The 72,089-nt window shown below is 37.1% G+C and overlaps 1 pseudogene; it reads left to right on the top strand.

Annotated features, from left to right (window-relative positions):
- The first annotated feature begins 30,931 nt into the window (after nucleotides 1-30,931).
- LOC113710567 (histone H2B-like) lies at nucleotides 30,932-31,468 on the top strand (annotated as a pseudogene).
- Nucleotides 31,469-72,089: the final 40,621 nt, after the last annotated feature.

Here is a 72,089-nt window from a genome sequence, read left to right on the forward strand (position 1 = left end):
TGTTCATATGTGCTTTATTTGCCTTGTGTGGAATGTATATACGTTTTATTGTAAAAGTTTCAGGTTTCTTACTTACCAGTAGTGTTCTTTCATGTGACAGCCCCACCTCCCCCTAAGGCGAACTAAAGGGTTCGACGGACCGTCTGCCCAACTCTCACCGGGACTCAGTCGTTCACTCAAGCAAATCAGAAATAAAACCACAAGAAAGAGCAAAACAAGGATCCAAAACTTAAAACAAAATTATATACATTGTTATCTCAGAAGGAAGTACAATCGTCGAATATACAAAGGTTCTCAATTCACCATACAACCAGCCCGTGCCAAGCAGTAGGGCGAGAACCATTACAAAACCAAAGAACTAGACCAAGCTAGTCTATACAAAGCTCTCGTCCTTGCTCGCCTTCCCCTGTTAAGGAAAACAAAACTAAAGGGATGAGCTAAAAGCTTAGTGAGCTTCCGAACACATAAGCAGCAATCCATCCAAAACATTAAATATAGAATTTCAATAATTCAAGTAACATTTACAATGGAAAACGATAATAACACATACATTAAAAGGATACAGGCTCACAAGGAGCCATTTGTTCGTTCGTTCGTTCTCCTGACATTCCCCTTATTCCTCCATTCACTTGAAAATGTATTTTTGTAAGTAAAACCCTCGTTCGTTCGTTCATTTCATTCACCCCCTTCCCAGACATTGGCCGGGCTCCACTAGATTTCAAGGTAATACTCGAGTATACCAAACGTTCACACCCAGGGTCGTCATATCGCCCGACCGAGTCCGCTTCTGGCTCGAGTCGATCGGTAACGAAGGGCAGGGCCCAATTCAGCCAAACGACTTACATTCATGCGCAACTAGCATTTAATCATTAATCATTGAAAATTTCACATTTATTTAAGTCGAGTGCGATAAAGTACACACTCGCCTAGAAAACTCGTTTTAACAATCATTGAAAGCACTTAACACATTATCAATCAATAATAACAAGCCAATAAGTCAAGGAAATATAACAAACAAAGAACACTCACCTATTTACGTAAAACAACGTGCAAATATCCTTACGGATATTACCTCAGTCACCGAGAAAACCTAAGAGTAAATGAGCAAGAATATTACAGTCTATCTAGCACAAACAAGTAAGTGAAATCAAAGAAAAACCGGCAAATGATAAGTAAAACGTATAAAGACGCCTTTATAGTGAAAATGGGATATTTGGATCGGAGGACGAAAATAACTAGAATTTCATAAACCAAACACAAAACTAACTCAAGCGGGTTATAAAATGTCCGGCGGAAAACACTTGGGCCAAAGACAACTCGGACTCCAACGAGATAGGCTAAAAATATTATTTTCGGAATCGTTTAGATAGTTCAAAATCACCTCATACCCAAGCAGCTAGTATAGACTATGTGAGAACCCGTAATTTTCTTAATTGCTAGGTTTTATTTTTTATTAATTGCACGCTTTTCCACATTTTATTTATTCAAAAATTATGAAAATAAATTTTATGAGTAAAGATGGTTTTAAAATCATTTTTCCGAGTATAAGTTAGCTTATGAGAATTTAGAAGTGGATACCGGGCGTGGGACCCGCTAGTGCGGTAAGTTTGATACAATTCGGCCAACTAGGTTAACTTGTGTATACCGGATTTTAATTTATCAGGTGTGAAGAGATAATTAGAAGTTATCTAGATGGATTATCATTGGAGAGACAAAAGGATAGAGTTGCATTAAATAAGGGTGACAAGTGTCACCTTGTGGTTTATTCTTGACTTTGACCTTTTTATTTACCTTTACCAATTAACTAAAATTGACCAAAAATTCATCACTTTCATCCTTCTCTTGGCCGAATTTCTTGGAGAGAAAAGAGAGAAAAACTTTCAACATTTTCCTTCCATAACTTGCTCCAATCTTCAAATCCAACCGATAAAACTTCAAATCACTCCATAAAAACTCTTCTCTAGGTAGGATTAAGGTTCTTGGTGAAGTGATTTGGAAGAAATTGGTGCTAAGTAGCTTCCTTTGAAGAGGTTGCAAGGTGAGTAGCTAGGGAATTCTTTCCTTGGTATTGATAATGTCAAATTAATGACTTATGGTGGCTAAAGATGTGATTTGGTGAAAGATTTCTTGATTTTAGTTGAGATTGGTGACTTTTATATTTATTCTTGAATTTTTCTGTTTTAATATGATTCATATGGTGTGGCTTTATATGATGATGGGAATTGATCTAGAATGAAGCTAGAAGGTGTAAATTGTGGTTAATTGCAGGAAATTTCTGTTTTGGAAGGAAATTGTGAAAGTTAGGGTTTCATTCCCCCTCATTCTGCCTGGCACTGTTCATCATAGTTAGAGGCCGAATTAGCCTTGGATTAAAACAAGAAAGTTGTAGGGAATGATATTTTAGAGATGCCTACAAAATTTCAGGTCAATCGGAGTAGCGTAGCTTATGAAAAGACTGAAATACCCCTGCTGCCCTGTTTCTACCCGAACTTGGTAATCAGTTTTGGTAATTGGTTAATTTGATTGAGAATGCTTCTGATTTGGTTATTGACACCTTCTAAAGAAATGTATCCTGGTGTCGTATCTTTCAGATGGCTTTGGAATCACTTGATTTGGACTTAGGTAGCCTGACTTATGATGTTTGAACCAGAATGCGGTTTGTTAACCTGTTTTTACGGTTCTGGTTTAGTATATTGAATTTTTGACCTGGTTGCACTAGGAACTGGAGTGAGTAGCCTTCTTCAACATTGTAACCCTACCTCTTAGCTTCGAAATGGTGTATATTACACCTCCATCCAATAATCGTAGTGCCAATGGTGCCAAAACCGCAAAATGACGTCAAAACTGTCTTTTGGTTTAGGACCTAAACTTTGTTTCCGGACCATTGTCCTAACTTGAATTTGTATTTGTACCACTTGGAACCTATTGAATGGCTATTCAAATGAGATTATTTTATGTGAGATTTTGGGATTGATTGAGGAAAATAATGAAGCCATGATGGCTGGAAAAGTAAGCAAATTCAGGGGAAATGCTGTCCAATTTTCTAGGCCGTTTAATCTCTTTCGATTTGAGTTGCCTTTTGAAAGAAATGAAGGAATTTTTGGGTCGTTCAAACCCTAGGTCCTCTCGTTACTTTTGTTTCCAAAATCATGTTTTGCAACCTTGTATTAGTAATTATTTGGCGAGGCATACGACTAGTAGTCGAGCCTCACTTGTGTATTCTGTTTACTCGATTTTGGATGTGAAACCCTCAATTGTTTTACTTTGGTTCTTTTAGGGTTTCTTGGAGATTAAAGCCAATCTGAAGTGAAAACTTTTGAAGTATCTATACTTGAACCGGTGAGTGTACCACTCCCCTCACTTGTTGTTTAACTCGATTTCTGTACATGCAATCTGTGATATGAACGACTGAACTATCTGTTTATTTTGGTTGAGACGAGGGTGTACTTTATCACACTCGTTCTCTTGTCTGTTCATATGCCAATTTTGGTGCGAATATGAATCTGTTATCTGTATCTGTTATCGGTATCTGTATCTGTATCCGCATCTGTTCGGACGTCGATTGGAAGCTTGTATCCAACGACCTTTCTGTGACCTCTGAGCTCAACACCTGTGGCTAGTTACTCGAGTCGGACCGGCAAGGGTCTGGTCGATTAGATAACGAACCACGGTAGTCTGTTTTGGAATCTTTGGGTATTGAGACCCTTGATTCCGGTATACTCGAGTATTACCATTTCTGATCTGATTGGAGTTCGGGCCCAGTAGGGGTATGTGAGGTGGAAGGAATCGGAGGAAGTGGAGTCTACGGTATTGGTTACTCCTTTAGCGTTGACGGAGTGTCAACTATTATTTCGATCAAGCTTCGGTGAAGCAAATGGGAATTTGGCTCCTGAGAGCCACCCGTATCCTTTCTATCTATGGTGTTTGTTCATTTCTTTATTTGATTCGCATATGTGATTAATAGAATATGAAGTTCCATGTATCTTACTTGCTATTATTTTGGTACCTCATTGAGAGTAAGCTCACCCCCTTCCCGTTATCTTTGTTTTCCTTACAGGAGACAAACTTTGAAACCACAATTTTGGACAAAAGGGGTCGAGATAATGCATATGTTATTTTGTTAAGCTTCTTTGTAACCGAAACCCTAATTGTATTTTGTGTAGCATGAATACTCTGGTTTGTATTTTGGTTCACTTGTTCAAGACTCCGATGTAAAAATATGTATAAGTGTTTAACCGACGTTCCGTACTTCCATATGATTTGGTATGCTCTGTTTTAACTATTGATGGTCTTCAATTGATCATTTTCGTTGGGTTCTCGTGCGAACTATATTGGATTTGTGCGAATCGACTCCGTAGTCCTGGCGAGAGCTGGGCAGGTGGTCCGTCGAACCCTTTGGTTCGCCTTAGGGTGAGATGGGGCTGTCACAGACTAAACGTCATGATAAAATCATGTGAAAAGGAGGACAATACTACCTTACGTTCACACTTAAAACCTCACTTAAAAGTGGTTCACTTGTGGCCGAGAAAACCCTAAATCATACCTCTATATTTTAGGAAGGAGTAAGTAGCATTTGAAGTGTTAAACTAAAGAGGTATCATGTTTTAAAATGGAAAGCCGGTCATGGTATTGGCCAAACAAAAGTATACAAGTTCAAATAGAAACTTAGCCCTCGAGCGAAAATTTGGGCAGCACGCCCTTTGTATTTACCTATTTTTCCAGCCATTTATGGCTTCATTATTTTCCTCAATCAATCCCAAAGTCACACACAATATCATCTCATTTCAATAGCCATTCCATAGGCTCAAAGTCATATAAGTACAAAAATTCAAGTGAACAATAAGTGCGGAAATGAGCTTTAGTAAAAGACAGATTTGATAGGGTTTTGCGGAAAGGACACATTCGAGGCTACGCTTATCGGATTGGTGTGAAACTTATACCATTCCGAAGCTAAGACGAAGTCCTACAACTTTCATGAAGATCACTTGGTCTAATTTCCAGTGTAACCTAATCAAATTCCCAGTTCACAGAACCAGGTTCCAACTAATCGGCTAAGTAACTGTACTACATTTAAATGGTCATATCTCAGGCTACCAAAGTCCGTTTAAGGTGTTCTTGGAGGCGTTGGAAAACTAAGACAGATTACTAAAACTTTCATGTTTTGGAAAATGGGTAAATCAGCACGGATCATAGTGACTAGACACGGTCAACTAGATGAACTGTCTAAAACGGATCACTGGAAACATCCTAGGGCAGCGAGGGTAGTTTGGTCTTTTCATAGGCTACGTTGCTCCGATCGGGCTGAAATTTTGTAGGCACCTATAAAATATCATTCTCTACAACTTTCATTTTTTATAATAAGCCTAATTCGGCCTCCAACATGATACAATAAAATCGGACAGAATAGGGCTATAATTTTCCAGAAATCTGGAATTTTGGGATTCAATGGAAACTTTCTTCATTTCTTGCCTCAATCCACCACCACAACCTCCTATATAAGCTTAGATACAACATATATCATCCATATAGCAAGTATAGGCAGAAATCATCAAACCCTAACTTACATATATCACCTTTAAAATCATCACAACAACTTGTATCACTACTAATCTAACCAAAACATGAATTATATAACAACTTAAACCAAAATAAAAGAACCAAAGCCATGGGTAGACCTTATACCTCAACAAATGAAGCTTGCAAGAATAATACTTCACCTCCTCTTGGAATTTTTGTTTCCCCTAGCTTCCCAAGTTCACAACTCACACTTTAATCGGTTTAGAATTTTGTTCCTCACTTGGATGGCTCAACTCAAGATGAAGGAAGTTTGTTTCTTGCTCTCTCTTTCTCCTCTCTTTGTCTTGGCCAACCAAAAGAAAAATGAAGGGAAATTGAAGCCAACAAGATGATAAGAAGGTTGGACTTAGCTTGGTCAAGGAGCCATAGGGGTGTGACACTTGTCACCACCAAAGCCAACAAAAATTTCTTTTTCTTTCATTGCATTTTTAGCCATAAATTTCGGTCAAAGCCAGCTGGAAATAAGGAGATATTTTGCTCAAATATTAATGAGTTTGTATGGTAAGAAAGTGGTGGTCAAGTGGTGTGTTCAATCAGTAGTGCACGGTTCACGTCGGTTCGCACCGTTTTTCCTTAAATCACACGTACTAGGGTTTTTACTTCCTATTCACTAACTTTTTATCATTTCTTCTAATCACATATTATTTCTCACCCAAAAGTCACTCTTAAGCACCAAATTTGATCCTCGCTCCGTACCGGATAATTACACGACGGATACACGAAAAATCCTATTTCACTTCGAATTGAAATCGGAAAGGAAAACCCTAATTTCCTATGATCATTGGCACTTTTTCTAGGGTGATTAAGTAGCAATATGGTATAGAATAATAATTTTCAAATAAAAGGAAATTTTCAAGAAATATGTAAGGAATTTGCAAGTCCTCACATTTTATGTTATAGTTACGTTGCCTAGATTGAATAGATTTCATGGAAGGCACGCGTAGTGGACGGGGATGTGGGTGCGGGAGTAGGGAACCCACGTCGAATAGGGGCGCTAGGGAAACCTCGTCAGGACCTAATCCTGAACCTGGGTTTGACCCCAACGTTCAAATAGCCGCTGCTATGCAGCAAATGACCAACTTACTGGCACAAGTGGTACAACAACAGGGTCAAAATCCTAACCCTAACCCTGGGAACCTTGGCAACCATGTGGAGAGCGAAGACAGGGCTCTCGAGAGATTCTAGAAGTTCGCCCCACCGAAGTTCATTGGGGGGCCCGATCCAGATGTCGCCGAAAGGTGGTTCGAGAAAATGATAAATATTTTTGCTGCCTTGCACTACACCGAAGAAAGGTAGGTGACCTTCACGGTTTTCCAACTAGAAGGGGCGGCCCGCTCCTGGTGGAACATCATCCGGTAGAAATGGGAACGGGAACAGACACCGCGGACTTGGGTGAACTTCATGCGAGAGTTTAATGCTAAATTCTTCCCTCCTTTAGTCCAGAAACGGAAGGAAGATGAGTTTATCCGACTTCGCCAAGGGGTCCAGTCTGTAGCGGAGTACGAGAACCAATTCACCCGCCTATCCAAGTTTGTCCCTGAGCTGATAATGACCGAGCAACGGCGAATAAGGTGCTTTATCCAAGGCCTGAACGTAGAAATTCAGAAGGACCTCGCAGTGGCTCAGATTAATGCATTTAGCGAGGCCGTGGAGAAAGCCCAACGGGTGGAAAGTGCTAGGCTGCAAGTACGGAACTTCCAGGCTAAGAAGCGAGGCTTCCCTGGGAGTAGTTCAGGACAAGGGGAGAAAAGTGCTCCTCCCAAGTACGGACGAGGGTTTGGAGGTGGTCGACAGTTGGGAGTTGGTAGAGGGGCTCAGTCCAGGGGTGGCCCAGCAGGGAGAGGTCAAGGAGGGAGTTTCCAGAAGGGTTCAGGTTCGGCATCCCGTGGACCTTGTGGGTACTGCGAAAAGCCGAATCACTCCGAAGATAATTGCTGGAAGAAAAAGGGCAAATGTCTGCGTTGCGGAAGCGCAGACCACCAGCTTGCTACCTACCCAATCTTAAAGCAAGACGGAAAGGGAGCTCAACCAGCGCCAAAGACCAATACGGGACCGGCTAAGGGAGATGGGACGAAACCTAAGGTCGCGGCTCGAGTGTACTCGTTAGAGTCTCAACAAGTCCCAGATTCCTCTGAGGTCGTAGAAGGTACGATCCCTATCTTCCACCGCTTTGCAAAAGTTTTAGTAGATCCTGGTGCCACTCATTCCTTTGTTAACCCTAATTTCATGTGTGGCATTGACCTCAAACCTGCTAGTTTACCTTACGACCTAGAAGTTAGTACGCCTACGGGAAATCATTGTCTGGTTACTAGTTTGGTTTATAAGGATTGCGAAGTTTGGGTAGGAGAGAGAAAATTGTTAGGGGACTTGATTAGCTTGTCCATCAAGGGGTATGACGTGATCTTGGGCATGGACTGGTTAGCCAGGTATAACGCCCAACTAGATAGTAAGAAGAAGGTGGTAGAATTGCGTATTCCTGGGGAGGCGACCCTAAGGTTGGATATAAGGGGAAGGTTAGCCTCATCCGCCCTGATCTCAGGCATTCTGGCTAGGGAACTGCTAAATAAAGGGGCGCAAAGATTCTTAGCCTTTTTAATCAACACCCCTATGGATAAATTGAAGGTGAAAGACGTGCCTATAGTAAGGGAATATCCGGATGTGTTTCCTGACGAGTTGGTATCCTTGCCTCCGGAGAGAGAGATAGAATTTAAGATCGACTTGCTATCGGGAACCTCGCCTATCTCAAAAACCCCGTATCGGATGGCCCCTGCTGAACTTAAGGAGCTGAAATTGCAATTACAAGATCTTTTGGCGAGGGGGTTCATTCAAGAGAGTGGGTCTCCGTGGGGAGCCCCTGTACTGTTTGTGAAGAAAAAGGACGGCAGTTTGAGGATGTGTATCGATTATCCGGGCCTGAATAATATTACGGTTAAAAATAAGTATCCACTGCCCCACATAGATGAGTTGTTTGACCAGTTGCAGGGAGCGGTGGTCTTCTCGAAACTGGATCTCCGCCAAGGGTATTACCAGTTATTAATTAGGAAGGAGGATATTCCGAAAACCGCTTTCAACTCGAGATATGGGCATTACGAGTTCGCAGTTATGCCCTTTGGACTAACCAATGCCCCTGCCGCCTTCATGGACTTAATGCATAGGATTTTTAAGCCCTACTTGGACCGATTCGTCGTGGTATTCATTGACGACTTTCTAGTCTACTCCAAGACGGGTGAGGAACATGAGCAGCACCTAAGGGTTGTTTTACAAACCATAAGGGACCATCAACTGTATGCCAGGTTCAGCAAGTGCGAATTTTGGCTGGAGAAAATTTTGTTTCTAGGGCACGTGATTTCTCAAGAAGGCATCTCGGTTGACCCGACGAAAGTAGAGGCCGTGACTAATTGGAAGAGGCCAGAAAACCCCACCGAGATCCGCAGCTTTCTAGGGCTGGCTGGGTACTACCGGCGATTCATTAAAGACTTCTCTAAGTTAGCTGGTCCTTTAACTGACCTGACGAAGAAACATGGTCGGTTCGTATGGAATGGCCGATATGAGACAAGTTTACAAGAGTTGAAGAAAAGATTAACCATGGCTCCAGTTCTAGTCTTGCCTAATGGAGTAGACGGGTTTACCGTTTATACTGATGCATCGCGAGAGGGCCTAGGATGCGTTTTAATGCAGAACCGGAATGTAATCGCTTTTGCCTCTAGGAAGTTGAAACTTCACGAGCAAAATTACCCGACCCACGATCTGGAATTAGCCGCGGTTGTTTTCGTTTTGCAGAAATGGAAGCACTATCTATATGGGGTCACATTTGAGGTGTATTCAGATCATAAGAGCCTTAGGTATCTTTTCTCTCAAAAGGAATTGAATATGAGGCAGCGACGGTGGATGGAATTTCTAGAGGATTACGACTGCACTATCAATTACCATCCAGGGAAGGTGAATGTAGTGGCCGATGCTTTAAGTCGTAAGGCTCAAGCAGCAGGGTTAATGATTAAAGAGTGGGATATGTTAGAATCCGTCTGCGAGTGGAAACCCTGCCTTGGGAGTCATAAGGTGATTTTTGGCAACATTAAGGTAACCTCCACCCTCTTGGAGCGGATTAAAGAAGCTCAAAAGGAGGATTCAATGGTGCGGAAATGGGGAGAGAAGGTGGAAAAGGGGGAATCAACTGACTTCAACTTTAGTCCTGAAGGTATTTTAAAATACCGAAATCTAGTGGTGGTGCCTAAAGATGAAGCGTTAAAAACGGAGATCTTAGAAGAAGCTCATCGGTCTAAGTATACAATCCATCCGGGTAGTAGCAAGATGTATCAAGACCCGAAAGGAGCCTATTGTGAGACAATATGAAGAGGGAAATCGCTTTGTATGTGCAGAAATGTCTCATTTGCCAACAAGTTAAGGCGGAGCATAAAAAACCATCAGGCTTACTACAACCTCTAGAGATACCCGAATGGAAGTGGGAAAATATTACAATGCACTTCATTTCTGGTTTGCCCAAACGCAACGAGGACACGATGCCGTTTGGGTGATCGTCGATCGACTAACCAAGTCGGCCCATTTCTTGCCGGTAAACATGAAATATTCCATGGACAAGTTAGCTCAGATGTACATGAATGAGATCGTCAGGTTACATGGTGTTCCTGGGAGCATCGTCTCCGATAGAGATCCCCGTTTCGTATCTAGATTCTGGCAGAAGTTCCAAGAGACTCTGGGGACTAAACTCAACTTGAGCACTACCTATCACCCTCAGACGGATGGACAATCGGAGCGAACAATCCAAACTCTCGAGGACATGTTGCGAACCTACATTCTGGATTTTGGAGGTAACTGGGGTCAACACATGACCTTAGTAGAGTTAATGTACAATAACAGCTACCATTTGTCGATTCAAATGGCTCCATACGAGGCACTATATGGACGGAAATGCCGGTCACCGATCTACTGGGACGAAGTTGGCGAGAGAAAGGCACTGGATCCAGCTACTCTTCCATGGCTGGAAGAAGCTCGAGAAAAGGTCAAATTGATACATCAACGACTCCAAACAGCTCAAAGCCGACAAAAAAACTATGCGGACAATCGAAGGAAAGACTTGGAGTTCGAAGTTGGAGACCGTGTTTTCCTCAAGGTTACACCGTTACGGAGCGTCACGGCGGGTACTGTTTCCCCTAGTTAGAGGGTTGCAATTGAACCCATTCTACCCGGTACTGTTTCCCCTAGTTAGAGGCCAAATTAGCCTTGGGTTAAAACATGAAAGTTGTAGGGAATAATATTTTATAGATGCCTACAAAATTTCAGGCCAATCGGAGCAACGTATCCTGTGAAAAGACTGAAATACCCCTGCTGCCCTGTTTCTGTCCGAATCTGGTAATCAGCTTTGGTAATTGGTTAATTTGATTGGGAATACTACTGATTTGGATGTTGATGTCTTTTTAAGAAATATATCCTGGTACCTTATCTTTCGGATGGCTTTGGAATCACTTGAATTGGACTTTGGTAGCCTGAATTATGGTTATTTAACCAGAATGCGGTTCATTAACCTGTTTATACGGTTCTGGTTTGGTACATTGAACTTTTAACCTAGTTTCACTACAAACTGGACTGAGTGACCTTATTCAACATTGTAACCCTTTCTGTTAGCTTCGAAACGGTGCATACTGCACCTCCATCCGATAATCGTAGTGCCAGTTGTGACCAATACGCTAAACGACATCAAAACTGTTTTTAGGTCTTAGAGCTTAACTTTCATTTCCGGACTTTCCCTAGCTTACTTTGGTACTTATACGTTCTAATGGAGCCTTATTTTTGGTAGTATGTGGATTTGGTTTATGACTCATATTCGAGTCTCATTGTGCTTATTTGAATGTTTTAGGGCGTGACGGTGGTTCAAGACGCTCTTTGGGCGGAAGTGTATGAAATATCATTTACTTGCTTGGTAAGTGTACTACTCACTTGTTTGCTACTATGTGGCTTGGTTACACTTGAAATTGATGCCTTGAATGTTATGGGCACTGTTGACATTGATTGAAGTGAGAGTGTACTTGATCACTCTCACCTTTATGTTCAATATGACTGTTTCCTGTGATACTTAAATGGTACATGAAATACTGGCTTTGGTGTCGTTTGGACGAGTATCCAACGGCCATTACTGTTACTACTGAACTCAACCCTATTGGTAGTTGATTGAATCGAGCCGGCAAGGGCTTGGTCGTGAAAATCGACGAGCCATGGGGACTGTTATATGGAATCTTGTAGTATGAGACTCTCGATTCTGGTATACTCGAGTATTACCAATTTTAAACTGTTTGGAGTTCGGATCCGGTAGGGGTATGTTGGGTGGAAGGAATGGAAGTAAAGTGGAGCCTACGGTTGGTTACTCTTTAAACATTGACGGAGGGTCAATGAGGTCCGATCAAGTATGCAAGCGAGGAAAAGGGGCTCTTGAGAGCCGTCCGTATCCTTTTACCAATTTTATTAATGTGTGATCTTGGTTTACTTCTTTATTGAATGAATTGGGGTGAAACGTTTTATGCTTATATGAACTTGGTTGCTTGAGTGATAGTATCTCACTGGGCGTAAACTCGCTCTATTCCTTTTGTTTTCCTTACAGGAATTTGAATACTTTTGGAATGGCTTTGATAGTTGGTTGCCGAGTTGAGCTAGATGTAGATACATTTTGTGTAGCTCCTCAATGAATGAAACCCTAAATGTATTTTGATCTGTTTCCTCTTTTGATTTATAATTTGCAAACCGTACATGTATAAACTGGTAGGATCCCGTTTGTATGATATTTTGGCTTGTAAATGCTTAATGCAAGATGTACATGTTTGATTGATGTTTGGATGGTTCTTGGACAGATTCGATTTTCATGTTGACTCCGATTTTCATGTTTTCTTATTTTGTGATTTTGGCTTGTCTGAGCGCGCTTTTATTTTTCCGGAACGTGTTAGATCACGGGAAACTGCTCGTTAGTCCTGGCGAGAGTTGGGCAGGCAGTCCGCTAACCTCTTTGGTTTGCCTTAGGGGAAGGTGGGGCTGTCACATAGAGCACCTGAAGAAATAGTGACCATACATCACTCACGTAAATCCACTACCACGTAACACACAAGAAAGAATATCCACTTGTTTAGATTAAACCAAAGCCTCAAAAGAGAACCTATTTTTCTCGAAAATCAAAATTCGAAAATGATGGTTTAATAACACAAAAAAAAACTGATTTCCTTCATGAAATCGAGTTTAAAGCGATCAATTAACATCAAGAAAGAATAACGAGTTCTCAAATTTTCATTTTCTAAGAAATCGGCAAATTTCAGCTTTGCGCGTCAAACTTAGAAAATTCAGATCTTGCACTCAGTAGGTCCAAAATTGTAAAATTTCGCACCGTTGGAAACTTGATTCAAAGTTCTAAAAGTTTCTAGAAGACACTCTTCCAAGATTCTAAATGGAAGACATTCAAATTTTAGCTCAAAGTGGCTGACTATAGGCACACAGGACAGTTTTAGTCTTATTTTTCGGCAAACTTTAGAAATTCGGCAAAATTCACAGAAAGTGAACTAGCCTCTAAAATTTGTAAATCAATTATAATTACAACCAAGGTTTAAAACACAACAAGTAGAACTAGAATCGGAGTTTTGAGCGTCCAGATATAGCAACTCAAAGTTAGCTAAAAATGAGGACTAATTGAACATTTTCCAGATTTGAAAGGCTATCTTTGAAGTATTATTTGGCCATAAAATTGGCATTTAAAATACACCAAATTCGGTACACTAGATCTTTCATATATGAAATATATCTCTACCAAATTTCACACAAAAAATCACGTGGGAAGGCAGTTAACAAGACAACTGAAGTTTGTGAAATTTTCAAAACAAATCTGCCAACTCAAGCTTCTCTTCCCTTTTTAAACAATTTGTATCATGAAATCAGTCCAATTTTTGGGTCATTTGTGAAACCAAGGTCCAAGAAACATTTCATAAGCAATTTTTAGTTGGTTGACATCAAAATCTCAAAATAAAACCTCTCACAAACAACCAAACCAGTTGGTCAGCATGAAAAGAGGGTTTTCCAGATTTGCTGCAGTTTACAAATTGCACCATATCTCGCTCAATACAACTTGGAATTGAGAATGGTCAGTGGCGTTGAAAACTAGATTCAAAAGGTTTCATCTGAACAAATCATTCTGAAATTCAGTTTGTAAAGAAGAGAAAACAGAGCTACAAATTGCAGTTTCTAACTTCCTCTCGTTTGGACTGACAGAACAGGGCAGCTGATTTGATCGGTCACTACAGATGACTCACTTCGAATTAGAAGGTGCATATACACCATTAGAAAACTATGGATGTCTAGTTTTGAATGCCGCTAACGAAACTCAATTCCGACATCCGGACAGAGAGATATGTTCGTTCAAAGAACACTGCCAGAGAACCACTGTTACACGTTTTTCAGATTTTGTTCTTGCCAAAATTCAATTTTTATCCAACCAATCCAAATGATTTTTGGTAGAAACTTTATGCACACCACACACAACATATATACATCAGTTTCAAGGTCAATTGAGCATCAAAAATTCGAAATCAGACCACTGCAAAAACAGGACAGATTCGTTCATACCTAACATCAACTTCCATCGGTTTCCTTTTCACTTTCCTACCCAAATATCATCTTGTTTAACATATAATTACCTCAAACAACATTCATTATCACCATAACAATCCAATATATCTATTGTGGGATTTCATAGAGCCCACTCCAACATTTAAACTCAAACCACAACAATAACCATGAAGCTACAAGCTTCCTAGCAAAAATAATCCCACTAAAGTTAAGATTAAGTGATCGGATGATTACCTCCTACACTTTGGAGTAAAATCAGAAATTTTTCACCTCTAAAGCCCCAAGAAAAACCGTCAGATGATGCTTCCTTCCAAGCTCAAGTGAATCTCCAAGTGGTTTTGTGGTTAGTTGCAAAGTTGGAGATGATTTGAAGCAAGAATAATGCAAGATGATGGAGAGCTTGTCTTCCTTCTTTTCTTACTGTTATGGCCGGCCAAGATGAGAGAGAAAAGAGAGGTTTTGTGTGCTAAAACGTGGAGTGGAAGAATGTAATAGTAGATATAGGTATTGGGCCAAAAGTCAACTCTTAATAGTGCGCGCACGCACGCGTTTTGTGTCCGTTTTGTCTTGGGTTTGTTTCACGTGTGCACTAAACCTCTAATGTACTTCCTTTAACATTATAATTATTCACTCTTAGTAGTCTAGAATAAATTTCTTAAAGTCCTCCAATTAGTCGCGCGCGTGAAAACGCGAACTTCCGACTTGCGCGCGATAAAGCGCAATTTCTAAGAAATTCTTGTAACGATAATATAACTAACCAATACTAGAGTAATTAATCATAAAAATATCTATTTTAAGACTAACGCATGAGTCCTCAAATCTCCGAGGTCACTGTACTCTCAGATCGAATATTGCCTCCAAACGCGTATTCGCTATTTCTTACTAAACGAGCTTCCGAAAATTAAATTTATTAACGGGACATTTTAAAAATATATGCAAGTCATAGTTCCATGTAAATGGTTTTAAAATGGTTGAAATAAATTATTCGGGAAAAACAAGTGAATAAATATTTAAATAAGCCAGTAAATTACTATAAAAATAAGAGAATTTTCGGGTCTTCACATCCTTCCCTCCTTAAAAGAATTTCATCCTCGAAATTCACACCGAGGATAATATCATACCTCTTAGTAGTCATGCTTACCAGATTAGTCAATATGTGACGACCCCACCTCCCCCTAGGGCATATCCCAGGGTTTAGCGGACCGCCTGCCCAGCTCTCGCCAGGACTCACTCACTCACTTCAAATATAATAGGTTATAATTTCAAGAGTAAAAGAAATACCAGTTTCCAACCTTGAAACATACATGTACTTTCATTTCTATTTCAAACATTCGTACAATTCCACATATATCAAAAGATATGAGTTTCAGATATATTCAGTTCTAATCGAGCACTAGCGCGAGTACAATCATAAAATTCAAAAACTACTAGACTACGCTATCCTGTACCAGTCTCACGCCTCGCTCATACCCCCTGTAAGGAAAACAAATGGCGTGGAATGAGCTAAAAGCCCAGTGAGGTTCCAAATAGCAAGTTGACCAATATTGAAAAGTACAAATATCACGTAGCAAAATAGCGAGCATATCAAGTTCATGAAAGTGAGCAATAACACTTCAAATACCAAATGTCAAAATGAGCGAGTGAAAACTCTTTTTGTTTTCCAAAAGAACAATAACACTTAGAATAACAATCAATGTATAAGGATACAGATGGCTCTTAAGAGCCAAATTCCCATTTCTTCACTAGAGCTTGATCAAGTATTAGTTGACACTCCGTCAACTTTCAAGTAAAGTAACTAGTCCAGTAGTACACCACTTAACTCCAATCGCCGTCCACCAACCAAACCCCTTACCGGGCCCGAACTCCACAATAAACACTGGTGGTAATACTCGAGTATACCGATTAGTCGAGGAGACAATACTCCACTCGACAACACTAGATACCCATGGTTCGTTATCTAATCGACCAAGCCCTTGCCGGCTCGACTAGATTAACTAACCAGTAGGGTTTGGGTCCCCAAGAAGTCGATGAGATACATCTCCAATCGACTGAATGAAGATAAAAGTACGAAAACGGGAATGAGAGGTACCTCCCACTCGAATCGAGTGTGGTACATACTGCCGCTCAGTACTTACAAGTCACGCACAAGTATATCAAGTCATTTGCAACCAGAAACGAGTACATATCACATTAGGGCAAGTGCGATAAAGTACACTCTTGCTTGATTATATCAATCACATATCATTCGATCACATTGGTCAAGTATTGAAAATAAGTGTCCAGTTCAATCAGGTATTTGGAAGCACTCACCAAAGATTTAGTGCTTGTCAAAATCACTCTCAGTTGTAACTCCTTGGTTGGAGTCCAAATCTGCGATACAATATCATTTAAAAACTTAAAATTACTAGGGTTCGAAACTTAAGAGTTTCACTTTCAACAGATCAAGTAAATGAAACTCGTTTAGATAGGATTCATGTTACGTATCAAACTCTAGAAAATTCATGCTCGCTCTTTTGGTGTTGCTAAAGAAGCAACTAAAACTTTGGAATTCGCATTTGAGTCTAAAAGACGAGGAAAATATATTCCGAGTGGTCACCACTTTCATTTTTCCAAGGGCATGAGTTTCGGCCAAATTTTAGCTTATATACCTTTACAAAAGAAGACTCGAATACCATAGACAATCCAAGTTCAATTCGACCTCAAATCTTCGCTCAAACCGCGAGTACACACGCCTAACCTTCGAGTGAAAATTTGGGCAGCATGCCCTTTGTATTTAGCTATTTTCCAGCCATTTATGGCTTCATTATTTTCCTCAACTCAGCCCAATTCAACATATAAGCAAGCTCAACACAATATCTATTCAACTGGACTCAATATTATCCAATTACAAGTCAATTCGAGCAGTGCAACCATCCAAATCAAAGCTAGAAGTTAGAAACTAGTTTTAAAGATAAATAGCCACATAGTAGGTTTGATATCTCTCGGCAGTCACAACTGAAGCTATGCTTATCGGATTGGGGTAAATTTTATGGCATTTTGAAGCTAAGACAGAGACCTACATTTCCTATGAAGACACCAACACCCAGTTCTTGCACCTTCAAGGTCAAAAATCGCAATCTCAGAGAAAACAGAAGACTGTCAGCTAATCTGGGTATTTGGGCAGTCAGGGGTATTTTAGTCATTTCATTCTCTACAGTGGTCCGATTGAGCTGAAAGTTTACAGGTAGCTAACTAACTCAATTCCCTAAAACTTTCATGTTTGAGTAAAAACTGATTTGTTCTTTATCATGAACGAATATGCAGTTCCAGTTGGGTCCAAAAACTGGGCAGAATCACTAACCCTTGCTGAAATTCATTAATCTTCACCAAAACTAGAGTATCATCCAATATAATTCAAGATTCAAGTCATCTATCCAATAAAATGCAACATAAGAGAGAGAATAAGAGTTTCTTAGCTTAATACCTTCAAGCTCAAACTAAGTCGAGTGCGATAAAGTACACTCCCGACTTAGAAGGCGAGGGACAATTGAAAACACTTCACAATGAATCACTTAGCAATATTCATAATACATACACATAAACAGTTAACACATAATTCAGATAACACTCACCAAGGATTCAAATGACTACTCTCGAGTCTCGAGTTGGTTTCCTGGTTCACGGCTACTTCCTAGTACAAGTTAATAAGTTCAAAGTAAATATATAATTTGTAGTCGATCACTTGTTATTCTTTTATTTAAACTTATTAAAATCAAGTTTGACCTTAAAATACAACTATAACATTCTCAATATTTATTTATCATTTTATTTTTGAAACTTATTGACTTTATTATTTTTAAACCATGAAATACCTATCTTTAAGTTTATAAACTTGTATAAGGTTTAAACTAATATACTTTCTCAATCCAGTATTAATTATGGCTTATAGATACTCCATACTAAGCTCTAGGTTGTTCGTGAATTAAATTTTGTTTCACAACCTTAACTTCTCAAGTTTTATAGTCTCTTAAATATTATGAAACTAATTTAAGTGATTAGGAGCCATTTCGTGTATATAGCCATAACAAATTACCTTAGAGTTTCTAAAACATTATATAAGTCTTAATCTCATTACCAATTCAACCATTCAACATAATTCAGCAATATTACTTCAAAATCCATTAGGTTTGGTAGCTCTAAAACAAGGTTAACGTACATATATAAAATTTAAGATCTTATAAAACATTTGAGCTAAGATTAAATCATTTCATTCTAATCTTAATAATTAAAGCAGATGGAACTTTTATTTCTTCCCTTTTAGACTGAACTAGACTCTAGTGTGCATGTTATTCCTATTTGTTCCACTTCACTAGCCCTTCGAGTTTTAAATTCTTTAAAGTTTTCAAAACAAGGTTAAGATGCTACAACGGATATATATATATATTTATATGTATAGTTACAACAAACTATCTTAGAAATTTGTTCAAAAACTTCAAGGAAAGTTCATCTCTTCCCTGGTTCGGCCAACAAGTGTAATTTCCTGCAATATCATTCAAATTGTTCAACAAATCTCCACCTTTTACTTGCTTGAAACACTAAACACGTAGCTCATAATTTGCCCACCCAAACTAGAACAAATAACACACAATTCCAGAAAAGAATCCCACCAAAAGCCTCAACTAATTCGGCCAGCAACACATTACAATTTCCAGCAGTATAGCAATTTAACATATGGTGTTTTCTCCATAATTTTCTTTAGTTTTAACTCCAACTCATCATGCAAAAGATGATTCTCCAACTACAGAGTAAACTTGATTATCCATATTAAATTTTACAGCCAGAATTTCAAAGGAAAACTGATCTGAAGTCTATTTCTCTCTCTTGGTCAAGCTGTGGTTGTTTTGGACAGCAATAAGTTTTTAAACAAGAAATTTCTCCATTAACTACTTCAGTTCCCATTCAACTCCAACATGAATGCTAAAACTAAAAAAAATTATGCAAGGTATTCAGATTCAACGTAGGAATTTGGAACCCAAAAATCTGTCAAGAAAATTGGAAAATTTCCTTACTTCATCTCTCGGCTAGCTAGACAGAACCACCGGTTAATTCTTGCAAATTTTTCACTCAAGCTAACAACTCTGCACTAGTTACGTAGATAAGACAAGGAAATAGCACATGGTTTGAGCTTCTAGCAGAAAGTTACTCCATACATTCGGTTACTAAGCTGCAAATTTCAGTTTCTTCCTCTCGGATGAAGCTGGAAAAATTCCAGCATGTTTCTTCCTACAGTCTCAACCCAAAATTCCATCTTTTCCCAAGTTTCTTCAACTAAACTTCCCATAATACATAAGGCTAACGTATTACATGCATTTCCTGTCATTAGTTTCCATTTCACAATGATCACAGGCTGCAACTCAAGCAACTTACATTCGGTTCCTACAACTTCAGTCTAGCTCCCATCTTTTCTTCCTCCTTATCAGAATTCCCCTCTATTAAATCTTATTATTCTTTGCTAAAAACTAACATGCAGCCCATATTTTCAGTTATATTCAAGAAATAAAAAAGGTGGTTACAAGATTCTTACCTTCTCCATTAAATTTTAATAACTGCAGATTGCTCCTACTCCTAGCTTCGGTTTCTCCTAAAATTGTAGCAGCTTTCACTCTTCCTCTCGGTTGAAGCTAATCAGTGAAGAAACTAACAAAGTTTCTCTTCCTATCCTTCACTTTAGCTCTCAATTTTGGTCGGTTAAAGAATGCAGAAATGGGAAAGCTATTAGGATGCTCTGTTTTCTCTCTCGGTTGTTGCTGCCTAAGGAAAAATTGCAGAGTTCTCTCTCTCACTCTCTTGATTGGTACTCCAAATGAGCTGATCACTCACTTCCTCTTCAGTTGGTGGTGATAATTCCAAAGCTCTCCACTCAGCTTCTACTTAGTTCTAGAACTCAGGTATCCGGCTGGTCGCACGGTAAATTAGTTAGGATGAAGGGTTTGTTAGGTCATTTGATATCCACTTATTTGCTGAATAAGGGCTGTGGTTTTATTAACTCACACATTAACTCCTAACCTCATTTGTATTTCCTTGATCCATTAGATTCTCACACATTTGTTTTTATAGGAAATTAACTACATATGTAGCTCGTTCAACTATAATATATTCAAATCACACAAATTACGGTATGCATATCATATATTTATTTGATTCATATAATTTTTTAAATTTTAATTGTAATTTATTTTATTATGTTTTTGACATCATTCTAGGATATTTCTAAATTCTCAATTTGTAACGACCCCACCTCCCCCTAAGGCGAACCAGAGGGTTCGGCGGGCCGTCTGCCCAGCTCTCGCCGGGAATCAGTCGATCACTACAGTCCTCAAACAAATACAAGATAAAATCTCACATAGAAATCAAATATTCCAACATTTACATATCAAAAGCGAAGCGTCCACGCTTCCACTGCGCCACTCTGATCCTTGATACCAACTATTATACAGGAGGAAGTCCAAAGCTAGACTATTACACATCCAATCAATTCTAAACATTCAATACAATCCCAATATGAACGATTACACAAAAGGAAATCCAAGTTCAATCCATACATGATATAATCCATGATAAACACTACAAGCCACTCCTTCGCCTTGAGCCCTGTGGAGGGGAATAAAACATTTTAGGGTGAGCTAGAAGCTCAGCGAGTAACCAGTAAAATCAGTTATCAAATCAGTTTCACAATCGTTCATTTCAATAATGTCATTTCAATATGGAGTATCAATAATTCAAGAAACATTTACAATGGAAAGCGATAGTAACATTCATGAAAAGGATACGTTCGTTCTCCTGTCATTTCATTTCATTTGGTTTCATTCGTGCATTCATTCACCCCGTCCCTGGCTTTTGGCCAGGCTCCACCAACCTACAAGGTAATACTCGAGTATACCGAAACGTTCACCCAAGTTCCTAGTCGTCCGACCGAGTCCGCTTCTGGCTCGAGACGACCGGTAACAAGGGGCAATGGCCAGTTCAGCCCAAAAGGCTTACATTCATGCGCAAGTAGCATTTAATCATTAATCATTGAAAATTTCATATTTATTTAGGTCGAGTGCGATAAAGTACACACTCGCCTAGAAAACTCGTTTTAACAATCATTGAAAACAAAATCAATAATAACAAGACACTGATATGCAAGCACGCATGATATGTAAGAAAACAGTTCCAAAATTAACTTTGAAAACAGCTCAAAAGTAAATAATGCGGGAAAGCGGTTCAAAAGTAAATTTGGAAACAGTTCAAAAGTAAATAATACAAGAAACGGTTCATAAATAATTTTAGAAATAGTTTGAGGTCACTCACCTCCACGGCTCTGAAACCATCCATCAAGCTCCAAGTAGTACTAGTACAAGTCAAGCTAGGGAAAAGTCCGGAAATGAAAGTTAAGCTCAAAACCAGAAAAACAGTTTTGACGTCCTTTTGCGGTAATGGCACCAAAGGTACTACGAGTATCGGATGGAGGTCCAAGACCCACCGTTTCGAAGCTAAGAACCAGGGCTACAACAATGTAGAAGGTCACTCAGTCCAAATCCTAGCACAACTAGGTCAAATATGCCAAATAACAAACCAGAACCGTAATTACAGGTTTACAAATCACACTATACTGTAATTAGTCCAACTCAGTCTATACAAGTCCAAATGCATTGATTCCAAAGGCATACGGTAGCTAAGACATCAAGATACATTTCATCAGAAGACACCAACATCCAAATCCAAAGTAATTCCAGTCAAAACAGACGATTACAAGCACAGTTCGCACATTCTGATCAACCCAGAACAGCAACAGTAAAATCGACATATCTCATTCTACACTACTCCAATTGCCCTGAAATTTTACAGGCACCTCAAACACATCAATACATACAACTTTCATGTTTTAAGAAAAGGCCAATTCGGCCTATAACCATATGATACAAAACCGGACAGAAAGGGGGTTATGAAACCCTAACTTTTCACATTTCCTTCCAAATCCAAATTTGGTTGGAATTTCCAATCATTTATACCTACTAGAGTCATTAACCATCAATTCCCATCATCAAAGATATCCACAACATCACATTCATATTAAACCAGAAAATTCCTCAATAAATTGAAAACTTCACCATCAATTCCTTCAACCCATGAAATACTACCACAATACAACACACATAACTACCACAACCATAAATTAACCAATACTAGAGCAAAATGGACTTGTTTATCCAACTTAGCTCAAAATCAAGAAAGCTATCCACTTAGAGCTTCCCATCCAAAAGCAAGCCATCAAAAGCTTTAAACCACCATAGTGAGCCCTTGTGTGAAATATTTTCCAAAACCATCGGTGAAAGCATAAGATTTTGGTAGAAATTGAAACTAGAAAATTGAAGAGTTTCTTGTTCTCTCAAAGCTCACGGAAGAACCAGGGAAGAAATGAGATATTTTTGGGTGCAAAAGTGGAATAAAAAGGGAGGAAACAGCCGGTCAAAGCTCATGACCGACTCTGCCACGTCAGAATCCGGCCGGAATCTGGCCGGATTTCCGGCCGGATTCTTGGCCGGATTCAAGGCAGTGGCCAATTCAATTTTTTTCTAAACTGCAAGGCAATCCGGCCAGGTATCCGGCCAGAAACTGGCCGGATTTCAGGCCGGATTTGGCCCCTGTTTTTTTTTCAAAACTTTTCTTTTCTTTTCCAAGTTCAAACGTTGCGCTCCTCCGCTCGTCCAACAAAAATATATATAAAATGAAACCCCTCCTTCATACGGGGCGTCACAATCTCCCCTCCTTAAAAGAATGTCGTCCTCGACATTCCATCTTGTACTAATCAATTCAAGACATTCCGCAAGAATCACTTAAACATTCCAAACAATCACTAAGGTTACTCTAATGCCACTTGTCCGATTTTCATTCTTACGTACCCACAGTCCGGCATCCTAAACTTCAAGCCTAGGATACACTACAGAGATCTGAAGCCTAAGCTCTGATACCAATTGTAACGACCCCACCTCCCCCTAAGGCGAACCAGAGGGTTCGGCGGGCCGTCTGCCCAACTCTCGCCGGGACTCAGTCGATCACTACAGTCCTCAAACAAATACAAGATAAAATCTCACATAGAAATCAAATATTCCAACATTTACATATCAAAAGCGAAGCGTCCACGCTTCCACTGCGCCACTCTGATCCTTGATACCAACTATTATACAGGAGGAAGTCCAAAGCTAGACTATTACACATCCAATCAATTCTAAACATTCAATACAATCCCAATATGAACGATTACACAAAAGGAAATCCAAGTTCAATCCATACATGATATAATCCATGATAAACACTACAAGCCACTCCTTCGCCTTGAGCCCTGTCGAGGGGAATAAAACATTTTGGGGTGAGCTAGAAGCTCAGCGAGTAACCAGTAAAATCAGTTATCAAATCAGTTTCACAATCGTTCATTTCAATAATGTCATTTCAATATGGAGTATCAATAATTCAAGAAACATTTACAATGGAAAGCGATAGTAACATTCATGAAAAGGATACGTTCGTTCTCCTGTCATTTCATTTCATTTGGTTTCATTCGTGCATTCATTCACCCCGTCCCTGGCTTTTGGCCAGGCTCCACCAACCTACAAGGTAATACTCGAGTATACCGAAACGTTCACCCAAGTTCCTAGTCGCCCGACCGAGTCCGCTTCTGGCTCGAGACGACCGGTAACAAGGGGCAATGGCCAGTTCAGCCCAAAAGGCTTACATTCATGCGCAAGTAGCATTTAATCATTAATCATTGAAAATTTCATATTTATTTAGGTCGAGTGCGATAAAGTACACACTCGCCTAGAAAACTCGTTTTAACAATCATTGAAAACAAAATCAATAATAACAAGACACTGATATGCAAGCACGCATGATATGTAAGAAAACAGTTCCAAAATTAACTTTGAAAACAGCTCAAAAGTAAATAATGCGGGAAAGCGGTTCAAAAGTATATTTGGAAACAGTTCAAAAGTAAATAATACAAGAAACGGTTCATAAATAATTTTAGAAATAGTTTGAGGTCACTCACCTCCACGGCTCTGAAACCATCCATCAAGCTCCAAGTAGTACTAGTACAAGTCAAGCTAGGGAAAAGTCCGGAAATGAAAGTTAAGCTCAAAACCAGAAAAACAGTTTTGACGTCCTTTTGCGGTAATGGTACCAAAGGTACTACGAGTATCGGATAGAGGTCCAAGACCCACCGTTTCGAAGCTAAGAACCAGGGCTACAACAATGTAGAAGGTCACTCAGTCCAAATCCTAGCACAACTAGGTCAAATATGCCAAATAACAAACCAGAACCGTAATTGCAGGTTTACAAATCAAACTATGCTGTAATTAGTCCAACTCAGTCTATACAGGTCCAAATGCATTGATTCCAAAGGCATGCGGTAGCTAAGACATCAAGCTACATTTCATCAGAAGACACCAACATCAAAATCCAAAGTAATTCCGGTCAAAACAGACGATTACAAGCGCAGTTCGCACATTCTGATCAACCCAGAACAGCAACAGTAAAATCGACATATCTCATTCTACACTACTCCAATTGCCCTGAGCTCAAAATCAAGAAAGCTATCCACTTAGAGCTTCCCATCCAAAAGCAAGCCATCAAAAGCTTTAAACCACCATAGTGAGCCCTTGTGTGAAATATTTTCCAAAACCATCGGTGAAAGCATAAGATTTTGGTAGAAATTGAAACTAGAAAATTGAAGAGTTTCTTGTTCTCTCAAAGCTCACGGAAGAACCAGGGAAGAAATGAGATATTTCGGGTGCAAAAGTGGAATAAAAAGGGAGGAAACAGCCGGTCAAAGCTCATGACCGACTCTGCCACGTCAGAATCCGGCCGGATTCTTGGCCGGATTCAAGGCAGTGGCCAATTCAATTTTTTTCAAAACTGCAAGGCAATCCGGCCAGGTATCCGGCCAGAAACTGGCCGGATTTGGCCCCTGTTTTTTTTTCAAAACTTTTCTTTTCTTTTCCAAGTTCAAACGTTGCGCTCCTCCGCTCGTCCAACAAAAATATATATAAAATGAAACCCCTCCTTCATACGGGGCGTCACACAATTTATAGAATAAGTATATTTAGTCATTTAATTTGACCAATTATTTGTTATCTATAATATTTCAAATGACGAAATAAGGGTAATAATGGCTAAGTCTATTCAAGATTTTCTCGAGTTACCACACAATAACCTACACTTTCCAACTCGTATCTCATAATTTCTATCCACCCAATTAGAAATCAAACTTTGATCCCCAATATGAGTTTTAACTTCCAAGTCATAGGATAACTCAATCGACCTCATGTCTATCTTACTCATGAATTTAGGGTTTTCAAAAGAGTGTGTCATATCATAGTTACTTAGAACCTTAGCTAAACAAATTCCACCAATGTCAATTACTTTCTCCAAAATCCAAGATATATGATCCCAACAATCCTCAAGGTTCTGAATTGCCATCTCTGACTATCCATCAGTTCGTGGGTGGTCGGAAATGCTTAAATTCAATTTAGTTTCTAGTGTTTCTTGCATCTTTTGCTAGAACCGAGAAATAAATCGAGGTCTCGATCGGACACAATACTTACAGGTATCCCATGCAACCCTATAATTGCATCTAAAACCACACTTGGAAGTATCTGTATAAATTTTAAAACCATCTCCTCTGCTCGGTAAGGCTAACACAGGTGTCTCGGTTAAACACTCTTTCATTCTTGAAATCATTCCTTAGATGTTGTATAACCTCGAAAGGGTACTTCTTTCAACTAAAGCTCACATTTATTGCAATTAACAAAAGTTGTCACTCTCTCAGGATTTGAAAACTATCATCAGGCATCTTTCATGATTTCCTCGGACCTTAGAGTATACCAATATACCATCAATAAATGGCATCACAAATTGATCCAACTATGGCATAAAACCCTGATGTGTTAAGTCCATAATTGCTGCTATTGTATTAGTCAACCCAAAGGGCGTAACTGTGAATTCAAAATGTCATGTCTTAAATTGAAAGCGATCTTAAGTACATCAGTTTCTAGGATCTTCAATTGGTAACAACTCTATTTTAAATCCAACTTGAATAATACTACGGTCCTTGCAGTTGATCAAATTTTCATCTATATGAGGAAAAAGGTTATTTGTTCTTAATGATCACATTGTTCAAGTCTCGAGAGTCTATGTATAGCCTCAAACTTCCAATACAAATATTATATCATGTCCCTTAATTGTTAGGCTCATTAAATCTATCAAATATTTCCTTTGTATTTCTTTTCCAGTTCTACGTTTTTGCGTAGCAACTCAGTTTTCTCTGCATATTCTTGTTTCCACCGTCCTTTCCAGTAGTCAGCCAATTTCTTTTGAAACTCTATCTCCTTTCGAAGAAGGTCCACTTCCTTATGCATTTCTCCCAAATTTGTCATCTTACCGGTTGATTTAAGTCAAATGCTAGCCTGCCAGGCAAATCAAGGATCAAAATGAGTAACTATTCACAATGAAAATTCTAGCTATATTACTCTTTCATTCTTTTGCTTATAGGTTACCCCAAAATATAGTTCTTAACTATTCTCTTCTTAATATGGATGAGCTCTTGAGTCTCCACAACATTACTATCATCACTTATAAACATAACAAGATACGAAGATCTTATTTCTTAATATAAAAGTTTCAAACCCTAATTCACTTTCCAATACTCACTTACAAAGTTACTCAAGAAGAAACCCTAACCTCTTGCTTTCATTAGTGCCTTATTTGATTCCCTCAAATCAATTCTATTATTTTGAGGTTAGGCCCTCCATGAGGCTTAGATAGGTGAACTTCAAGAATCGTTCAATCCTCACACCTCTCTCGATTCTTAGGTCGGTTGATTGATTTAACCCTTTGGTGCTCAACTAACCGTGCTAAGACATCAATCATATGGTCAACAATAGTAGCTACGTGATTGTTTTCCGTCAATTCTAGGGTTTTGGTCCGGCCCAGTTGCCGTTACCTAAACATCCCCTTGAGTTTGGGGTTGCTTAACCCCTCGCCCTCGATCCCTTTTCACTTCTTTGGCCGCTCATAAATTTAACATTTATAAAGGCATGATGTAAAATGAGTGCATATAAACGAAGTTTGAAAAGTGACACTTTGATCATGCAAAAAAAAAACTAAAAGGGAAGACACCGAAATAATCGCAAATGTGTACAACCCAATCATAGATTTGAAGTCATAAAACAATAAAGTCAAGTATCTCATAAGTAACATTCAATTGCTTCCAAAGTTAGATAGTACGGTTAAACAAATACAATGGCCTTTGAACAAGCACCACCCCAAGTATCCTTGGCAAAAGCTATTAAAATAGTTTAAATCACTAGCTTAGTGATTGGCGGAGCTAGAAATCTCTGCTACTTCCGTAAGATCATTTTTATTTCCAGCACTAGGAGTTTTCTTCTTCATTTTCCCTCATTAAGTATCTTGTCATCACCACTTGTTCGACCAAGGTAACACACTTGGTCATCATTCTCTCAGTCCTCGAGTATCCTCTCGAACTACCTTAGTTTCCTCGGATAGCCATCTCCAGTCATCGACCACCGTTAACACTCCGTTATTTGGATACGAGTAAGTCCTCTAGCAATCACATGGGGTCCTAGTTCAACGAGTTGGATTATATCTCCAATGAATTTTCCCTAGGCCATTCTCGATAACGGATAACCGGAAGGGGCCCCCGAGACGGCTCAATACCATCATTACCTTCCGTGACGCCTGAAAGAAGAAGAAAGGAAAAATTTCTGGTGAATAGTGTTTAGTGAGAATCCGGCCGGAAATCCGGCCAAGAACCGGAAATCCGGCTAGTTGTTGGCCGGATTGTTGGTTTGATTATGAAAAAAATAGATTCGCCACTACCTTGAATCCAGCTTGGAATCCGGCCGGAAATCCGGCCTGATTCTGGCCAGATTGTGACGTGGCACCTCCGCAGCCAGGTTTGACCGGCTGTTTTTCCTTCATTCTTATCTTGTTTTGGCTGATATTTTTTCTCATTTCCTTCCTTGGCTTGGCCGGCTGTTTTGAAGAGAGAAAACAAGAGAAAGTTCATTTTTTTTAGTTTCAATCTTTGCTCAAATCTTGAGTTTTAACCGGTGAAATCACAAACTACTCCGTACAAGTGTACACTAAGGAGGAATAAAGGAGTTGGTGGAGTGATTTTGGAAGGGCAAGCTCTAAGCTACCATTTTCTTGAGGTTTCAAGGAAATCTTTGCTAGAACTCCTTCTCTACTAGTAATACTAGCATATTTGTGATTCAGAGTTGTAAATAGGTAGCTTTATCAGAATATTACAGGGGTTGAAGTAGTTCTATGGTGAATTGCAGTTTTATGATGAAATTTCTGCTCTCATGTAATGTTTTGAGGATTGTCCATGTTTTGATAGTCTTGTATTGGGAAAAATGGAGCTTTTATGTACTAAATGTGGTTTGTTGTGGAAATTCCAGCTTGTGTAGGTCAATTTCAGTTTTAGGGTTTCAAAATTTGGGGCTCTTCTAGGGTTGTGGTGGAACTCTTGATTGGCTAAGATTGAAGAGTATTGTAACCCTAATAAGGTGGGTTGAATAGCTTATGAATTGTAGTTGTACTTGTGGCTGTGTTGGATGAATTTAAATGGTTGTTTGTAGGGTGAAAAATCTGAAATTTTAGGGGAAATGTTGTCCAAATTTTAAGTCTATGTGATTTCTTGGTTTTGGCCTGCTTTGAGTGAAATGAGTGACTTTGGGGATGATTTCATGATTTTAAGTAGAGTTTGACAAATTTCTGACTTATTGGTGATTTTTCTGATTTTATATGATAATTATTGGTTGGCCATGAATGATGGCTTGATATGGTGTAAAATGGAGCTTTTGTGTGTTAGTTGTGGTTGTTTGCAGAAAATTTCAGATTTGTGCGGAAAATATCAATTTTAGGGTTTTGAATTGGGGCTTAATTGTGATTGATTTTGGAGTTATCAATTGGCTCAAATTGAAGGGGCATTGTGGCCTACTTAGATATGTGGTATATCTTATGATTCGTATGTGTAATTGTAGTTCTATACAAAGGTTAGTTTAGAAGTGTAATTTCAGTTTTACCTTGTTTCTGGACTCAACTTGGACTGCAAATTTATCCATGTTTTAGACCGAACCAGCTGTTGGACAAAACATGAAAGTTGTAGAGATTTGAGTTAGCTATCAACCTACAAAATTTCAGATCTATTGGAGTACTTACCATGTGAAATGACCGAAATACCCTTGATTGCCCTTAAGCCCTGTTTCATGGACAGTTTCCATTTTTCTCTGAGATGTCGATTTTTGTTCATGAAAATGTATGATTTAGCTTTGGAGGTCTTCATAAGAAATGTTAGTATATGTTTTAGCTTCGTAACGCCATAAGATTCGTTTCAATCGGATAAGTGTAACTTCAATTGTGATTAAAATGCCAAAAGGTGATAGGAACTTGATGCTTTTAGAATTCCTTTTGTTTGACATGATAATTGTGATCTAGGGTTTGGACTTGAGCAAGGCAATGTCTGTGATGGATGGATCATGAACTGTGGTTGGTGAGTGATTTCCTAACTATTTGCAAAGTTACTTTTCGAACTATTTCTTGCATTGCATACTCGACTGCATATCATGAGTCACTACAAGAAATTTGGTCATTAGTGACAATATTTCTCAGTGATGAAAAACAATTGTCACAAAATGGGGTCCTTTAACCACAATACGGCAAGTTGTCATAATCGAGTCAAGGAAGCCAACACATCAGTGACGACCTTGCATTGTTGTCACAATTCGATTCCCGTCAGGAGTCATGAAGAGAGCGGGAACTGCAATAGTGACAACTTTCTAAAAGTCGTCAGTAATAATAGCACCTTTCTTTGACAACTTTGCTATTGTTGTCACTGATAACATTATATAGCTGTTAGTGACAACTAGTTTTATCACTGTTTGATTTTAAATATTTATTGTTTTTTGCAACTATTACTCTTAATTTTTTGTAATCATTATGTGTTCTCTAATGATTTTTAGTTGTTGTATACTTACGAGCCTCCTTATTAGTTTAATTTTCTTGTATATGTAATAACTTCATTAGAATAAAAAATAATTAAAAAATAAAAAATTCATTAGTGTAAATAAACTTGTGATTACTTAACTTAGAATGATTATTAGTTAATTTGATATGAATTTAAATAAGAGTTTTCAAATTGAATCGGTTATCGAAGTGGATAAATCATAAACTCCATAGTTAATTAACTAATACACTTTATGTATTAGTTGAATTGTGCATTTTTTTCTTATTTGAAGATAATGGATTAATAGTGAAGTTTTATAAATAGTAGTTATAATTGATATAAAGTTTTAGCACTTATAAGAACTAGTTAAATTTTATTAAAATGCTTTTCCATTTATATGAATTTAAAAAATTTTGCCACTCATACTAAAATTTTTAATCATACTAAAATTTTTAAAATTGTGACACAAAAATAATGAATAAAAATGAAATCTATATTTCAAATACAATTATAAAAGACAAAATTGCACCAATTTTTCTTGTGTAAAAAGGGGGGGAATTATGATGTCCAAATCTAGTTAAAATTCAAGACAAAAACAAAGTGGCGCAATTTTAAAATTCAAGGCAAAAAAAGAGGCGCAAAATTGTCCAAGTCTCTTCTACTACGTACTGTTGAACTCTCTCTCAGACATCTCCCCTCTCCAGTCTTTAAATCGAAGCCCGTTTTTTATCCTTCCCGTCAAAGTCTCTCTAATTTCAGCTTCAAAAGCAGCGATGGCACCAAAGGCGGAGAAGAAGCCGGCTGAGAAGAAGCTCGCGGCCGAGAAAGCCCCAGCAGTCGAGAAGGCTCCGGCAGAGAAGAAGCCAAAGGCCAGGAAGAAACTCCCGAAGGAAGGCGGAGCCACTGCCGGCGACAAAAAGAAGAAGAGAGTCAAGAGAGCAGCGAGACCTACAAGATCTACATCTTCAAGGTGCTGAAACAAGTCCATCCCGACATCGGGATCTCTAGCAATGCCATGGGTATCATGAACAGCTTCATCAACAATATTTTCGAGAAATTGGCTCAGGAGGCTTCCAGGCTCGCCAGGTACAATAAGAAGCCGACGATTACGTCGAGGGAGATTCAGACTACTGTGAGACTTGTACTTCCCGGTGAATTGGCCAAGCACGCCGTCTCCGAAGGCACCAAGGCTGTTACCAAATTCACTAGCTCTTGAGGAAATTGAAGAGAAAACGGTTGATTTCTAGGGTTAGTTCTTTCGGTTGATTTTTAGGGAAAAATTTTTACCTAGTTATTGTGAATCCCCTAGATTAATTGTATCATCTACTTCTTGGCCCACTTGGGAAGGACTTGCTACTTCCCAAAGATTTTTTGTACAAAATCAGCTACAGCTGGACTTGGTAGGGGTAGAATTGAATAATAATGACCAAATTAGATGAGGCAATTAGACAAGCTTTAGATGAGGCATAATAGCATACTCATTTACCTCAAAATATTTATTGCTCTGGCTGAATGATTTTTCCTCCAGAACTGCGCACTTCAATTTTCTCCAAGGTTGCAACACGAAACATTCGTTCTGTTTCCAAGAGGGTAATCACTTCTATTTCTTCTTCCCGTCTCTTTTGTGCTTTGCCCGGAGTGATAACTATGGGACTATTTTTGGTTAATTGAAGGGAATTTTTTCTTTTCATTTTTGATTGTAGTTTGGATTTACTTTTCTTCTTTGTTTGGTACAATGAATCTGTTCTACTTCTAGCATCTTAGCTCAATCTATTTTTGTGTAACTACATCTCATAGCATTCTTAATTATTGGTAAATGCTAAAGTAATGTTCTTTAATTGTTTGTGTTAGTAAAATAGAGTTCTTTCCTGCGTTCATATATGGTTCCTTGGTGTTTCTGGTGAAGTAATGACTTGTGGGAAAAGTTCCCTTTTCTAATTTGGGTATAGATTGTATATTCCAGGTGTTATGTGTACATCAAGTTGTCTCATACAATAACACTAAATACTCAGATTTGGATTGGAAGGCATTTTCTGTAAGGTTGATTCAGGAAATGAAAACTTAATGCTTCTTTTTTCTTTGTGGAAATAATGTGTATGCTTCTTTTTTCTTTGTGGAAATAATTTGATGCACGGAGAATTACTTCAAGTTATGTTTATCGAACGCTTAGTCCTGACAATTGGCTTGTTCATTCTGAAGTTTTCTTCTTTCACTTCCAATATTCAGTGGCTCTTTGTTTACTTTTTCTTTACTATTGCATCACAGACTCACAGTTGTATGTCTTCCTATGTTATCTAGAATCTTTTAGAGATTTGCATCTGGCCCGCATTTTCCACTGTTGACGTTAAATGAAAGGAGAGTTTGCCATAGAAGATAAAGTAGTGAAGCTGTCGAGCTTGTGTAGTTTGCTCTGCTTCTGAGAAGTTTTGATGCCTATGTGCTCTGGACTAGTGATTGATGAGTTTCAGTCAGCTTTTTGTTGCACTGATTACAGTAGCCAGTTGAATGTCAAAAGGGAGATTTAAAAAAAAACTCAGATTTGGATACTTTTCTTAACATAACTAGTTGGACTAGTCTTTGTGTTTAAACCTGAATTATGTAATTGTCTTGCTATAAAAGTGTGTACTAAACTTTCATGCTAGGATATAAGTTGAACTTAGTGATAAGTAGGGAATAAACACGGACATCATCTCAAAAGTTTGTAATATGATCTATGAACTCTGTTTGATTTGTGGGCTTTGGTTGCACGAGTTTTAGTTACACGGGCAATGTATTCATGTGACTTTCCAGATTTTATTCTTATGAAATTTCAAAGTGGTTGTCACATGGGTGAAAACAAATTTTGCATAAAAGAATACCATAAATTGACTGGTCTGTATTCTTCTTATTAGATGTCGTGGCTGATTACTGTGTAGGCGAATTGTCTATAGTTATAATATGTGGATATATTGTGGTGAAAGTTTGTATTATCTTAATGGATTATGACACTGTAAGTATTTATTTGCAGTAGCATTTTTTTAATGGGTTGCAGTTCCATGGTTGATTTTGTGCATTAATTTAATTTAGTTGTATGGTTTGACAGCTTTAATTTCATAAGGATGATAAAATTCTTGCTTTTGTTTTACTCAAGTGTTTTAGCATGGTGTGCTGAATACATTTTTCAATCAAAGCTAAATTAGAGGTTCAAAGCAGTTGATTATCATGCTCTTTTCATTTCTATTGCACTTGTTTCTGAGCTTTATAATGTTATGGAACTTATCTGCTATACTTGCTATGTTACTCATTTCATTATGATTACTACACCGGTACTTGGATATGATTGTAATCATTCATACATAAATTTTTTGTCTTTACATTTGATTGTTATTACTTGATAATACATTTTCATTTTAGTAGTACTTGTACTCCGAGCATGTGTGTCCAGTCTTTGAAATTAGTGAGTTTTTGAAGCCAATCTGAAGCTTTCTTGAGTTCTAAAGTTTCAAGTGCTTTATCTCTTACTTTGCTCTTGTTCAGTCACTGTCTAGACGATACATAAAAGAAATGATTCAGCTTATTTTCTTGCAAATTTCTAAGTTCTCTTTCTTGTCTCAAGTTTTTATTATCACCTACTAATAATTGAAGTACTTCACTACAGATATGTTGCTCATTTTAGATTTTTGAAAGATCAGCAGCCAGATTTGCTAATTGACTCAAGAACTGTAGAGAAAATCCTATACTCAAGAAATTTTTCGATGACACATTAAAGTCATCACTGATAAGTTTTATTGACAACTTGACTAAAGTTGATGCTCGTAATGCATGGCAATAAAACTTAATAAGGTAGATTTGTACTCCAGAGTTGCTAATTGATGCTCGTAATGCATGGCAAAACCTTTTTCTGAACATACTTTTAATAAGGTAGATTTGTAATAGTACAAATCAAGTGCAATATGAATCATGGACATAATTTTCTGCCCAATTGACTTAATGAGGGCATTTATATAGATGGTTTAATTTTGGGTAGTAAGCTAATTTAAAATAACCTTTTACGGGTTGAAGAATGAACTTAATCAAGTTATTGTAGCACAGCAATTTGCAGCGAATCATTGTTTTATGTTATCCATGGCTAATTTTTATAAGTAACAATCCTTTGTCTTCAGTAGAACATATAGAATATAAATAAGTTATTGACATTACTAATACTTTAATAGCTAACTTTTGAGTTCATTTGGGATATTGTTCTTGTTATGACAATTCTTCACCTTCTTTATTCTTTTCCTTAATAATTTCCTACTCATTATTTGAGTTTGTGATAAGTAAATCTAAGATTTTTTTCCTTTTCAAAATGCTTGTTACTTACTATTGTTATACTACTTTATGCAGACAAATGCTACTATGTCAGATTTTGTGCAAAATTCACAGCTACTAAGTGGACTCAAGAAGGATGAAGATAAAGCTTCTTTTTTGGCTCGTGAAGTGTTTTGGAAGTTTTTATGACTTTTGAGGCTAGGATGCTTTTTGTAAACTTGATTGACTTTGCATGAACAATTTGGGTTACACAGTACCACTTCTATTGTAGTATTTGTAGGATGACATTGAACTTAAACATTATATTTTGGTCCTTTGTAGCATAATGGATGCTTTTAGCTATTAATTAGCAGGCCTTTTATGGTTCTTTTGATTTGATGAATTGTTGGATTCCTTTTTAGTATAATGGATGCTTTTAGATATTAATTAGCAGGCCTTATATGGTTCTAATTTGATGTATTGTTGGATTGGTTGCTTTTAGGACAATCGTTTGTATCAGGTTTCATAGTGACAATATATTGTTACTAATCAGATTTCTCCACTAACAACAAAAAATTGTCACTAAATAGGGTGTATAACAAAAAGGTATATAGTGATGATAAATGTTGTCAGTAAAGAGCCATTTTTAGTGACGACTCTAAAGAGTTGTGAGTAACCAATCAATACCAACGGCAACTATGAAAAGGATTTTACTGACGACACTACTACGAGCATCATTGATAAGGTGAAATGTCGTCACTATATATGTATTTATTATTGAAAAAAAATATTGTCACTAATGAATAACATTTACTGACGACATTTAATGTTGTGACTGTGTACCTTTACCGACAGAGATTCACTGACGACTTTGTGACAACTAAAATGTTGTCAGTAAAACACGTTAGTGACGACTTTTACATTTTCTGTGATAATAATCAGTTGTCACTGATGACCAAATTTCTTGTAGTGAGTGCTTGCATGTGTATCATGACATGATTTGGCTCCGATGGGTTCTGGGGAATCTTGTGCTTAGAACCAACGTCTCCACCACTGTTTACCTGGAGCATTGATAGCTCCCTATTACTATTTGACTGTTCCTTAATCTGTTTGAGCGTTGGAGTTCTAAGTACAATAACTTCACTGGCTCACAAGAGCAATATACATACATTTGATCACTGATTCATGACATCATTTAAATGCACTATTGTGAAGTTTATTTGATTTTTGATTGTTACTGGATACTCGCTGAGCTTCTAACTCACCCCAAAACATATTTTTCCCCCTCCACAGGGCTCGAGGCAGAGGAAGCGCATGTAATGAGTTATTAGTATGACTAGATGAAATATCTCCTGTACAGTTTGAATTTAGTTTTATCTTGTGTAATATTTGGGATTGATATTGTAATTATTTGAGAACTGAGGACTTTTGTCTTATTCGGGGAATTGTACGACTACTTGAGATTTGTAATGTATGTACGTATATGTTCTAAGTTTGGAAAATGTTATTTCGTTTATTATTGAGGTTGTACCCTATGTTATTGGATGTGACTGATGTAATTTAATTGAGGATTGTTGTGAGTGAGTGAGTCCCGGCGAGAGCTGGGCAAGCGACCCACCAAACCCTGGGGTACGCCCTAGGGGGAGGTGGGGCCGTCACAGTTGGTATCAGAGTTTAGGCTTCAGATCTCTGTAGTGTATCCTAGGCTAAAGTTTAGGATGCCAGACTGTGGAATTGGTTTGAAAGTGGTAAGTGTAAGATATGACTTGGTTGCTTCCAAGCATACATCAACCGATTCTGGTACTAGTGTACGGCCTGAGTTGTACAGTTTCTTAGTTTTGGATTCTTGTACTTGAGTACTCGATATTTTTCCTGAGGAAATACTTGTGAATTTGGAAGGAACATGGTCTAGTGTTTGATGATGTGAATAGGAATCATAAGTGAGTTTGAGATAAGTTGTAATGGTACAGGTTAGGGTACAGATGATTTTGTATTGTACTCAAGACTTAACCGAATGAGGAGATTGGAATGATAAATGTTATCTAGAACTTGTCCAATAATATTTTGGCTAGGGTTTTGATAGATTGTGGTGGTGGCCGGAATTATTGAGAAAACTTCTGGTTTTGCACCCTTCTTCTAGTCTTCTTATTTGAGTAAGGTTTGCACCACCCGATTTGTAAGTGTTGGGTTATGAACTAATTGAACTGCCTGAGATCGACTGAGCTGAGCTCATTTGAGACTTGAACTTGTTTAGGCGAGTGTGCTCTTATATACACTTAATGGACCTGATTTGACTGAATATATGGTCTCTCATTTACGCATGAACAAGTAGTTTGATTCGTATATGACTTGCATGTGGATTTGAATTTTGTGACTTCTTGATGACTTCTTGAGAATGTGAATTGCTGGGCATAGGCTAGGCGAGTGAATTCTTATTCGTACTCGTGCTCCTTGAACTTGAAGTAATTGATCCTGCTTTTGAACTCGTATGCTTTTATGGGTGGTTGTAGACCGGCTACTACTCTTCTGTAGCGGTTGAACTGAACCTCTCTGGCGAGGCACTGCCTGTTATGTTGTCCAGCACCGCCATTCTTCTGGCGAGGCATGCCTGTTGTGTTATCAAGCACCGCTAGGGATGAACTTTTGAACTGAACCTCTCTGGTGGGGTATTACTTGTTGTGTTCTCAAGCACCGCCATTCTTCTGGTGAGCCATGTTTGTTGTGTTATCAAGCACCACCAGGGATGAAATTTTTGAACTGGACCTCTCTGGTGGGGTATTGCCTGTTGTGTTCTCAAGCACTGCCATTCTTCTGGTGAGGCATGCCTGTTGTGTTATCAAGCACCACCAGGGATGAAATTCTTGAATTGAGACTCTTTGCTGAAATATAGCCATTGTGCTAATTTGCTGTGTTATCAAGCACCACCAGGGATGAAATTCTTGAACTAAGACTATTTGGTGAAGTATAGCCATTGTGCTAACTTGTTGTGTTATCAAGCACCGCCAGGGACAAATACTTGAATTGAGACTCTTTGGTGAAGCATAGTCATTGAGCTAACTTGTTGTGTTGTCCAGCACCGCCAGGAGTAAATTTCCGATCTGAGGTTTCCCTCTGTCCTGAATTTTTCGAATATCTGCGACTTTGAATCCAACTCAGGGCTAGTTGTTTGAACCAATCCCTTTTGCATGTTGTCTTTGGGTACTTGTTTAGCTATCCGTTGGCCCGTTACTAAGTGATAAGTGGGATTGGAGTGATTCCTAGTACTTGACTGACTTTCGAGGACTATTTTGATCTGGTTAGTACAAGTTGGAATGTCGAGGACGACATTCTTTTAAGGGGGAAGTTTGTGATGCCCGAAAGAAGAAGAAAGGAAAAATTTATGGTAAATAGTGTTCAGTGAGAATCCGGCCAGTTCTTGACCGGATTCTTGGTCGGATTGTTGGTGGATTTTGAAAAAAAATAGATTTGTCACTACCTTGAATCCGGCCTGATTCTGGCCGGATTGTGACGTGGCACCTCCGTAGCCAGGTTTGACCGGCTGTTTTTCCTTCATTCTTATCTTGTTTTGGCTGATATTTTCCCTCATTTCCTTCCTTGGCTTGGCCGGCTGTTTTGAAGAGAGAAAACAAGAGAAAGTTCTTCATTTTTTTTAGTTTCAATCTTTGCTCAAATCTTGAGTTTTAACCGGTGAAATCACAAACTACACCGTACAAGTGTACACTAAGGAGGAATAAAGGAGTTGGTGGAGTGATTTTGGAAGGGCAAGCTCTAAGCTACCATTTTTTTGAGGTTTCAAGGTAATCTTTGCTAGAACTCCTTCTCTACTTGTAATAGTAGAATATTTGTGATTTAGAGTTGTAAATAGGTAGCTTTATCAGAATATTTCAGGGGTTGAAGTAGTTCTATGGTGAATTGCAGTTTTATGATGAAATTTCTGCTCGCATGTAATGTTTTGAGGATTGTCCATGTTTTGATAGTCTTGTATTGGGAAAAATGGAGCTTTTATGTACTAAATGTGGTTTGTTGTGGAAATTCCAGCTTGTGCAGGTCAATTTTAGTTTTAAGGTTTCAAAATTTGGGGCTCTTCTAGGGTTGTGATGGAACTCTTGATTGGCTAAGATTGAAGGGTATTGTAACCCTAATAAGGTGGGTTGAATAGATTATGAATTGTAGTTGTACTTGTGGTTGTGTTGGATGAATTTAAATGGTTGTTTGTAGGATGAAAAATCTGAAATTTTAGGGGAAATGCTGTCCAAATTTTAAGTCTATGTGATTTCTTGGTTTTGGCCTGCTTTGAGTGAAATGAGTGACTTTGGGGATGATTTCATGATTTTAAGTAGAGTTTGACAAATTTCTGATTTATTGGTGATTTTTCGGTTTTTATATGATAATTATTGGTTGGCCATGAATGATGGCTTGATATGGTGTAAAATCTGAATCTTTAGCCCATGAATGTTTCTGGCCGGATTGGAGGCAGTAGCTTAACCCATTTATTTTTAAACACCCTTGCAAATCCGGCCAGATATCCGGTCAAGAACTGGCCGGATACTCGGCCGGATTCGGTGAACAGTTCTCAGCAAAAATTTTCTTCTTTCCTCGTTCAAATTTCGTACTCGTCCAAAACCCAACCAAATACCAATATACTTTGACTAACACTAGAGAGTATACATTTCCAAGTAAATGTACCATGTAAACATAAGAAAACGCTTGTATATTTACACATTGGTAACTTTACAAATGAAACAAAACATTCGATTAAAATACATTTAGGGTTTCCAACTGTTGAGGAGCTATACAAAAGAACAAAAGAATATCTAACTAACTCAACTCGTTCCCAAAAATCATGATTTCCAAAAGTGGTTCTTGTAAGGAAAACAAAGATAACGAAGAGGGGGTGAGTTTACGCTCAATGAGGTACCAAACATATAGCAGTAAAATCATGGCATTTCACGTTTAACCAATCAGATAGACATGCTAGATATAAAGTAAAGCAGTTAGACACAATGATTCAAATAGGAAGGATACAGGTGGCTCTCAAGAGCCAGATTTCCATTGCAGTACTTGATCCAAACCCGTTGACTCTCCGTCAACGTATATAGAACCAACATGTCCGTAGACCCCACTTTACGCCAAATTCCGTCCACCAAACATACCCCTTACCGGGCCCGAACACCTTAACAGAAACAGAAGTGGTAATACTCGAGTATACCGGAATCAAGAGTCTTAATACCCAAAGATTCCCAGAAACAGACCACCGTGGTTCGTTATCTAATCGACCTGGCCCTTGCCGGCTCGACTCGAGTAACTAACCACAGGTTTTGAGCTTAGAGATCACAAAAGGGTCGTTGGATACAAGTCTCCAAACGACGTTAGAACAGACTCAGATACAGATAACAGATTCAAATGTACACAGTAAATCGGCAGACAAATAAGAGAACGAGTGTGATAAAGTACACCCTCGTTTTAAACAGATTAAACAAAGAGTACAATCATTCAAATCACAGATTGCATGTACAGAATCCAAGTTAAGCAACAATGAGGGGAGTGGTATACTCATCAGTTCTATCAAACCACTTCAACGTTTTCACTCCAAAGTAGGGCTTTGATCACCGTGAAACCCTAAGGGCACTAAGTTGGGCTACAGCCAGGTCCTTCTGAATCACAATATTTAGTCCCTGGACAAAATGCCTTATCCGTCTTTGTTCAGTTACAATCAGTTCAGGCGCAAATTTAGATAACCGAGTAAATTCACTCTTATACTCGGCTACGGTCTGAGTTCCTTGGCGAAACCGAATGAATTCATCTTCCTTCATTTCTTGGATTAGAGAAGGGAAAAACTTGGCGTTGAATTCCCTCATGAAATTCGCCCACGTCCTCGGGGTTTGTTCTCTTTCCCATTTCATTCGAATTACGTTCCACCAAGAACGGGTGGCTCCCTCCAGTTGGAAGACAGCAAACGTGACCTGTCTCTCCTCGGTATAGTGTAAAGCTGCAAATATGTCTATCATTTTCTCCAACCACCTTTCGGCCACATCTGGATCGGGTCCTCCAAGGAATTTCAGCGGGGAGAACTTTTGAAATCTCTCGAGGGCTCTATCCTCGCCCTCTACATTGTTACCAGCGTTTTCAGGTTGAGGATTAGGGTTTTGGCCCTGGTGTTTTACTACATGGGCTAGCAGATCGGTCATACGCTGGATAACAGCGGCTACTAGGGCATTAGGGTCGATTCTAGGCTCAGGGTTTGGTTCAGGCGTGGGTTCCTGATTACCCCTTTCAGTCGAAGGTTGCCTAATACCACATCCACGGCCTCATCCACGACGGGGTACCCTCCATTTGATTAACCATTCTAGGGTCGAAGCGTGAAAATAACATTAAAGATAATTATATGCATAAGTAAGTAACAAAAGGTACACACAAATCAAAAACATATATACTTAACACTTTATCAAACAAATCACACGATAGTAGTCGATCAGATACAAGCAAAAGGAATCCCATGAAAGTATCAGGGTCATCAAAGATACTATATACCAACTAGGCCAAAGGTACAAAAGCAATTAATGAAAAGCTTTCCCTCTCTAGGGCTCCGTCCATAATCTACGAGAAATAAACAATTTATATCTTAATCAAGGTTAATCATACTTAAAGACACCCAAACAAATCACACGAAGTTCCAGAGAAACACATTTCTAGTTCGCTCAAGTCTCTTCTAACCTAGGCTCTCATCTCTGTAGTAGCCGGGTACAAGAATCCCAAATAAGATAATTCACAACTTGAGCCTGCCGGTCCCAAGCGTAAATCATCTATATTAAAGATTCCTACCCGACATACATATCTATCTTCCTCAAGTTCCATGATAGAGATTTTTACACTTATAACATGCACGATTCATAACTTACACCCAAGAAAGCACTTAATCCTTTAAACACATTCATAAAGCAGGACCATAACACCACTTGGCCCAAGCTCACTCCTTGCAGAGACCACGCGAAGTGGCTCTGATACCAACTGTGACAGCCCCATCTCCCCCTAAGGCGAACCAAAGGGTTTAGCGGACCGCCTGCCCAGCTCTCGCCAAGACTACGGAGTCGAATCACACAAACCCTACCCTAAGAAAACGAACAATTGAAAACCACCAAACTCAAATATAACTTACAAAATCATACGGTAAAATGGAACATCGATTAAACACTTCAACGAAAAGGAAAACGAAAAACGAAAACAAAACTGAAAATGAACAGTAACCGCCACGTCACAATCCGACCGGATTCCTGGCCGGATTGGAGGCAGTAGCTTAACCCAATTATTTTCAAACTCCCTTGCAAATCCGGCCAGATATCCGGTCAAGAACTGGCCAGATTCGGTGAATAGTTCTCAGCAAAAATTTTCTTCTTTCCTCGTTCAAATTCCGTACTCGTCCAAAACCCAACCAAATACAAATATACTTTAACTAACACTAGAGAGTATACATTTCCAAGTAAATGTACCATGTAAACATAAAAAAACGCTTGTATATTTACACATTGGTAACTTTACAAATCAAACAAAACATTCGATTAAAATACATTTAGGGTTTCCAACTGTCGAGGAGCTATACAAAAAAACAAAAGAATATCTAACTAGCTCAACTCGTTCCAAAAAATCATGATTTCCAAAAGTGGTTCCTGTAAGGAAAACAAAGATAACGAGGAGGGGGTGAGCTTACGCTCAATGAGATACCAAACATATAGCAGTAAAATCATGGCATTTCACGTTTAACCAATCAGATAGACATGCCAGATATAAAGTAAAGCAGTTAGACACAATGATTCAAATAGGAAGGATACAGGTGGCTCTCAGGAGCCAGATTTCCATTGCAGTATTTGATCCAAACCCGTTGACTCTCCGTCAACGTATATAGAACCAACATGTTCGTAGACCCCACTTTATGCCAAATTTCGTCCACCAAACATGCCCCTTACTGGGCCCGAATACCTCAACAGAAACAGAAGTGGTAATACTCGAGTATACCGGAATCAAGAGTCTTAATACCCAAAGATTCCCAGAAACAGACAACCGTGGTTCGTTATCTAATCGACCTGACCCTTGCCGGCTCGACTCGAGTAACTAACCACAGGATTTGAGCTCAGAGATCACAAAAGGGTCGTTGGATACAAGTCACCAAACGACGTCAGAACAGACTCAGATACAGATAACAGATTCAAATGTACACAGTAAATAGGCAGAGAAATAAGAGAACGAGTGTGATAAAGTACACCCTCATTTCAAACAGATTAAACAAAGAGTACAATCATTCAAATCACAGATTGCATGTACAGAATCCAAGTTAAGCAACAATGAGGGGAGTGGTATACTCACCAGGTCTATCAAACCACTTCAATGTTTTCACTCCAAAGTAGGGCTTTGATCACCGTGAAACCCTAAGAATAACCAAAGTAAATCAAGTGAAGTTTCCACATCCAAAACCGAGTAAACAGAATGCACAGTGAGGCTCGACTACTAGTCGTATGCCCATTCAAATGACTACAAATATAAAGAGATAAAGGTGTGGTTTTGGAGTAAAACAATAGCGGTTAGTTCTACAACATGCGCAACCCCCAAAACGTTACATTTCTAACAAAATTAACTCACACTTGAAGGAACCAAATGACTTAACAATTGGACAGCACCTCCCCTTAAATTCTCTATTTTTCCATCCTACAATCAACCCCAACTCATCTCAAATCAATCTACATACAAATCATAGACTATAAAACACATCTTTCAGCATAATAACCACAACTGAAGCTACACTTATCGGATTGAGACGATTCTTATGGAGTTTCGAAGCCAAGACATATATCTACATTTCTTATGAAGACCTCCAAGGCCAAATCATGCATTTTCATGGTTAAAAATCAAAATCTCAGAGAGGACAAAAAACAGTCCGCGAAACAAGGCTTGTGGGCAATCAAGAGAATTTCGGTCATTTCACAAGTTACATTGCTCCGATTGAGCTGAATTTTACCAGTAGCTAGCTAACCCAAATACCAACAACTTTCATGTTTTGGGTAAGGGCTGATCCAGCCTTTAACATGGTCGAACATACAGTGAAAAAACAGGGCAGATTTGAAACCCTAAAACTGAAATTTATGCACTCTAGCTGAAATTCTTCGGAGGCAAGCAAAACTAGCATTTTCAAGCTCAAAATTACTCATGACAACTACCAAATCATGGCTAAACATCAATCATCATATGCGGACAGAAAATTTACTATAAAAACTGAAATTCACCATACCCCTACTTCAAACCATAAACTTATCCACAAAACTACATATTTAACCTCTCCAATCCACTAATTGACAATTATTAAGTGTAAAAGGAATTTTCTATGGAATTTACCTTGAAACTAGAGGAAAGATGATAGCTTAGGTTTTCTTCTACAAGAATCACTCCACCAAGACCTTTGTTCCTCCTTAATAAGCACTTGTATGGTGTAGTTTCCAAAACTACCGGTTAAAACTCAAGATTGAACCAAGAAATTGGAGTGCAAGATGAAGTATTTCCTCTCTTCTCTCCCTCAATAATTTAGGCCAAGCAAGGTGAAAAATGAAGAAAAATTTGGTCAAAATTTGATTTTAGTAAAGGTAAAGAAATTTGGTCAAAGTCCCCATCCAATAGTGTCATGACACTTGGCCTTTCTTAAGTTTATTCTTATCCCTTTGTCTACCAAGCTTAAGCTAGAAAATTATCCTCTAATTATCTCCTAACACCTTGTAAAATAATACCCCTTAATACAAAACCTCAATTTATCGCCAAAATTTAACGCACTTAGCGCACTAGCGGGCCCCACGTCTACAACGTACTTTAAACTTATCATGAATTAACTTATATTATGAAAATGATTTAAAACCTATACTCACTTATAAAAATCTCTGGAAAATCAATATAATAGGGTATAATGAAGAAAATGCATGCGAGAAAATAAAATAAAATATTATAAAATAAAGAAAATTTACGAGTCCTCACAATCCTGTTGCATCCTCATGATGCTCCTCACACACAGCATCTCAGTGTGATCTCTGGCGGCGGCACGCCTGAGCCTCCTCCTCTCATCTAATACCGCCACGACCACATGGTCAATGTAGGAGTAATTCTGGCAACGGGTACAACGCCTAGTCCGACAGGCCGTACTCCAGCGCCGAATCTGTCCTCCGGGCCTCTCCTCGTAATTGACGACGTGAAAGCGCCTCCGAGACGGCCCACCTCCGCTCCCACTAGCTCCGTCCATGACCTATAAGGATATCCAGACTTTACAGCTTAGACAGAATAATATCACTTAAACAGACCCTAACACAATCCCCGAAGGTTCTAAGAATCAAGTTTCGAGTTCGCCCAGGTTATTTCTAACTTAGGCACTGATACCAACTGTGACAGCCCCACCTTCCCCTAGGGCATACCCTAAGGGTTAACGGACTGCCTGCCCAACTCTCGCCAGGACTACTAAGCTGAACACACAGTTGTCAAATCATACGGTGCAATCGTACGTCGAATATACGCATCCACGAGCACGAAACGAAACGAAAACAAAAAAATGAAACCGGAAAATCACCTACCACGCCACAATGCGGCAGGATTCCTGGCCGGATTGGAAGCAGTGGCTTAACCTAAAATGTAACCCAAATCCCCTGTCAATCTGGCCAGCTATCCGGCCGGATAGTCAGCCAAATTCTCTTCCCGCCAAAACTTTTCTTTCTTTGTTCAAATTCTGCACTCGTCCGAATTCCAATCAAGTACAAGTAAACTTTATATAACATTAGAGAATGTACAATTCCAACCAAACATACCACATAGACATGATTAACACTTTTATATACACACGTTGGTCACATTACACTTAAAAGGAAACATTGGATCAATATACATTTAGAGTTTTCCAACTACAGAGGAGCTATACAAAAGAATCATCTATACTAGCTCGACTCTTTCTCTCTTCCAAAAATCATGTTTTCCATAGTAGTAATCCTGTAAGGAAAAATAAAATAACAGGGGGTGAGCTTTCGCTCAATGAGGTACCAACAGGTCATGCAATCCGGAATCACAGAAGTACACTTTAAACAATCACATAGACTTCATTTCAATACCAAGGAGCACCACATTTTAACATGGAGTAAAAGGATACAGATGGTACTCAAGTACCAATTTCCCCTTATCACCACTTGATCCGAACCCGTTCACCCTCCGTCAACGTTTGAAAGTGACCACGACCGTAGGCTCCACTTTACACCATATTCCATCCACCATACACACCCCTTACCGGGCCCGAACACCTTACAGTAACAGTAGGGGGTAATACTCGAATATACCACAAGGTCAAGGAGATAACACTCCACTCGACAAACAGTAAACCCATGGTTCGTTATCTAATCGACCAGGCCCTTGCCGGCTCGACTCGATTAACGACAAATGAGGTTTGAGCTCAGAGATCACAGTAAAGTCATTGGATACAAGTCTCCAAACGATATCAAACCATGCACAAGTACGGATTCACAATTATACAGTAAACAGTCACACGGATAAGAGAACGAGAGTGATAAAGTACACTCTCGTCTTATACAGTATAAACAGAGTTCACAGTCATTCAGTCCAAAGATTCAGGTACAAATAACCAATTAAGCATTAAATCATGCATGGTACACTCACCAGTTCAAACAAAGCAAGTTCACAAATTTTCGTCCGACGTATGCCTTGGATCACTGGCACGTCCTATAATAATCAAGAAAACAACAATTGAGACTCGAGCACGAGTCGTACCTCTTCAATGAACTACTAATGCAAGACCAAATATAGCTTGGAATGGAAAATACATAACATTTAGTGCTAAAAGTATAAACAAACCCCAAAACCTTTCATTTCTATCCAACCTCAATCTAAACTCAAAGGAACCCAATATCCTCAAAATTGGACAGCATTTCCCCTTAAATTTCATACTTTTCCATCCTACAAGCAACCACCAACATTCATTCAAAACAACCACGAGTACACCTACAAAGCATAGGCTATTCAACACACCTCATTAGGGTTACAATACCCTTCAACCTTAGTCAATTAAGAGCTCTACCACCAACCATAATAAAGCCCTAACTTGAAGCCCTAAAACTGAAATTTTTCCCCACAAACTGAAATTTTTCACAAACAACCACAACCAACACACAAAAGCTTCATTTTACACCATATAAAGCTATCATTCCATGACCAACCATTAATCATCATATAAGGACGGAAAATTCACCAATAAATCTGAAATTTATCAAAACTCTACTTTAAACCATGAAATCTTCCACAAAACAACATATTTAGCCACTATAAGGCACTAATTGACCATTATTAAAACAAAGAGGGAATTTCTAAGCAAAGTACCTTGAAATCTCAAGAAAGGTGGTAGCTTGGGGTTTCCTCTTCCTAAACTACTCCACCAATACCTTGAATCCTCCGTAGCAAGTAACTTTTATGGAGAAATTTGCAAATTAATCAGTTGAAACTCAAGACTTGGACAAGAAATTGAAGTAACAAGATGAAGTCTTCTCTCTTTTCTTCTCTCAAAGGGTTCAGCCAAGAGGGGATGAAAATGAAGAAAGCTTGGTCAAAATTGATGTTAGGAAAGTTAAGACAACTTTTGGTCAAAATCCACCTTCGAATAGAAACGCGACACATGGCGCCTTTAAGGTTTATTCCTATCCTCTTACTTACCAATGGTTAATTACCTAGCTAACCTCCAATTATCTCCTAACACCTGGTAAAATAATATTCATTAATACAAAACTTGACCTAGTCGTCAAAGTTTATCGCACTTAACGCACTAACGGGTCCCACGTTCAGTATACACTCCTAATGTCACCTGAACTAACTTATACTAAAAAAATGATTTAAAAACTATATTTACTTATAAAAATAGCTAGAAAATTAATATAATAAAGAAACTATAGAAAACATGTGCAAAGAAATAAAATAATGCCTAGAAATTAAGAAAATTTTTGGGTTCTCACACAACCATTCAAAACTTAGGTAAACCAAAGAAAATCCAAATAACTACTAATGGAAAGATGCAAATACGGTTTTGGAATTGAAAAGAGAACATTTGGACCCAAGGGACATGAGTAACCAAGGAGTTCCTCATTCCAATTCGCGATTGGAATTTCCAGCAATAAAATAGCTAAAAGACAACCGACCTCGAGTTTAAAGTGGAACAAATGCAACCAGAAAGTATGCTAGAAGAAACCATCACCTTTCCTCTTATTTTACACATGGTTTTATCAAAATTTCAGTTTATACGCTACCATCAAAGTGCACTCAAGAGATCACATGTAGCCTAATCCAAACTAACCGAAACTCACCCTTCATTCATCACATATTTCACAAGAAAGGAAGTAATAAAAATTTTAGCAGCACTTTCCCTTATTTTCTTCACTTTTCCATCTAAACTCAACACTTATACTCATATCAATCCAACCTCAATCACAACCACAAATTACCAGTTATAAAGTACACTTGTTTAAGGCCACAAAATCATCCAAAATAGCCAATTTCCTAGCTCAAAAACCAACCACAACAAAGCTGAAATTTTGAACTACAAGCTGAAATTTTCTATAGGCAAGCCAAAATACATATATAAGCTAGAAAATTCACATGGAAAAGCTACTAGTTCATGGCTAAACTCACAGCATCATATCAAACCTGAAATTTTACCATCAAAGCTGAAATTTTTAAATCACCACTCAAACCATGAAATTTCTCATGAAAACTACCAAAATCAAACCTTAAATCCACTCATAAGCAAGTAATAAAATAAAAGAGAGCTTCTTGATATATTTACCTTAATACCCTAAGAAGAAATGGAAACCAAGTGCTTCTTTCTCCCAAATCACTCCACCAAAGCCCTTAATCTTCCTTAGATGTCACCTTTTATGGAGTAGTTTGCAAGCTTAAGTGGAAAACCAAAGGATTCAAGCAAGATTTGGTGGTTGAAGATGAAGGTTTTTCTCTCTTTTCTTCACTCAAAATTTCGGGATTTTGGCCAATTTTTTTGTCAATAAAAGAGTAAAAAAGGTCTTAGTCAAAAGTCAAAAGTCCAAGGCTTTTCTGACAAATGTCCATCCAAGGTTAATCATCATCTCTTTTGTCTTCCAATCACTAAAATATCTTGTCAACCTCTAATTATCTCTTAGCACCTTATATAATAATATCCCTTTGCACAAAACTCCTCCTAATCTTCAAAAATTTATCGCACATACCTCTTTAGTGGGTCCTACTTCCATAATGCACTTCGAACTTAACATGCACTAACTTATAAAAGAAAAATAATTTAAAAGTTTGACTCACTTATAAAATACCTAGGAAATTAAGGCAATAAAGTAAAGTAAAAAAATGTATTTGAAGAAACAAAATAAACAAAATAAAATAAAATAAAAAAAATTCGGATCCTGACACCCCACAGCATCATCACTTGTAATCACAATATTATCCACATAAACAACTAATAAAATCTTACCAACATTAGAATGCCGATCAAATACAAAGCGATCTACTCCACATTTTGTCAGACCGAACTTCATGACAACACTACTAATCGACCAAACCAAGTGCTAAGAGACTGTTTCAATCCATATAAAGATTTTTTTCAAATGACAAACCAATCGTGAATTCTCTTCCTGAATAACAAATCCACGAGGTTGTTCTATATATACTTCTTCCTCCAAATCTCCATGTAAAAATGTAATTTTCACATCCAACTGATGTAATGATCAATTATAAGTTGTTGCCAAAGAGATAAGAAGATGAGCACAGGTAATCTTTGCAACAGGAGAAAATGTCTTTAAATAGTCTATTCCATACACTTGAGTATATCCTTTAGCTACCAGACAAGCCCTCAATCTATCAATAAAACCATTAAGTTGCACTTTTATAGTGTACACCCATTTACAACTAACAACAGGCTTCCCAGAAGGAAGAGGGACAAGATCCCAAGTATCATTTTTATCTAATGCAAACATCTTTTTTTGCGTAGCTAATCTCTGATCAGAATAATTGAGAGCATAGGTAATAGATTTAGAAATGGATACAAAGTCAAATAAAGCAACAAAAGAAGAAAATGACAGAGAGATACAAGAATAAGAAAAAAATATTAGAAATAGGATGAGAAGTACAGTTTCTCTTACCTTCGCTTAAATTAATAGGAAGATCTAACTCACAAGAGGGCGTTATACCTGAATTTGAACATTGAAAGTTAATTGGTGCAATGCATGGTGTATCAGGGGCTTTCTCAATTACGGAACGACGAGAATAAATTTAAAGATTAAGACGAGATAACCGAGTTGTGGAATCTGGTGGACTGCATAACTCAGGTAATAAAGATGAAAGGACTGATAAAACAGGAGAAAAAAAAGAGAAACACTGTTCTAACTCACTAGGCATACTTTGTTTCATAAAACAAGGAGTGGACTCAAAGAAAGTAACATCAACACAAGTAAAAAATCGATTTAAATCTTGACTGTAACATCTATATCCTTTTTGCACTTGTGTGTATCCTAAGAAAATACATTTAATAGCATGAGGATCTAATTTATCCACCTCGGGAGTAAGCTGATGAATAAAACGCACACATCCAAAAATACGATGAGGTAATTTAAATATAGGTTCACGAGGAAAAAGAATGGAGTGAGGTAATTGGCCCCCAAGAATATTAGATGGCATGCGATTAATTAAATAGCATGCAGTTAAAACTGCATCACTCCAAAACTGTTTAGACACATTCATGTGCAATAAAAGTGTTCGATCAATTTTGACTAAATGTCTAATTTTTCTTTTAGCAACTCCATTCTGTTGTGGAGTGTGGGGAAAAGAGGACTGATGAATAATACTGGATTTAGTCATAAAAGTATCAAAAGGAACTAAAAATATTTTTTCGTATTATCACTGCAAAATCTACGTATAGATACACCAAATTGATTCTTTATTTCTATAACAAATGCACAAAAAATGGAATATATCTCTGAACGATCTTTCATTAAATAAAATCATGCAACTCTAAAAGAGTTATCAACAAAGATTACAAAATATTTAAAATCTAACTTTGAAGTGACGCGACTAGGACTCCAAACATCAGAATGAACTAACAAAAAGGGTTCAAAAACCTGTTTATTGACTCAAGGGGCAAAAGAAACATGACGATGCTTTCCAAACTAACAAGATTCACATTCTAATGAAGACAACTGACTCAAAGTAGGAATCAACTTTTTCAAATTTTGTAGAGACAGATGACCCAAATGACAGTGAATTTCAAGAGGAGAAATAGTAATAGGACACGTAAGCGGACCATTGGAGTTTAGAAAAATAAGGACCACTATGCTCATGCCCTCCACCAATCATCCTCTTTGTCTTCAAATCCTGAATGACAACAAAATCAAGAAAAAAAGTAACTGAATATTGTAGAAATTTAGTAAGTTAACTAACAGACATTAGATTAAAAGACATATTGGGTATGTAAAGAACAGAAGACAGTGTAAGAGATGGGTTAATTTCTATAGTGCCTAGTCCTTTAACTTTTGTTATAGATTCATCAACTAAAGTAACATGAGAAAAAGAACACCAAAATTTTAATTTAATTTTCATTTGTATTTCATCAAAAGTCGTAAAATGATAGTTAGCTATTTTTATTGAGCTAAGGTTCATCTTCTTTTAAAAATAATCAATAAAACAAACATTTTTTGCATTAAATTTCTGAAAAAAGAAAAGTCTCACAAAAAAATTTGTTTTAATCTTTTCAAATTTAATTTCTTCAAAATAAATGAAAATTTGCAAGGCAATTTCAAATAGAAGTTTAACATTTTGTTTACCCTAAATTTGTTTTGAAAAAAAAATAAAAACAAAAAAAACAAAAATATGTGGAATGCATGCAAGATAGCTAGGTGGAATGCATGCAAATGAGCCATGTGGTTTTGGCTTTTTGCACACCACAATATTTAGGGGATAGGTGGCAAGAACACTTGTTGGATTGGGAAAAATTTGGAAGGAAAATGGGAGAAAAATCTGGAACCAAGAGGAAAATAGGAAGAAAGGAGCTTCGGGTGGTAGAGGAGAAAAAACAAGGAAAAAAGGAACAAAAAATGAACAACGGGGGAGAGCTTTCAGGCAGAGGAAAAAACAAGAGAGGGAGAGGAAGGGTGAGGAGAGAGAGAGAGAGACTGTGGAGAGCAAGGAAAACAAGAGAGAAACTAGGAAAAGGAGAAAACCAGAAGAAGAGAGGAAGAGGGTTTCAAGGAAAAGAGAGAAAAGAAGAAGAGAAAAGAGAAAAGAAAAAAAAAACCAGAAAAGGGGGAATTTGGCCTGGCTGAGAGAGGAAAAGCAGGAGGAAAAACAAAGAGAAACAACGGAGAGGGAAAGAGAGGGAGAGAAAATAGAAAAGGAAGAAAAGTTTTCTACAGAAAGTTTCGTCACCAGGCTGATGAACTAGCTTGTTTCGGGGTCAAATTTCTGCTTCGATTTTGGTTTTTGGAGAAATCTTTTGGCTTTTGCACTTTCTTGGGAGATAATAGAAGAAGTTTCATTAACAAACTTCTTGGAGAAAACATCTCTAAGCTGGCCAGATTGAGACTCAAAGTGCTGACCTCGCCAATCTTGAATATATGTCCTTGTTGCTTTGCAAATCTTGTGGCTCATAATCAAAGTTGTGTTGTAAAATTTCTGTTGGAAGCTTATGAACAAAAAAAAAGGGCCATCAGCTTTCTTCATCCGTGAAAGCAGAATGGATGTGATCCATGGGTTTTGATGATTTGATTTCATCAAAGTGTTGGGATAGTTTGATGCTCGATGGTTCAATAGTTTGGCTGCAAGGTGTTAGCTTTCGATAAACCCATTTAGGATTCACCAGAAAGTTGGTTTTGTTTTTCTCTGTCATTGCATGTTTTTCCATTTGGTTATTCGTTTGATCTTCCATGACAATAATGTTTCCTGCAGTTGGGTTGTGTTATTCAAAGAGAGTTGAAGTTTTTAATGGGTTTTGGTTAACGAGTTTGCTGGTTTTGGTTTGAAATTGTGAAGGAAGTTTGAATGAGTTGCAAAGTAGCAGTAGGGAGTTGCAAAAAGCTTCAGTTGCAGAAAGCTACTTCGAAGCTTTGCATGCAAAACTTCCAAAAATTGCATTTTAACCCCTCAAGTTTTTCCTTATTTCACTATGGCCCAAAAGTATGGAAAATCAATCAATTTTACCCTTTTGAAATTCAATCATCTTTTCATGATTTAACCATGTTTTAATAAGTTTATTTTCAGGTCTTAGGAGATAATTAGTAGAACTCCATTAATTTTTAAAACTTTATTTTTGACTTCTAATCTTATCAATAATAATAATTTGACCCTTAAAACTTTTATAATTATTTCAATTAGGTCCTTGCTTGTTTTAATTTCTTGAATATGGGTTGGTTACTTTCATTTAAATGCTTTAATTGTTCAATTTCATGATTATTTTCATTTCTTTACATATTATTGCTTTTATTTATTAATTAAATTGGTACATTGACTACTTTACTGATTTTTGAAGCTTTAAATAGGGTAAATCCAAACCCAATTAGCTACTACTTCAAGGAGAGGTATTTTTTATTATTTAAAAATCCTATGTGCTCCTATGTGATTTTATGTGTGTAATTGAATGTTTTTTGAATGTTTTTTATTTTATTTTATTTATTTATTTATTCACTTTATTGGTTTTAATTTTGTATATTTATTTTAATTTAATTTTTTATTATTTGAGAGGCAATTAAATGCCAAATTGTAATAGTTAGGTTATTATTTTATTCTTTACTCCTTTAGATTGTAGTTAGGACCCCCGAATGTAATAGTTAGGTCTCTATTTGCTTTTATTTGTTTATGTGTTGCATACTTATGTGCTTATGTGTTTACTTGCTTTCATTAGGGCTTTGCATCTAGATATTATGTTTATGTGTTATGTGTTTTATGTGTTTACACGATTATTTGTTTTATTATGTTTTATATGATTTATTTGATTATAATAAATGCATGACGACACCATACTAGTCCAATGCTAGTTGTGGCCCTTTTTTCAATTTCTCACTAGTCCAACGCTAGTGAGAATTTATAGACATGGGCTAATCCAACGCTAGACCCTTAGGGACCGTCCACGCATTAGATCATGTTTGTGTGACAAATCACTACATTTCATGCATATTTTCTACTTTTTAGGATTCTTACCATTTTGCATGATATTTTTCCTATATATCCCCTATACCTATGTGCGAAATATGACATTTAGACTTTCATTCCATTTAAGGAAATTAGGAGTCAATTAGTGCATTTGCTTGACTAAATTAGGGAAATTACCCTTCAAATATGGGAAATGGACGAGTATGGCTTCATGGCCTTAGCACGCTCGTATCTCTTCTATAAAAAGAAAAATTGAGTTACGAATTTAGTTCCCTATACCTGTTATGTTGCATTCCTATCCTATTAGGTCACGTACATTTATATATTATAATATTATAATTTTTCTTTTCTTTGAGTCTCATTTTTGCATATTCGACCTCTTCTAAGAATCATTTCTTGGGTATCACAATTAATGTGATTCGTACCAATTAAACTTCGAAGAGATACTTCGATCCTCCTAATATACATTAGGTCTAGGCTGCATCCGTGTAGTAACCTCCCAATGGAATAAGTTTTATAGGTTAAACTAAGAAAATTTTTTCGACTAAATCACACAACTAACCTTGGTTAGATTGAAAGGGTATCTTGGATTTTATCCTTACCTTCCCTTTCTTCAACCGTGACTCCCGAGCCTTTTCTCTTGATTTTCGAAAATTTGGAGTCATTTAAAAGGGTTTTTTCTACTTTTTATTTTTTTTAAAAAAAATCATTTTAGGTGACTTGGTACACCTTAACTCAATACCAAGTGGCGACTCCTGCTTTTCTTAAAAAATCCTTTTTAAACTTTTATTTTGGGCCAAAATTGTCGCACTATTTAGTCCTATTTTAGGCCCATTTCTTTATTTATTTTCTAAAAAATTAAAAATTCATTTTTACTCAAAATTAATCAAAAATTCATTTTTATAACTCATAATTTTATTTTTTCAAAAAATGGGGCGCGACAAAAATTTCTAGAGGTACTTGACATATGATCAGTAGTCCCGAAATCAATAACCCATGAATCAGAATTAGAGGATGTGGAAAGACAACTCATAACATTACCTTTTTGTGCTAAAGAAGTAGAGGGAAGAGATGCGTGATTTGCAATGTGGTACTGTGACAGCCTCACCTCCCCCAGGGCGAACACAAGGGTTTGGTGGAATGCCTGCCTAACTCTCGCCAGGACTCATGCATTCAATCGAACCAAATCATGATTTCAAGCCAAACAATTTCTTAAAACCAAGAAAGTACTTGAATAACAACAGCCACAATCCTTAGACAATAGCGTTACCTATTACAACCATAATATTTCAAATACAAATAAAATCTACACTTTCAAATGTCCAAAAGTCGCTCAGGAAATCACACTAACTCTAGAAAAAAAGTTGGCTAGTCTAGTGCCTCCAATTCTTCACTTCAAATTCGTGTTAAGGAAAACAACTTAAAGGGATGAGCGGACGCTCAGTGAGGCCAAGATATCAAGCAAGCAAGTAAAACAAATACCATAATTCAACTCAAATAGCACATATACAAAATAGCAACAATGGATTCATGTAAAGCTACAAAAGGACTAAAACGCATTCATTAAGAGGATACAGGAGCTCTCAGGAGCTAATCCACAAGCTTGCCATTTCACGATCTTGGATGTCATTTATTTTGTTGACACTCCGTCAACCACGTAAATAACAAGTCCGTAGAATTCACTTGATACGAATCCCCATCCACCATTTCACCCCCAACCGGACCCAAACGCCAAATAGAAATAGTGGCGGTAATACTCGAGTATACCCAAACAAGAACAAGTATGGTCGATGAGATAACACTCCAATCGACTTAATCAGGATAAAAATACTGAGACGAGATGAGAGGCATTTCCCACTCGGATTGAGTGTGGTACATGCTACCGCTTAGCACTTACAAGTCGAGCACATGCACAAGTCAATCAAATTCGAACAAGTACATGGTCACTCAAGAAGGAGAGGATGAGTATGATAAAGTGTGACGCCTCCACTTCTCCCAAGGGCGAACCCTAGGGTGTCTGCGGGACGCCTACCCAACTCTCGCCAAGACTCGGTACAAATTCAATTCAAACTTAAGAATAACCAATCAGTACTAAAAGTCAAAAATATAAAGGAAGGTCAATTCCTTAACAATCGATTAAATCTTACATCATAAGTTACCAAAACATCTTACAATCCCAAAATATACAGCTTCCAAAAGTTGTCTAAACAAATCATTCAAAATTCTAATCAAATGGGCCACCAAGTAAACTTCTCCAAATTCCTCCCATTTCAGTTCCTGTTAAGGAAAACAAATCTAACGGGGGGCCAAGAAAATCATGCAAGCAGGTAATTTAAGTAGCAATAAAGCTGGTACGAGAGGTAAAGCTATAACATTTAAGTAATTCCTGAATATTCACAAAACACATTCAGGAAGGATACGCGAGCTCTTAGGAGCTCATTTCCACTTGCTTTCCCAAATTTCAATCTAATGGTCCGTAGAACTTTACTTGTTCCATTTATGAGTCTGAGTCGAATGAGAGATACCTCCCACCCGAATTGGTGTGGTACATACTATCGCTCAGTGGTCGATGAGACATCGCTCCAATCGACTTATGCTTAGCTTATAGTTCTGAGTCGAATGAGAGGTACCTCCCACCCAAATTGGTGTGGTACATACTATCCCTCAGTGGTCGATGAGACATCGCTCCAATCGACTTAGAAAGGTTTATGGTTTTGAGACGACATGAGAGATACCTCCCACCCGGATCGGTGTGGTACATACTATTCGCTCAGAGCTCACGAGTTAAACATATTCATGTACAATTACCAATCATTGGTTATGGTTCTAAGTCGACATGAGAGGTACTTCCCACCCGAATCGGTGTGGTACATGCTATAGCTCAGGGAACCGATTTTAGCACTGAGACGGTATGAGAGGCACCTCCCACCCGAATCGATGTGGTACATGCTTCCGCTCAGAACTTACGAGTTAAACGTGTTCATGTTATTCAAGAATTTGATACATCCAAGCATTTAATATATTTCAACATTTCAAGCATGAGTTATTCATTTCAAATGAGAACGAGTGCAATAAAGTACACACTCGGCTTGGCAAGTTTACGTATCATGTATAACACTTGTACAACTAATATCTCAATCACATAAGCATTTAACACATACTTGACACTCACCAAGTAGCAAGAGCAAGTAGGTTCAATTTGAAGTTCAAGCATCCACCGTGGGATCCTCTTGAAGGTCCTCATGTGCACCTGAGCAAATAATAATAGACTATCATTCAAATATTCCCACTATTGAGGAAGATCGTATCATAGTACAATCTTAGAAAAATCTCGTGAAATGAGCCTTAATTATCTTAAATCGAGGCTCTCGAGCGGGATTTCAAAGTACAAAAGAAATTAAGTTTACATTTTGGAAATCAATGATACAACGTTCGAATAATATCGAAGGAATAAGGAGTGCTTGAAAAACTCCATTTCATTGGAATTCGGAAAATTTCTGTTTTGATACGAACTCTTGAAAAATCGTATCTCACTCTACACAAGTCCAAAATTGGGAAACTTGACACCATTGGAAACCTCTTTGAAAGTACTAAAAGTTCTTAGAAGACACTTTTCCATGAATTTAAGTGGAAGGTATTCAAAAATGGGCTTAAAGTTACTGTTTCAGGGTGCTCACAATTGTGCTGGGGTTGGTTTTTCGCTAACTTTGGAAATTCGGTAAAATTCATACGTTGCAAACCAGCCTCCGAAATTTATAAATCAATTAGAGTTACAAGTAAAGTTTGGGACAGAACAAGCGGATCAAGAATCGGAGTTTTGAGCACCGAGATACGGTCACTCAAAGTTGGAGGAAAAACGAAACTGTTAAGCTAGTTTCCAGATTTGAGTTCCAAACTTTGGGACTTTAGTTTGGTAGCAAAATAGACTCGGAATGGTACCAAATTTGGTATGAATATACTAACATATAAGGGCCACTCTATTGTCAAATTTTATAGAAAAATATGAACGGGAAGTCGGTTAACAAAACCGTTGAAATCGCAAGAAGTTCTAAGGCTAAGCTGCCTTTGAGCTTCCGGTTTGCCGTTTTCCAAAAATTTGGCCAAGAAACGACTCAAACATGATTCATTCCAGTAGGTAAATGTCCAAGGTACATTTGATAGGTGATTTACACCAAGAAATTTCGGATAACAAGTCCCAAATCATTGCTAGTTCAAATCTGTCCAAATGTAAGGTATTCCTTCACCAGACCAGATTCGAGTTTTGATCATAAATCACTCAATTCAACTCGGAATTGAGCGTGGTTGGTGGAGTTGTAAAATAGACTTGTAAGGATACATTTTCTCAGAAGAAACCATTTTCAAAATCTGTCCATAACCAGCTTGTTCGTGAGCATTAAGTTGCAGCTCATGAGCTGCCTTCCAGGAAGTAACGAAACAGGACAGTGGATTTCAAATGAATGGTTTGGCTAGCTCAAGTGGAACCAGGACATGAATTTTACACCAATTGAAATATAGGAATGTCTAGTTTCAAGTGCCACAAACGGCACTCGATTCCGACATCGGAGCAATGAGTTATGGCCGAAACAAGAAGACTGCCTGGGCAGTGACGGGATTAAAATTCCAGTTTTCTAACCTTTCGAAAGTCTAACATTTTAGTGACCAAATCAAGTTATTTTGCAATGAAACTTTTTACACAACCAATATAACATGTAAAAAACATAGACAAGCCATTAGAACTTCAAAATTTTGCACAAAAGTGATCGGACAAACCAGGGGCAAAATGGTCACTTTTTCCCATTGCACCTCATTTGAGTTTCCATCAATAACCCAACATTAATCCACCAATATAAGCACTAAACCAACATTATTTTCATCATCAATCACCAAATCAGTCCATATATCCAAGGTGGGAGTTCATAGAGCCCACACACCATCTTTCCAACATAGATAAAGCCACCCTCATGATTATATAAGTTTACAAGTGCAATAGAATTTCCATAAGTCAAGATTTGAGAGGTTGATCGTTCATTACCTCTTTGGATGATCAAGACAGAAATTTTTGGCCTCTTGAAGCTCAAAAAAACCGTGGAAAGCAAGCTCTCTTCCTAGCTTAGCTTGATCACAAAGTGATTTGAGTGTTGTGTGTATATTTTGAGATGATTTGATGAAGGATTGAAGCAAGAAATGCAGAGGAATTTTTTGGTGGTTTCTTTGCTCTTGTTGGTCGGCTGATTTAGGAGGAAAAGAAGGGTGAAAATCCGATGTTAAAGCTTCTACAACAAGCTTAAAACTTGTGGCCCACAATTGCTCAAGAATGTCCATTAAAATAATGCACGTGCGCGCGCGTTTTGTGCTCGATTCCTCTCAAGTTTATTTCACTGGTGCACTAAACCTCTAATGCACTTTCATTCATATTATTATTATTCACTCTTAATAGTCCCAAAATAAATGTCTTCAGCCCCTTAATTAATCGCGCGCGTAAAAACGCTTACACCCAATTTTTGCGCGATAAAACAAAATTTTCAAGAAATTCTCGTAACGAGGATATAACTAACTAATACTAGGGTAATTATTCATAAAAATACCTATTTTAAGACTAACGCATGAGTTCTCAAATCTCCAAGGTTACTGTACTCTCAAATCGAATATTATCTCCAAACGCGTATTCACTAAATCTCACTAAACGAGCTTCCAAAAATTAAATTTATTAACGGAACATTTTAAAAATATTTGCAAGTCATAGTTCCATGTAAATGGTTCAAAAGGGGTTGAAATAAATTATTCGGAGGAAACAGGTGGATAAATATTTAAATAAGCCAATAATATTCGATAAAAATAAGAAAATTTTCGGGTCCTCACATAAAGTACACCCTCACCTCATCAAGTTTAATATTCAAACACATAACACGTGGCAACATGTATCATTCAAATCAAGATATCAAGAAACATGCACTTGACACTCACCAATTTAAATAAAATAACGTCAAAAGTTCGCCCCTCAGGTTATGCCCTTGATCACTAACAAACCCTAAGAACAACCAAGATAAAGTATTATAGTTTAATCATTCAAATCTTAGGTGAACCAAAGAAAATCCAAGTAACTACTAGTGCAACAATGCAAATATGATTTTGGAGTGAAAAGAGAACATTTAGACCCAAAGGATATGAGTAACCAAGAATTTCCTCATTCCAATCATAAAACCAAGTTTAAAATGGTTTAACAACTCCAAGTTAAAGTTGGAAATGAAAGTACGGACAATTTTAGGAAAATAGAATTTTTCCAGTTTTGTGCGACGCTATTTGAAAAGTCATATCTCAAGCTTCTTAACTCCAAAATTTATAAACTTTATATCTTTGGAAAATAGACTTAAAGGGGTACAATTTTCCAGAAGAAACATTTGTAAGATTCTATCCACAAGTCTGTCAAATTCCAGCCTCAAATTGCTGCTTCATCCAGTAGAAGAACAGAACAGGTGTGGAAATTCAGTCAACTTTTGAAAATCACAGATATTCATAGAAATTGAGAAAAATTCTGAAATTTTCACGGTAGAAAGTACTCTGAATCTAGTTTCAAATGCAATAAGAACTCAATTTGGATTTTTTTACACCAAGATATGGTAGATTTCCCAAGACTGCTCAGAGTATCCTGCGGGAAACATTTTCCGCAGCACTTCCCCTTATTTTCCCTAATTTCCAGCCATTTTCAAGGCTTCATTCTCACCACAAAACAGCCTCAAATCAAGCATATACATACTAGGCCAACAACTCACTAAATCAAGTATATACATAGCATATAACCATCACCTACTCAAGCTACAAAAATTATACCCTATGCTGAAATTCATAATCACAAGCTGGAAATTTCTATTATAAAGCCAAACAAGCATTGGAAAGCTGGAAAATCATATGCTAATGCTAATAAATCATAACACAACTGAAATGAACTCATCAAAGCTGGAAATCCTCGATCAAATCTGGAAATTTTGATCCACAACATAAACCATGAAATTTTCCATGAAAACCACCATAATTTAACCCTTAAATCCACTCAAAGGCAAGTTAAATGACAAGAGATGGTTTCTAGACTTTGTTACCTTGAAACCCAAAGAAGACCAAGCAGCCACAAGCGTCTTCCTCCAAAAACTCTCCACCAAAGTTCCTCCTCCTACCTCAAATTCAGCTTTTATGGATTGATTTGCAAGGTTAAGGTGAAAACTCAAGGATCAAGCAAGGTTTTTTTTTGTGTTGCAAATGGAGTTTTCTTTCTTTCTTTTCTTGTAATTGAAGGTCAGCCAAGAGAGGGGAGAAGATGATAGGATTTTTTATCAATTTTTGGTTAATAAAAGGTTAAGAAAGGTCTTAGTCAAAGTCAATGGTCCAAGACTTTTGTGACAAATGGTTTGCCATGGTTAATCCTCATCCTATTGTCTTCCAATCATTAAAATATCTAGCCAATTTCTAATTATCCTATAACACCTTATAAAATAATATCCCTTTGCATAAAACTCCTCCTAATCTTCAAAAATTTATCCCACATACCGCGTTAGTGGGTCCTACTACCATAATGCACTACGAATTTAACATGCACTATCTTATACATAGAAAATGATTTAAAACTTAATTCACTTACAAAAATGTATGAGAAATTAAGGAAACAAAATAAAGTAAAGAAAATGTACTCAAAGAAAAAAGATAAAAAATAATAATTTTCGGGTCCTCACAGGTACTGCAGAAATTTAACATAATCTTTTTCGGATATGGTAAAAGTCTCTGGTACCCTTGTGTTGAAGATTCTGATTCAGTTTGGTCAGTGGTAACCGCATTAGCAAACCGAGAAGGTTTTCCACCTAAATCCTAACAAGTATCACGAGTGTGATTTTTCAAACCACAATGAGTGCACTCATAGGTGCCTCGACCTCCACGACCCCCACAACCTCCTCTACTTCTTCCTTCACGAGAGCCATATTTGCTCACATCTAAGTTGCTCTATCCGATTGTTGTTAGCAACTAAAGCAGACTTGTTATTAATTAGAGCACTATCACCTCGTCCATTATCCTTAGATGTAGAGCGTAAGACACCAGTATATGCCTCTACAAAGGATGATAATTATTCACCTACTAAAATTTGAGATTTGATTGGTTCACATTCTAGCTTAAGGCCAGCCAAGAATTTGAGCACAAGCATTTATTCTCTTTGCCTCTGTATAACTGTAATATCACTTAAGAGAGCCATTGCGACATTTAATTCTTCTGAAATTCGCTTGAGATGAGCAAAGTATTTTAGTTACTGTCTTGTTATTTTATTGCAACTGAAAATACTCCAAAGAAATATCATACATTCATGAAAGATTACTGTAGTATAATAACCGGACATAATTCCAAACTTCTTTTGTTGTCTTACAATGAGAACACATGTAAGCAATTCGTGACTCCATAGAATTCCATAGTGCTCCAAGAATTTGAGCATTCTCTTGAATCCACATTAGTCACTTGTTATCCTCCATAGGAGAGTCATCTGTGAGATGTCATTGCTTTCCTAAACTTGTCAGATAAATCTTAACAGTTTTTTAGCACTGTTGATAATTAGTGTCGTTCAACTTCCAATTAGTGGAAGTCACCATTGTCATAACATTAGTTGATGCCACGACACTTTTTGATGAACTTTCAGCCATAGCTAGTAGCACATCAAACCAAAAACAATCTAAATTCGTGATAAACAGTACTCTGGAACAGTAACGCGTGAATAGTATGTGATGACCTGTATCGCGTGAATAGGACTTTTGCTAGATGTTTAACCCTAAACCTAGGATTTTAACTCTAATACCATGATAACATGTATTTTGGAAGAAAACATCTAGTATTTGTATTATGAGTGACCAACTAGTATTTATAGTAGTACAAACCTAACAAACTATTTATAAGAATACCCTTGTGATTTATTATCTACAAGAGTACTTGTATTCTCTTAACACCAACTAAGCAAAATGGAAGGTAATTAACAAAAATGCAATGATACGCCTTTCCTATAGTCTAGGGTGCTCAATAGCTGCCTTATTAACCATATAGTATAAGGGTGAACACCCCCTGCCACCTCAGTGTGATTGTTCGCCTATGTAGTGCCTAAGTGGCTGAAGGGGATTGGTTGCTTGGAATGTGGATATAGTCATCCGCCCTTGTTCCTTTTTTCTTTTTCTTTTCTCAAATGTAGCATCATTTTATTTTTTGGTGCAGTAAGTTTCGCTTCTTCTGCCTTTTTTGGGGGAACTAACCGATGGGTATGGGTTCGGGGCAACCGCCCCATCAAGTCTCATCTAAAACTTTTTCTTCCGTTCTCTCCTGTCCCTTCTCAAATATTATACCCAAACTACTAACTCCTCTATATCTGTTCAATAAACCACTTTCCGTTATTCTCACGTCTTTTTGAAAGATAAACTGGATCTTCACCATTTTCATCTTTTCTCTTCATTCGAATAGGTGATTCTTTTGCTTAGTAATTATTTGAACTTTTTTTTCTACTGCAAGAAATGGGACAAAAAAAAAGGAAAGCCACGTGGAAACAAGAAGCAACTTCAGCATCTTCATTAGAACATGTGATATTTTTGCTCAATAAGTATTTTAAATTTTTTTTTTGTGAAATTTATCTTCATCGTGGTTATTTTGCTCAGTAAGTAATTTTATTTTTTTTACTACAAGAAATTAGACAAAAAAAAAAAAGAAAAGAAAGCCACATGGAAACAAGAAGCAGACTACGAAAAAATGGATCTTCAGCATTTTCATCAGAACATGTGAATTTTTTACTTAGTAAGTATTTTTACTTTTTTTGTGAAATTTAAGCTGGTTATATGATTTTTTAAAAATCTTTTTCCTGATCTAAAATAGAAAATGAGAAAGAAATAAGCAGATTAAAGGAAAAGCATGGATCCTCAGCCTAATCGAGTAATATAAAATGATTGTGAGTGCATGTTGTGCATGACACATAATTTTTTTTACTTTTTAATCTCTTCTTGATTCTCAGTATCTCTCTAGCTTTTTGGATTTTTTGTGGGGGTCTAGTAGTCTAATTTTTGTATATATATATATGTTGCAAGTGCAAAAAATTGGAAATTTCTTCCAACATTAGGTTCTGTAAATTTTCCCCTTTTATAACGTGCGTTCTATTTGGTTATTTTTAAAAAAATAAAAGATTTAGTATTTGTATTCCTTCCTAAGAATTGCTTGATTTTTCTGGGGGTTTTTGGCCATATTGGAATTTTAATTTTTTTCGCAACTAAAAAGTATTAGAATGCTTTTAACGAATTTGAGAAAGTTCTTTTTGATTTTTCTTCCTTTAAAAGATTTTTTGGGCTGTCTAACCTGTTTATTTTTTGTGATATTGCAGGTCCAAAAATTGGAACTTTGCTTTCATTCTCTCCATCAACCCACTCTTTATAGGGTCTTCCATGGTTTCCCCTCATGTCTTGTAATCCTTACTTTTGTTTGCTTTCCTTAGCTATGTTGCTTAACTACTTTTTTTCCCTATATGTTCTTTACCTGGTTTATTTGTTTACATCATGTTTATGTTTGTTATTTTTCAATTTTCAGTTTTCTCTGAACTTTTTTTTCTCAAGTGAAAAAATAGAAAAAAGATTTTGTGTTTATGGGGTTGAAAAGTAAACATTTGGAGCAAAGTAGAAAAGGAAATGGTAAATTTGTTAAATTGGTTCTTATAGAATTAGATAAAATGAAGTGGGGCTATCTTAGTTTAGAGAGGTCTTGACTCCAAGAAAATAATTTTGGTTGCCGGCATATTTGTCGCACTTGCTGTATTTGCTGCTTTTTATTGGATACTATGTACTTTTAGTTTCATTAATTTTAGTTGTAATACTTTTAGTCAGAGAGGACAAGGGGGATAAATTATAGTTGTATATTTTTGTAATTTTTTAGGTGCGAAATTGAAAATTTTCATTGAATGTATTCGAAAACTACTGCAGATTATATCAGTATGGCTCGAACAATGGTAAATACTATTTTCTAGTCTTCTTTTTGTAGGAATGGTATATGCTATTTACCTAGTTTATTTGTTTACTTCATGTTTATGTCTGTTATTTTTCAATTTTCAGTTTTCTCTAAACTTTTTTTTCTCAAGTGAAAAAGTAGAAAAAAAGATTTTTTTGTTTATGGGGTTGAAAAGTATACCTTTCGAGCAAAGTAGAAAAGAAAATGGTAAATTTGTTAAATTGGTTGTTACAGAATTAGATGAAATAATGAGGGCTTTTGTTGTATTTATCTTAGTTTAAAGAGGTCCTGAGTCCAAGAAAATGATTCAGGTTGCCATCATATTTGTCGCACTCGCTGTATTTACTGCTTTTTATTGGCTATTGTGTAGTTTTAGCTTCATTAATTTATACTCTTTGGAGGAGAAAAAAATTGTAGTTGTAATACCTTTAGTTAGAGAGGACAAGGGGGATAAATTATAGTTGTATATTTTTGCAATTTTTTAGGTGTGAAATTGAAAATTTTCATTGAATGTATTCAAAAGCTATTGCACATTATATCAGTATGGCTCGAAGAATGGTAAATGCTATTTTTCAATCTTCTTTTTGTAGGATTGGTGATCTGCTACCAAGAAGAAAAGTGGTTGACATTCTTTTCTTAAGATTAACGTTTTTAGGCTGTCTTTTTTATTTTTTTTGGTTTATTCTTTCTTTCTAAGAGCAGTTAATTTGTTTTTTCTAAGGTTTTTGTTGCATAATTCTAATCTCAGCTGCATTTGTTTATTCTGGATTTTGTTTACATAAAAGAAGAAAGGGTATAAGGAGACGACTTTCTTTGTTGAGCCTTGGGAGGCTATTCAAAATATGTTATTCCTATGCTTTGTTGTTGTTTTCACAACTAATCTTTTCCTTTTTATTATAGTTTTTCAGACTCATCTAATCTTTTATTTGAATTGTTGAAGAAATTCAAAATTTCTCCACGTGATTTGGCATGTAATTTGTAGTGATTGAGACTGCCTCAAAGGAGTAGTAGTTATTTTAATCCCATTTTTACTAAATTTACCTATTTGGTTTAAATTCCATTTTAGGTTGATTGAGATGGATGGGGGATGAAGATTAAAGAGTAGTTGATGGTAATTCTACTAAGGGCTTTAAAAAGATTCAAATACTTGACTTGGATGGGTTCAAATTGAATTGCAAAAGGTAACCATGTTTGAATAAAAAGTGATTTAGAGTTTGTTTGTTGTACTTCTACTTACCAATCAATGCACTTGAACAATTGTAGCTAGAAGTAGCATCCAAGTTGAACTAGCAAATCTTTAAAATAGTGAAGTACTACAATTTTTTATTTTTTTTAATTTTCCTAAAACGTATAATTTCCCATGCTGGCTGGTTCTTTTTAAAAAAAAAAACACAAATTTTTTCTTGATCCATTTGTTGAGAAAAAAATTTATTGATCTTCACAACATCTTTTCCCTTGCATGACTTTCTTCTTCCAAATTTTTTTTTCTTGTCAAATTTTTATCTCCGACGTTTTCTTTTTTCTTTTTTTTTTGGGCCTCTACTACAGGAAGAAGCATTCTTTATTTGTGGTTGAGGAATAATCAAATGGTGACGGTAGCTTTTAAATATATGTTTGTTCATCTTTTATTGTTGTTTTCCCTACATGTTTTACTTCTTTTTTAGACTACTAAGTAAACTTGAAGGTCTTGGGATTTTTTTCCCATTTTTTTGGTTTTAATGATAGCATAAGTTGTGACTAAATTGAGTTTCTGGTTAATTGATAGGTGAGAATATCTTCAACTAAGTGACATTGTTGAGCAGATCTTGTGCACGTTGATATTTTGAACTCCATAGCATGTCAGGTTTCTTGTTTGGCTTTCTACAGAGACTATTCTGTAGTGTGAAGTGCTATCTTCTCTTTAAAGAATTTATATGTTCCCCTATTATTTGCCTATACTGATGCCCTTTTGAAACTGAAAATTCTACGAGTAAAAAGAAATTACAGCCTCATGTCCTATCAAGTCTTATCTAGTAGTATGCGTTTCTTTTATTTGATGTTTTGGTGGTTGCCTTCTGGTTCTAGATGATTTAAAGTTTACAGCATGAATTTCATTGAATTTTGATTAATTAGCTAAAACAGGTTATTTGCATTCATAATAGGTATTATTGTTGCTTTGGGTCGAATATCTGGCCTTAAGCATTAGCCATTTCTCGTAGAGATGCTGAATCGAATGTGAAAAAAAAAATTCTGCAAGATTTAATTTTGCATCATATGGAAGAAATTTTTATTATAGCTTTAGCAAATGATTTGCTTCAGGAAAGCAAATTTTTGCCTAGACAAAAAAAATCATATGATTTTCTTTGATATCTTTATTCAACATGCATCTATGTTCTATAATTGAATTTTGGGAATTTTAATATTTCTGATTGCAATTCTGGTTACTAAATTTATAGTTTTCATTATTGGTTAAATAAAACCACCCAAAATAAAAGAAGAGCATAAACAGATTGGAATTTATTGTATGTAGAATTTGATGGTTTTTGTTTTGATAAAATTTTAAATTTGTTTTTCTTTTACTTTTTTGTTGGTTTTTAGTCATTTTTCCTTGTGTTTTGAGGAGAGGATAAAATTATATTAAATTATTAGTTCATTTTGACTCTTTTTATGGTTTTGGTTATTGATTAGTTTACTTGATTTCAAATGGTAGGTTAAAGTAGTAGTGTATGGCACATCTATTTTACTGCAGGCTTGCACATCTTTTACTAATTACATACAATTTGCATGTCATCTTCAGAAATCGGGAACTCATGTGTGAGGTTGATCATGGGCCAAAATGAGTTACAAAAGGTATCTAGTGATGCTTGTAACGATCCCACCTTCCCCTAAGGTAAACCCAAGGGTTTGGCGGACCGCCTGCCCAGTTCTCGCCCGGACTCACTCTCAAATTTTCAAAATTATAAATTATAACTTCATAAGTACATAAAACAGCAGTTTCCAAAGTTAGAATGTACATCCATACACATGTCTATCTCAAATGTTTATACATACCCGGATCTAACAAAAATTCGAGCTCTAGATGAACTTCTAACCCTGGACAAGCACTAGCGCAAGTACAATTACAAAAGTCAAAAACTAAACGACACCAGCCTGTCCCAGTCTCACGTCTATGCTCGAACACACTGTAAGAAAAACAAAACTAATAGCATGATGACTTGAAATTTTGCTTATATTTTCTTATAATTTCCTCTTATTTTGAATAAATTATTTTATAATTCCTTTACTACTAATTCACTCCCTTATTAGTTGTAATAAATAATAGAATCGAAAGTTTTGTGACGACCCCACCTCCCTCTAGACCATACCCCAGGGTTTAGCAGACCGCCTGCCTAACTCTCGCTAGGGCTCGCTCACTTACTTCAAATAAAATAGTTCACAATCTCAAGAGTAAATGGAATAACAGTTCCCAAGTTTGGAACGTACATGTACATTCTTTTCTAGTCCAAACATTAATACAATCCCAAATATAACAAAAGATATGAATTCCAGATACATTCAACCCTAACCAAGCCCTAGCGCGAGTACAATCGCAAAAATTCAAAAACTATACTATACTAGCCTGTACCAACCTCACGCCCTCGCTCGTAACCCCTGTAAGGAAAACAAATTTAACGGAATAGAGTGAGCCAAAACTTAATGAGGTTCCAAAACTTCATGCAGATCCAAGTAGCAAGTTGGTCATATGTAAAACTTGAAATATCAAAGTAGCGAGTATAAAAGTTCATAAAAGTGAGCAATAACATTTCAAGTAACAAATCTCAAAATGAGCGAGTGTAAAGTTTTTAAAAAGAAACAATAACACTACAAGTAACAATCATTTCAAAGTATAAGGATACAGATGGCTCTCAAGAGCCAAATTTCCGCTGCGTTACTTGATCCGAACCCGTTGACACTCCGTCAATGTTTGAAGAAGCAAACCATAACCGTAGATCGCCACTTTACACCAATTTTCATCCACCAATCAACCCCCTTACTGGGCCTGAACGCCAAGATAAACACGTGTGGTAATGCTCGAGTATACCGATTAGTCAAGGAGATAACACTCCACTCGACAAAACAAGAGACCCATGGTTCGTTATCTAATCAACCAAGCCCTTGCTGGCTCGACTCGATTAACTAGCCAGTGGGGTTTGGGTTCCCAAGTAGTTAGCATAGTCGATGACCAATCGACTTAATCAAGATAAAAATACAGAAACGGGAATGAGAGGCACCTCCCACTCGGATTGAGTGTGGTACATGCTATCGCTCATCACTTACAAGTCAAGCACAAGTACAAATACAAGTATAGGTCAATGCAAATCAAGTTACTTGTACATGCATGAATGAGATATCAAATGTTTAGTTGAGTTAGGTCAAGTGTGATAAAGTACACACTCGCCTATGAAATATCAAATAAGGTGTTTAGTAAATTTCTAACAACAATGAGCAGGTAGCATGCAGTTGGAACACTCACTAATATGAGCAAGAGATATGTCAAAAGTTTCCTTCCGGGTTGTACTCCGGATCACCAAAGAACCCTAGATCAGTCAAAATAAGGTATTATGATTCAACTAATCAAAATCTAGATGAACCATAAAAAATCCAGAAATTACTAGTGCAAATATGAAAATACAGTTTTAGAGTGAATAATAACATTTGAACTTCCAAGTCATGAAAAATCTTGAGTCATTTCTCAAATTCAAACATAACGAAAGAAAATACCAGAAATCAGTAGTTGAAAGAACAACCAATCCCAAATTGATGTGAGCAAATGTAATTCAAAGTTTTTGAGATAAAACTAACACTGTTCATCTTAGTTGATACCAAATCTTGGTAAAAAACAACTCATATACTACTATTGAAGTGTATTCAAGAGTACATATGTAACTTAAGATCCAACTAACCCAAAATCAAACCTTACATCTCACTAATATTCATAAGAGCAAGTAATAGAAACTTGGATTCACCTATTTTCTTACTTTTTCCATCCAAGTACAACTTGGATTCAGAAGCCAACAAACCTCCAATCCAACCACAAGTGATAACCAACAACATACATCTGTTCAGGCCTCAAAACCAACCTAACAAACCAAATAATAAACTTATCACCATGGATATCAAAGCTGAAAACCAGTTTAAAGAAGAAATTATAAGTGGCAGATTTGTCATCCTTTGGTGTTTTGGTCATAACTGTAGCTAGATATATCGGATCGAGGTAAATGTTATGACATTTCGAAGCTAAGACATAAAACTACATTTCCTATGAAGACATTGACACCCAGTTCTCGCATTTTCAGGGTCAAAAAGGGATGGTCAGAAGCACATGAAAAACAGGTCAGGAAAATTAGAGGTTTTGCGCAGTCAGGAGTGCTTTGGCCAAATCATAAGCTAAAATGATCCAATTGATCTGAATTTTGTAGGTAGAAAGTTAACGCAAATCCCTATAACTTTCATGTTTTATCCAAAAGCTAATTCAGTCTAAAACATGGAAAAATTTGCAGCCCAAGTTGAGTCCAAAAACAAAGCAGAACTGAAATTCACTACCAAATACTGAAATTTTGCATATCAACCCTAAAACTACTCATCAAAGCTGGAAATTGCTTGACAAAGCTGAAATTTCATCTTTTAAGGCTAAATGTGATACCCCGAAATTTTGGACAATGTTTTTCCCTCGTTCTTTTAAAATTTTGATCTATTTCTTTTGTTTTGTTTTAAAAACATTGTTTTTTTTATTGGACACTTTAAATTGAAATCAAAACCCTAGTTTTACTTGTGACTAACAGGTTTGCTTAAATCCCTCATATTTTAGTCGAAACCCTAATTTTAATCTGTGAAATTGTAAAATGCATCATATTTTTCTTAAAATTCCCTTTTATTTGGAAATTATTACTTTATAATGGCCCTTCTACCCAATCACCCCACGATAAGTGCAAATGAACATGGAATGAAGGGTTTTCCCTTTTCGTTTTCAAGTTAGCACAAATTAGGGTTTTACGCCTATCCGTAGTGCGACTATTCGGTACGGAGTGTGGATCAAATTTGGTGATTAAGAGTAAGTTTTAGATGAGAAAACAATGTGTGATTAGAATAATAATAATAAGTTAGTGAATTATAAGTTAAAACCCTAATACGTGCGAATTGAGGAAAAACGGTTGGAACCGACGGGTACCATTTATTACCGAGTGAGTGCACCACTTGAACACTACTTTATTGCCTTGCTTTTATTTCAGTCAATTAACCCTAAAATATCTCTTAGATTAGCCACAATTTTTGACCAAAAGAAATGATGTAAGTCTAGAAAAGCCAAGTGTCACAAACCCATTGGAAGTTGAACTTGACCAAGTCTTACTTAACTTTATTAAACCAACAATTGACCCAAATCATCTTCTTTTTACCTTCTAGTGGCTGGCTGTTTTGAGGGGATAAAGTAAGAGAGAAAAAAACAAAAAAAAAACACAAAAAACAAGGAAGAAAGGTTGGATGTTGGACCTTTGGCCAAGACTAGTTTAGTCTTTATCTTAGAAGCAAATCTGACTACAACACTTCATTCTTTTCTTATCTCTTGACTGACCAAGATGCTTCATTTCAGCCTCCATTCTGCCATTCTAGCCGTGAGTGAAGAAAGGAAAAGAGAGAAAGAAAACCATTTCATTTCATCTTGAGTTTAGCTTATTTGAGTGAAAATCAAGAAACTAAACTGATTAAATCTTCCATTGAGTGCTTAGGTACTTGTGTGTTGGCAAAAGTTGAAAGGGAAAGCTAGGGTTACTCTTGAAAGTAGCTTTAGGAAGGTAATAATGCTGGTTTACCATTTTCTTACTTTTAATCTTGCTTAAGTTTGTATAGCACCTCAAATTTTTGGTTAATGATAGTTATTTCAATGGTTTGGATGGATATGGTGCATGTTCTTGAGTTAGGGTTGAGGTTTTCAACTATATTTCTTGTTGGTTAGATGGTTTATGATGGTTATAATCTTGTATATGAAGTTGAGGTGGTGAATCAAACCAGAAATAAGAAGATTAGCATTGGACTGTATGAATTCCAGATTTCAGGAAATTTTGTTTTCAGTTCTGCCCGTTTCTAGTTGCCTATGTTAGAGGCCGAATTAGGCTTAGACTAAAACATGAAAGTTGTAGATAATGATGTTTTATAGTTTTCTACAAATTTTCAGCTCAATCTGAGCACTGTAGCTTGTGAAAAGACAAAACTACCCCTGACTGCCATAGGTAGGGCCCTGTGGACAGCGTTGACTTTTCACCAATCTGACCCATCTGTTCACCCTGATCCGTACAGAATTAGCCTTTGGCCAAAACATGAAAGTTGTAGTACTATGTCTTAGCTTTCCAACGCCCATGGAATCACCTCGATTGGACTTCGATAG

This window comes from Coffea arabica, chromosome 9e (genome assembly GCF_036785885.1).
Source record: "Coffea arabica cultivar ET-39 chromosome 9e, Coffea Arabica ET-39 HiFi, whole genome shotgun sequence".
Lineage (NCBI taxonomy): Eukaryota > Viridiplantae > Streptophyta > Magnoliopsida > Gentianales > Rubiaceae > Coffea > Coffea arabica.